Below are 60,948 nucleotides of genomic sequence, written 5' to 3'. Positions count from 1 at the left end.
AGCCCCCGGTCAGGGTTCTGAGCACTATTTAGTCGCCTTTTACGACAAGCTTAGCGCTACTGCGGCCTATTCTTTTAACACCCGGAACCACATGGGGTCTTTGATTTTTGGGGTACGGGAATTTCGGGTTACATATGTAACGGGGGTCGTCTGTATGTGCAAGTTTCACAGTGAAAATGGCCAGTTAACACTTTGAAATGTGCAAAATGTAGTGTACGGTGTTTATTTGTGCTAGCGTTCTGATCAACGAATCCTCTCGGTATTATACAGCTGTGTTGTTTGCTTTTCCAGATTTGTGTTAATATCAACTACCTATATTCTGACTTAGTAACCTCATACAGGACACCCTGTTATGTGGTACGTTCGTGATCTGGGCTCTATAACTATAACATTGTACAAATGAAAACTCTTTTTAGAAACACATAGTTTATTTGACCAAGTACAAAGCCTTTGATGTAAAACAATGGTGCATATCGCTTATAAATGCATAACGATTAATAACTTCAAAATTAACCAGTATGACAATGCAACTGGAAGTGACTGACTAACACCCTAAACGTTTGTTACCGTGCCATATTTGTAGCTCGACAGAAAACCAGAAATACTAATAATTTCATGATCATTTAGTGTATAAAGAAGCCGAAAGGTCCGAATAAATCTAAACCAAAGTATTCTCTCGGAGTGTTACATTCCTATGAGAAAACGGCATAACCGTAGATAAGTTAGAAGCAAAGAACGTACAGACTGTAAGTCTTACAGCGTAGAGACGGCATGCTACACACCTGAATGGCTATCTATAGAAGAAGCGATAAACCACTACTACTAAGGGGTTTTTTAACGTCCTTGACTACTCTTACGAGTCTCGCACGGACGGTCGATAGACCACGATGATGATTGGGGGTTTTTAACGACCTTGAATACCAATACAGGTCTCTCACGGTCGATGTTAGAGGGTTAGTAGAACCAACTGGTGTTGGTGGCGGAGCGCAGCCTTCGAGATACCTGACCGAAGAACTCGGTCAGGGTATGTCCTACTAGGGGCTGGGCTGCTGCGCTGACGCTCTGGCCTACTCCCAGACCTCACATGGGTCCAAGAGTGTTTCCCCACTCTGTTTGGGAGTAGGTCAACGTGAAGAGTGTCGATAAACCACGCCGATGAACTCGCTTAATACTAAATACCGACTGAATTGACCAATCATAGCGACAATTTTTACTCATATAAAATTAACTCAATCTCGTTTTCAAACACATTAGTATATGTAAAATACAGAGAGACTCAACAGTTAAATGGGAAACACCTAGCTCAGTTCACTCCTGTTTATATCCAGAACGAAATCATATGATAATCACGTGATAATAGCAAAACCACTTTTAGATGTAAGTGAGGGGTGCATATTGCAATCTTAATGATACTGACCCATTTGAACGCTTACATATCAAATTTATTAAAAAAAATTTAGGAATACATAATAAAACAACAAATGTTGCATGCTTAACTGAGCTTAATAGACACCCTTCACAAGAGAAAGTAAAACTACTAGCAATAAAATTTTGGGAACATATCTCAAAGTCAGCGAATACATTGGTAAACAAAATATATACAAGTATCCCTGATTCAAATAAATGGATAACAACAATTAAGTTATGGATAAAGAAACGTGGTTTTGGCTACTTAATTGATAATAATAGCAATATCAAAAACATCTTATCTAATGTCAAACAAAGACCCCATGATCATACTTACAAAACCGAAATAGTAGTGTAGGTGAAAGCAATAAATTATCTTTCTATAAAACTAACTATAGACAAAACCAAATAAAAAAAACAAAGGCCTTCCTATGTTGGTGTCTGTAGATACAAGTCTGATAGGTCAACAATTTGTAAATATAGAACAAGTGCCCACTCCCTAGCAATAGAGAAAGGTCGCTATAAAAAAATATCCCTCAAAATAACAGAATTTGCACAAAATGTACCACTGGGCAAATAGAAGATGAATTTTACTTCTTCATTCATTGCCCAGCCTACAATTCAAATAGAAAAGAACTAATTACTAAGCTTAAAAGTAATAATGAAAACTTTAACTCATTAACAGAAAACAAAATGCAATCTCCTCCAAAAAAAAAATGGCAAAATTAAGTGCAAGCAAAGGCCTTTTTTGCCTAACGGCAGCTACGCGCCTGATTATCTAAGAATACACTAAACTGGATAGGGCTGATATTGATGATATCCCTCCATAAATCGTCTCTATCGTTGATGACGTAATCACATGCCACCAGTAAATGTTCAATCAGGTCGTGAAAAAATGTTCCACACTTATCGCAGAGCAATTGATATGGTTCTAGCCACACCATACAACAAAGGTCTATTACATATTTCACATTTTCACAAAGTTCAGGAATCTGCTTGAGAACTGTCCATGCTCTTTGTGGTTTAATCGTAGGGTGTATTTTGATGAACATACCAAACTCCGGATCCGACGAAACCCTTGCATACCACATCGTTTGTTCAGTGTTGTTGATATGGATATTAACAATACTTGACCATTGTCTTTTGGACCAGAAAGTGCCAGAGTTTGCAAAGTCTACTATATAGTTTGCTAACCCGTATTTCAGGGCGATTCGGTAGATGTCAGGGATGAATCCAAGTTGTTCAGACACACAAATATATTTGTATTCCATAAGTCTAGTAATCATAATTCGCTTCGGTAAAGCACTTGGTTGAAGCCTACAAAATCAGCAAAAGAATAAAAGTTTGCATTTGTCCATGATACTTTCCAAGTTAGTCCATCCTAAAAGAATAGTGCATTTGTCAGAACGAGTACGTGGTATGAGACCTTGTAGAATTTTACATATGAAACGGCGAGCTCTTTCTAACATTAATAGTTCGGTTTGAGACAGTATGCCAAAGTTCACATCCGTAAAGGGATTTACTGCAACACATATGACGTATGATAGAAGAACATGTCAACGAATTTAACACAGATGGGTGGCATCCAGAATTCATAACAGATATAGCGGTTGAACATGCTTTTGTTGTTTGGTCCATTGATCTGAACCCAGAGTCGAGTATAACTTCGACATCCATTGCAGATTTCACATTAGGTATAGGATCGTTGTATAGTCAGAAACAATTGTGAAGTCCGTGTCTTGATGGAGTAAACGAGGACATTGCTTTTGGGTGGTGGAACAAATAAAATATTGAATATTGTAAACAGATTATCAGATTGAAGTCACTTCCATTACACGTATCTTTTTTTCGACGAACATTTTAAAAAATTATTAATTTTTGCCTAACCAGCATGTCATTTAGTAATTGTGTACCAATATCATGTAATAATGAAGAAATTGGCAAAATAATATTTGTGTACGGGGGAAATGTTGATACGGATACGGGTACGGGTTACACATTTTAGACCATACCTTTCCGCTACACTATAAAGTTGGTTTTTTTTATGTTGTGTAACGCGAAAGGTAAAAGAGTTTCGATTGCTGCTTTGGAGTTCGGTTATTTACGGAGGATACAAGTAGCTGCAATTTGATTTATGGCGGTGAATAGTTATGCTATTGCGCCTGCGTACAGTCACTACATACATTGAAAACTTCCGGATTAAATTCTGACAGGATTTGTCATACACAAAAAATCCAAAACTCCTATAGATGCCGATTTATTTGAGATGAAGTAGCATTTTCTAGTTAGGTATTAATTCTTAGAGTGTTAATTGATTCGTATGTAAACGCTGTGTACAAGATGTAAAATTTTATATGGAAATTCGCATTAACATCACCTCCATGGCATCGTTAAGTTGTATATGTACTTGGTCATAATGTGTCTAAATGTGTCGTTATATTACTTTTGGGTTTGATTTTGAGGAATTGACATCGTTCTGTTACCGTGGATTTTATCAATTTTGTTGTAGGGGATTTTAAATGCTTACTTCAAAGTGTGTTTGCACCAAAGATAGGGAGGTCGGTAGTGCGTTTATCGATATTCTTGCGAGAGCAAAATTCTCTATTTTGAGTCAACTTTAACACGTTAGAAAATGGTTAAAAATCCATTGCATGACAATAAAAATATATGTAATTGAAGATGAGACATTTCTCTTTCTAAATATACAACTTTCATTGTTATTGGAGTTGATGGTCATTTGGTACAAACGTTTGAAGTGACGATACTTTGAGAAAAATGGCCGCCTGAAAAACTATGTGTCAAAGATCATACCTATTTCAAAATTCATTCCGCAAGCTATTACTGGACCGATTTTCTTCATTTATGGCTTAAATTTTTGGAAATATCTTCAATTTTGATAATCCGGTTGTCAGGCTAATTTTTTGGTTACAAAACATATTTTTTACGTCATTTTAAGGAAAAACATGTTGAAAAAAAATAGTTTTTGCGTACCCGGAATGCACTGACAGTCGGATTCCGAAAATTTAATCCTTTCTGCGTCCATCCGTAACCCTGGTTTCAGAAGAAAAACAATAATAGCTTGCGGAATCGATTGGATATTAGGGTGGTCAGGGCGTGGTTTTCACAAAAATTAAAGCGGGACCGGTTATCGTTCTTGCTAACCGGATGTTACTGATCCGCCATAGCTTCTGTTAAGATTTTCGAACACTCGTGGATAAATGCCTTTTACCGACTGTTTTCTGGACGGATTTTTGACTGGTGGTGCAGACAACGATGGACCTAGGCCATGGAGGCCAATCACTTACGGTAAGTACCTAAATTATGTCTAATATAAGCCTAATCGCCCTGTTTCCGTAAGGTCAAATTCTAGAATGACCTTTTATCATCTGCAAGCTTAAAAACTATATTCACCTTCTTGGAAGGTCTGATTTTCGTTTGATTCTGCATGAGCTGATTTAAAAAGATTACTCTCATTTAGCATTAGTTGGAATATGTTTCCATAACATTTTTATTAAACGATGAATATGTAATGAGGTAAATTCTCCCAACGTTTGATTGCAATCCATTCAAAATCTTTCGGACTTTATCGACTTTCCTATATTATCGGAAGTCTCTGTATTTTACCTTGATTTTTTTCTATTGGTTGGGAGAATTTGCACATATTGCATTTAATTTCCTTGACAATTCAATTTTAATTTATATGTAGTGCCCAATTTATATGAAACTCACATGTTTAAGCATAAACCTTCTTTATATTTATTTTAACTGTTTTATTTATTCAAAATTATCATATGTAGAAAAAAAATCAACCTTAAATTGCTTCTTCAAATGATACACAACTTTTTTTTCTGGTTTTCATTTTATCAGTTAATATATATTAATTATGATTTTTATTAGAACAATTATCATGTAGCCCTGCTTGTACTTTACTTGATAAATAGAAGTTATTTGATGAGATTTATATATGTGGCAATTGCATATTTTACATATGACCTGCATCTTCTTAAGTTTACTTTATATATTCATGTACAATTTTTAACAGCTAACTTACATATTCATTTTTTAGAGGATTGTAGATGCTCTACTTATTTAATATTCATATACATGTACAATTGCTTGGAAAAGGTTTAAAATCCTAGTAATATACATTATTTATCATTTAATTTTAATTAATTTATGGTTTAATATTTTTTGGCCTTTTTAGGATCACATTGATTGACTCATAATACCAATCTTTTGTTGTATGTATATGAAACATACTTGTACTATGTTTTTTCTTCTAATTATTGATTTATTTCAGAAGAAAGTATTAGTAAACAGGCTGCCTAAATATTTATTTTATTTTGTCATATAAAAAGTAAACACTGATGTAAATTTTATTATGATTTAGTTTTATTTTCTGTTTGTTTTTCATCATTTTAGTTTCATTTTGTTGAGTTCTGGAGATGTTTTGAATTCATGGTAAGTTAGTTTTTATACTTTGATTTAGTTTAGTAGCTTTATTTATTTTAATAATAAAACTTTTGAGTCTTTTAATTATGGTAACAAATAAGCATTTACATTTGAATCATATATTACTTACAAGAACTGTCGATTAGTTTTGTGTTTAGACTCTGCTTTAAAACTGCCTCACAGTACATATTCATTGAATTCCACTACTTGTTTATTTCAGATGGCCTGAGCAGCATAGTGGGCTATGCTATGAGACGAATATGGGCCGAGTCTGAGGTAGGACCATGTGGGGTACAGTAAGTAGGGTAGTTCCAGACACAACTGAACCCGATAACCTGATTGGTAAGAGAGTTCAACACTTGATAGAAGAACCAGACGGATCACGCAGCGAAATTATTCATATTAAGTTTTTTAACATAACATTAATATAACCGTATAAAACAATCTTCTTGTTTTGAAATGAAGATAATTATTCTGGAAAAGGAAGTTTGGTGTTTTTAACTCCTTGCCACATCTTTTGTCAACCGCTTTGTGAGCAACCAATATCAAATAAAGTTTTACATTTTTTCAGATTGTTAGCAAACCAGATTATGATTTAATAGAAAGTAAACTAACTGTAAGTAAATTGATAAGGTAAATGATGTTAATAGGTGTAATGTCCTTATGTACATAATCTCTTTTGTAGATTTGGCAGACATAGTAGATCCTGGTGAAGAAACCCTTCTGGCCTGAAATGGAAACTTCGAAAAGTTCATTAAACTTAATCAAATGATGATATTTTGTTTATTATCATTTAATGTACATAATAGTACACATGAGGAAACAGCTAGGGCTTCAAAGTTCCATAGTGAAAGGATGCGCATTGGTTCAAGTCAATGTATTCATAAAAATTTTCTCAATTTCTTGGGAAAACAGCATTTGTTTTTGAAATTTTATTCAATTTTAACATAATAATGAGATTATTATTATGTTAAAAGACCCTATTTAAACAAGAAAACATTACAAGACTACATTAGGAATCTTAGAATTGACCAGACCTTGATATAATATTATTTTGCCACTTTTTGCGGCAAAAATGTATGTTTATTTTGATTATCGTCTGGCTTCATTTAAGGTATAGGCCTAACAAATTTTCATCCACATTAAACATTTTATAGCAAAATAAGATGAAAGTATCTTCATGTGATAGCTTAGATTCTAAGCTTTAAAATGGTACCACATAAGTATATGGTAGGTTGATATTTTGATCAATATAAGCATAAATATGCGGGTTTTTTTTTAAATCTGAAATTTTCAAAAATGTTCGATTTACCCCCATTTTTCAACATTTGCTTGTTGGTTTTTAAATATAATTCAATTATTTCTTGATAAAAATGTGTTTTTACATATTTAATCACAATAACAATAACTGTCATGTGCTAAAAACTGCTTTTAAATTCAAAATGTCTTTTTTTGTCTGACCTTTCGCCATTTTTTCCACTGAAAATAGCTCTAAAATTTACCCTAAAATGTAAATTTTCGACCTCAAAAAATTTTTTTGAGCTAAAAAACATGATTTTTCAAGTCAAGCAACTTTATTGCCACACAAAACAAGTGACAGAAAAAATTAATTATTTTTTTTGAATTCTTAGTAAGCAAAAATGTATTTTTTTGTTGAAAAAACACATTTAAAAAAAAGGGGGTCTGTCGCAGTGTTTCTGATTCCAATGAAAAACAAATCAGAGGTTTTGACATAATATTTGTTTATTTATTTCTGTTTAATGGATTACTCTTGAAAGAACAGCAAAGTATCAGATTTCTACTACCTTCCAATTTCCAAATATGAATATCCAAAAATGGCATTTTAATTCACGATGCTGTTGACACATAGCAAAAAAAAAACTAAGTCCAAAGTGTTTTTTTGCCAATTTTAAAAAAGTGTAATTTTCTTTGTATCTAAGATACAAGTTTCCTGAATGGCTTAAATCAAAGTATGAAATGGCTTTATTTAAATGATTAAGACACAATGTATGAATTTCTTTACCTGTTTGACTTATGTGGGCCACAGAAGTGCCCAAAATGTGACATTTTTGCCTTCGCAAGAAAAATGACCAAAATTTTGAACTTTAAATTGTAATAACTTTTGAACCCCTTGACCGATTTTAAAAATTTTTGCACCAGTAAGTTACATTTCTTGGGCTCTTTCAAACTAATATAAACTTGTACATTTTCTATATACTTCATATTTTGACTGACCTCCCTACCAAAGACTTTAAAAGTTTTCCAAATTACTAGGCTATTAAAAGACTATTTTGTATTTAGGTAATATACTGGTAAAATTTGTTACATTTCATCATATCTGTCCTTTTTTCTGCATATACTATTGCTACATCTGTGGGATGGAACTGACTGGCATCCTTTGCAAGGGTGGATCCTGACACTTTGAAAAGGAGGAGTGCCAGTCAGGGTTCATTAGAAAAGGGGGTACTAGGACATTATTTATCATATTTTGTCAATGGTACACATGAAAATGACAAAATATTCCAATATAAAAGAAGGATGCCAACCCTCAGCATCCTCCCTGGATCCACCACTGCTATGAACTTTTGTACTGATATTCTCCTCTGTTACATTCTGTATACTTATACATTTGTACCTTTCCTACTCAAGCATTTCCATTTGTGTAACTGTTACACTATGTGACTGTGGCTACATGCATATGTAAATAAGACGCAGTTTTCATACGTTTACACATACATCTCAGATCTGTATTACTTGGGTATTGGTCCTATTGAGGGTGATGAACCAAGTTAAACTGGAGAGCATGATTCACCCAGTAAAATTTGTTGTATGTTCATAGGTGACATGTCAGTATCCAGTCCAGTAACATAAGACTTTGTTGTTGTGAGATTTTATTTGGATGTTTATATATGCAACTTGAAGTTCCAGAGAAATATTATAAAAATATCTGTGTTGCTCATATACTTTTGTACGCATTAAACATATAAATAAAAAATGTTGCACAACAACAAAGTCTTAATATGTATATAATAGCAGTATTAAATACATGCTGCTTACATGTAAAGAATAACCAAGTGGTTGAAATTACAAAGTACATGTATGTAGAGGCTATCTAAATCTCATGGCCTACTACTAAACAGGTACAAATGTAGATTAGCCAGCCTGTTATGCAAAAGATTGTTTACTCCAAAGTAGAATATGCATGTACTGTTTGACCATAACATACCTGTTAACTCTCCCTCTTTTTGGGTCTGTCTTTGAGAAAGTCTCCCTCCCATGTAGGAGACACAGTGACAAATCTCCCTCTTTCGCAAATTTCTCTACCCCCCCCCCCCCAATCTCACTCTTAGCAGAACTATAGCATAAATTATGTTCTAAATGGCTTATTAAATTGATTTTAATACAATGTTTATGTAAGAGTTATCAAGGGAACATAATAATCATTGAGAAACAATCTACAAATAATTAATCCTTATGTTGTCACATATTTGATCATACAAAGAAATATTTACAATAAAACATCGCATTTGTTAAAGATCACTTATGTGACATTTATTTACAAACAAAACTAAAAACAGTTAAATTATAAAAATAATTTCGGACATCACAACATCGCTAAAACATTATCAGACTGGTTTAAAATGTTTCAGAAATATTAAGAAATATATCTACTTATCATAATCTCAAATTATACCCTTCAAAACATAAGAAGTGTGTAAAAGATCAATTTCCAATTACTAAAAATCAATTAAAACTGATCACTAATATCTTTACTGAAATATATAATAAGCTGCACTAAAAGTTAGTTAACAAAATTTAAAAACAAAAAAAAAGTAAATAAATAGATAAAAATATATATCTATTTACCATTGACATGAATAACTATATCAAAGGTTAATAATGTCTCAATCACGAAGTAACTCAATTACAAAATAATGATGAAGAAAGCTGGATTTCATCACATGACATTATTCTAATAAATTTATTATTATCATCAAGAGTGTCAAAGTCAGCAATAACATTTTTTGCCTTTTCAAAAAGTTCAAATCACATGACGTCATAAAGAGGATATGTCATCATAAAGTGTCTGTCTATCACCATCTAACACATTCAAGTCACAGAGTTGACACAGTCTGTTTTCTAGTGGTATATATGGCCGGGCATATCGACCTATCTCCATTGGCGACAGCAGCGATCCGCTACGGAACAGGGCAACAATTTGACGAACACGTCTAGAAAGATGTACTTTTAAATATTTTTATGTTTTCACTTTGGTTTTATACAAACGATATATTCACAGCTTGTTTCCATTAACATTGTTAGTGTCATTAAATAAGTCTTACAAATTAATCATTGTCCACAGCGTCATAGCGTTCTTGAATCTTTCACATAACCATTTTGACAGTTAATGGAGTGTCATTAACAGTATCGGTTGCATTGATTGTCGGTACGGATGCATTCACTTTGGCATACCAGGCCTTTTGTATATTAGTAGCCCATTCGATAATCCTACGAGTGAGGTGCGTATCATCGGAATGTAATATTCTGTACAGTAAACGTATACAAGCAGTTGTCTGTTTTGACGATGTCCAACCGATGTCACCTCTTATGGGGGTAAATGTATTTGACATATACCTTCCTACAGACATGTATCTTTGTCTTATCTTCGTAATTAAATTTCTAGCAAAATTACCCATTATCCTTTATTGCAGCATCACCCTAAATCTCCCTCATAGAAAAGCTAAAAAGAAGATGATCAGTGGATTCAAAAATGTCAACAAGTGTGCCGTATGTACACTTAGTACACTGTAGCATGAATAAGAAGATTGATTGATTGTTGGGGTTTAACGCCAGAGCAGCAATATTTCAGCTATATTCAGGTGATGAACATGAAATGGATGTTAAAATGAACATGAATGATTGAATAATAAGAGACCCAGCTTGCTTCCTGATACCCACAAACACATGAACCAGAGCATGTACATAAATTTGTCCTCCTCCTTCCCTGATGTCATCTGGATAGTAATAATAATACTTTATTTCAAGAGGGTAGCACAGTTAGCAAATTACACTAATATTCCCAGAGGCTTTCAGTGACACATTTGGAAAACTGTTCACTGGCTTATAGTATACAAAAAAGATCAACTTTATTACCTGAATAAATACATTTGTAGCACCTTAATCTGTTTTTGAAAATTGTGCAGTTTTGGGGATTTTTTTTGGTGCATTGTAGATTGTTCACTATAAACAAAGGTCAACACAACAGTTATAATCAGGAAGTAATATAATCCTGTTATCTATGGCCATTGATACATTGTTAGACTGATGACAAATCCAGGAAAAAATGAGTCAGCCAGTATAACACTTACATGTGCATTGTTTTGTTAGCTCTCCTGGACCAAGTCTTAATTTTTAATGCTGTACATGTAACTATGAGCCTATGTACACGTAAATCAGTTGTACCTCAGGAGTTCATTTTTGGCCTTCCTACATATATTGTACATGTACTTTTACCCCTTTCTATACAGATGAACATATGGTGCCCATTTTTGTCCTTTCTATGGTTCATTCCCATTTGTCCAACTTTTTGAAATTTCAGGTAATACAGGTAAAAAATAAAAGTTGGATAAATGAGATCAAAAGTTTGTTCTTAATAAGAGCTTGGGTTAGGTGACAATAGAAATATGACTGCTCTAAAATAAGGCCTGGATATTTTTCAAGATATTTCCGTACATGAAGTAATCATCGAGTGTGATTTTTGTTTCTTTTCTCAGATTTTTTTAGTACTTTTAATACACAAGAGAAGTAATTTTGTATGATAATATTAAGCTTTTGTGAAGTCATTTTATGGTAAAGTTGTATTTTTTTCATTTGTTCAGGAAATTTTTACTGAGTGCCTTTTGCCAGTGTTCCAGGAGTGATAGGGAGAAGTGAGTCCTGAATGGGGAGGAATCATACTTCACCGCTAAAATATTTTATCACATTGATATGAATTTGTTTATTAATATGAACTTGTATTCCAAAAAAATGAGTTTAGTACTGTAATTCCCATTTTCTAGTAGGTGATCAGATTGTCATCGAGAACTTGTTTTTTAGTACCATGTTGTTAAAGTCTCAGGATTGTCTGCACCTTCATGTGGTCTCTTTCTGGAAAAGATATTGTATGTTAATGCAGTAGTATTGTAGGTGATACGTAGATCAACCTGCAGACTGTATGTATGATACATACATACATAGTTTATTGGATTGATAATTTATATAAAAATAGACAAATACAAAGTTAATACAGAGGTATCTGCATTTATTATATAAGTATAAACGAGTTAAATTAACAAACAACAGGAGATTACATTTTTGAGTTAATAATACACATAAATTTGCTGAAATCGTTTAAATCGGAAATGTTTCTATTATTCATTAATTCATTGAACTTAATTATGTTTGGTTTGTCTCTTAATTTCTTCTCATTTTCAAAATATGAACATAAAAAGAGATAGTGGAATTCGTCACCAATATCACCATTGTTGCATTATAAGCATTTTTGGTCTTCCTGTGCAATATTTTGCCATCTTCCAGATTCTATTGGCAATTTATGGTTGTTAGTTGGAAATCTACAAAGAGTCATTATGTTTTTACAATATCAGTTCATCCTTGAATATTCTATAGTTAATATACTTAGGAAAATTTTGTAACTGTGAAATCCAAAAGTTATAAAAATAAAGATATATATAATATACAACTCACTAATTGATTAATAAATTTCTAGTGTCTCAGGTATATACTTGTAGTGTCTTGAGTTATATTGACCAAAAAAAAAAAATAAATAATACTATTTTTGTTCATTTGGATTATATGTAGGTGTGTTAGTAAAAATGAAATGTAGGGAAAATAGTTACAGTAAATGTTATTAACTTACAGTTTATACATACATGTACATGTATTTGGAGCATATGGAAATATTCCAGGGGGCACAATCTACCAGAAGATGACAATATCCAGGGCCTGATCTGTATAAGAAATTTATTTGCTTTACAACTGATAAATGCAATGAAAATAATAGATGATATATTGATTGTTTATCATAATGTCAAATAAACAAAACCATATTTACTTTCAATAACAATATCATTTCAAAGTGAAAGTTTGATTTTAAATGAAATCAAATTGTAATGAGCAACTTAAAGATTTGTCCAGGTGTTTGATCATAAATGGATTATTCACTGTAAAAAGTACCTTTAAAAATGTAATTGAAAACATTTTGGTAGCTTTTAAGAGGGTTGTTTGTCAGATTCCTGGAAGCATATGGTTATGGTTAAAATGAATGACTCTCTACACTGCTACATTGAAGCAAGTGAATTTCTATGAAAATGAATTTCAGAAAAATGTACTTTACTTGACATTGAACTAATATACACATGTATATGCAGTGTTAATGTACATGGCAATTTTTGTGGTAAACGGAAAATAAGTCACAATTTTGGTAGGAAAAAAAATCACAGGAAAAAAAGTCACAAAGAATAAAATCACAATAATATCAGTACTCTGACTTGGTATGATTTACTCCAAACTTTTGCTGTGAACATAGATTTACTTCTGGTATTAAATGTGGGTAAAACACTGATTTATTGTGACATATTTGACATATTTTCTTACATGTTTTTTAACGTTTACTTCAGCATAATTTGTATTTTTTTTTTATTTCCAAAATTTTTTTCATGGCATTTCAAGTTAAGGAACATAATTGTTCAGAATACTCGTTTTTCAGCTGTAATCGTTTTTTCACCAATTCATGCTAGAATTTCTGAGTACACAACTTGTATATTATGTGACGCAGGTCCTGACATGTAATTGGTCTTGTTTTGGGTTGTTGTCTCTCTATCTCTTTATAGATATTGTGGTTGTTCACTCAGATAGTTTTTTTAGGTTTTTTTTGTCTCTTTAGATGTTCTATCGGTGAGTTTTCTTTGATAAAATGGAACTGCAGTTTTGATTATTTCGCCATACTAATTTAAAAGTCGTGATTTAGATTGTTGCGTCTCTCTAGATGTTGTGGTTACTCACACAGTGTTATTTTGGTTGTTGTCTCTTTCTTGTCATGTTTTTATTGTCTTTAAATAATCAATTTATTGAGGGATTACAATAATCCAAAGCATATACAACTGTACAAACAAACATACAGATACAATACATGTGATATGATTATATGGGTTTGACAATTATTAAATAAGTTGACAGTTAACATATTTCTTTCCAATTAAATAAAATATCTTGAAAAGGTATACTCATGAAAAAAAGGTGAACAAAGATGTCATAGATTTAATAAAATTAGAAAATAGAAGTATTAATATGATAATTCAGATATGAATATAATACTTCTTTTCATGTATTGTGACTTTTCATCCGTGACTTTTGTCCTGAGACTTTTTATCTGTACTTTTTTCCGTGACTTTTTTCCTGTGACTTTTTTTCCTACATTCATTTTTATGTGTGTTATATATGAAAAATTTCCATTTTTGTTGTTAGTACTTTAATTTGTAAACAACTTTCCCGGTGTCAGTAATTAAACAAATACCCCTGTGACAGTAATGAAATGAATATCACTGTGTCAGTAATTAAATGAATATCCCTCTGTCAGTAATTAAATAAATCTGAATTTAACTACTTCTCAAATAAAGTCTGATTTTTAACTCATAAAGCAGAAAAAAAGACGATTTTAATGTTAAGTCCGACTGAAAAAAAGGCAAAATATAGCTTTCTCTAATTATGATTTTCAAAATAATTTATTAAACTGCAAACAAATCTTTCAAAAATATTTCAAAATGATAAATGATAAATATATGAATTGTCACACAAATCAGTTTTGTATCAAAATGCCCAAACTATCAAAGCTAAGAGTTCTACATACATGCCTGTTTGTTTCATTAAAACATTAGTAAATACACTAATTCATCTTCACATTCCCTAAAAACTAAATATTTTTGAAAAAATTTAATTATGCAGACTTAAAAAAAAAAATTTAAACCCTTGATTATAAAAAAAAATTATTTGTAATTTATTCTACTTGTATACTAATTCTAAAATACTGAGGTGACCCACCTGTGTGTGATAATTAATTGTACAGGTAAAACCACCAGTAGGTACATGTACCTGTTCAGTTAATTAGTCATTTCATGTTGTATATTGAATCCAGGTGATGCTGAGATGGGGGTCTTGTTAAGTAAGTGCCAATAAGCAATAAATACCTGGCATTAGATGCGAGACCTGACAGGGTAGTCAAGGACATTAAAAAACCCCTTAGTAATAGCCAGTTATGAGGTATGCCATGTATTTATCAGACTATGCTGCGAGCTCTACTGTACATGTACCTTAGGTATCCGTTTACCCTTTACCACATACATTCATAACATTGTATCTACCTTAGATGTCTACTTTAACCCCTTCTACATGTACATATATTACATTTAGCTTAGGTAACCATTTAGCCCTTTTCTACTGTTCCACATTTACATATTCTTTCTACATACATTTATTTGTACATGTAGCTCCTGTATCCTTTTTTACCTTTGATTCTACATACATGTATATGTAAATCAAGTGTCAGTTTCACCCTTTTCTACATGTGCATGAACATGTACCTTAAGGTGGCTGTTTTACCCCTTTCTACATACAAAATGTACAGGTACCATTTTACCCCTTTTTACATTAACATGTACATGTACCTTACATGTTTATTTTACCCCTTTCTACATACATGTACATGTAGTTCAAATTTTCATTTTATCATTCAGTGTATCTACATGTACATGTATATGCCATAATACCACAGGTGCTTGTTTCTCTCTTCTACTGGGGCATTGATAGTCGACCCTTGTTTGATAGTATTTCCCCCACATAGACAGAAAGAAGCGCCTGTGCATAATACATGTACTTGTTAAAAATTAGGATTTAAAAAAAAAATAATTCATGTGTTGAAAAGTTAAAAGTTTTAGTAGTAACCATAAATTACCATATGAAAATCTGCATATTGCCAGGAATTGATGTTTGAACAAAAATTGTAAAATTGATGGCAGTTGAAACTTCAGCATTTTTTTTCAGAACAACTTGGTCTGGTGTGGTGTCCACAACTACCCCTCTTGCGGGATTGTAATGAAACTACATGGAGCGATAGATTTCTATGTTGAGAAAAGTACATTATTAGCAATTTATGTTTGGGCAAAATATAGAAATAACAGCTTTTGGTTTTTTAAAACATTTTTCAGAAAAACTTGGTCTCATGTGTTGTCTGCAACTCAACCTCAGGGACTTGTAGGATTTTTATGATACTGAACAGGGTGTTAAACTATCATATTTAGAATGTGTATATTGTCAGGAATTTATGTTTGAACAAAAAATTATAGAAATGATGGCTGTTGGATTTTGGCATTTTTCAGTGCAACTTGTTCTGATGTGTTGTCCACAACTCCTCCATTATGACTTGTTGCATTTTAAAGTCAGCATCTCAAAATTTCAACAAAAATCATGTCATAGATTTCTGTTGGAGCAGTTATGAAATAAAAATAATACATGTACAATGCATTTCAGCAACATTGACCTAAAGTACTGCTTTTATTAAGGTTAATCAAGAACTCTTACCTCTTCATTAGTCCTCCTACCTGTAAAGCACTTCTCTAGACCAAACACTGTACTACCATTAAGTTATTCTACATAGTATATTTGTCTAATGGTTTGTAGAACACAGGAAATGGTACTGTAGTTTTCTATCAAGTAATTAGTTACTGGTTTTAAGTTGCATTGTACATGTACATCCTTTGTCAAATATCACCCCTTACTGGTTTTTAGTTGGATTATAATTTGTTCAATATGCTTAAATCTTCCAAGGGGAAAATGTATGTATGCACTTACTCTGATATATCAAACTGTCTAGTAACATGTACTATTTGATCATTTGAAGCCCAGTATATTAAGATTGTTTATAACATTGTATATCCTTGCATCACATTAATTTTGAAGACTTGACTTTTTTCCTTTGTGAACATCATTTACAAAATTAAAAATCAGTTTAAATGTCAGTGTGGTTCTGTGGCTTTGGTTTCAGTCTAAATGTCTGTGTTCTGGTAGCATTAGTTTCAGTCTAAATGTCACTGTTGTTCTGGTGGCATTGGTTCAGTCTAATTTCAGTGTAGTTCTGGTGGCATTGGTTTCACTGTAAGGTAAATTCATGAATATTTTAAAAATGATAAATCACTGTGAGTGCTTTGATCCATAAAAATCATGACTGACTGATAAAATGCACCATGAGAAGTTTAAAAACAACATATGTTATCATTAGATATGTTTAGTGTGTAGACATGATTACTATTAGTTATTGAGGGCCATACTACACTAAATTTTACATGTACTTCAATACTTGTACTTTTGATATACATGTATTAAGAGGTTAACCTAATTATTGATCAAATCAGGTCAGATGTAAACCAGGAACTAACATATAAACATGTTTCACTGTGAACAATAACTTCAACATCAATTACTATCAGGTAAGATGTTTCATGTTCAGTCTAAAAAAATTATTTTTATCTTTATATATTGAAGTCAGTAATAAGGCAGAGGGTGCCACAATAGATTGAAGGTAATTATTGTACAAATATATATTTAGTAACATTTACTTAGCAGTATTACATGTATAAACAAAATAAGTGACATCATCTGTTGATAATGGCTGTGGTACATATCCTGTCCTAATAATAGTGATAATATCTGCAATAATACATGGCATATTTCTAATGATGATACATGCTTTCATACATGGAATATTTCTGTTGAATAATGCCACAGTGTTAGATTTTATTTGAGCATAAAAATTGTGGTCATATATTGGTATGGTGCTGTTGTCATCACCCATAGACACTTGGTTGTTGTACGATAATTTATGTATTTGTTTGTTGATCTTAATAAAAACCAGGTTTCAAACCTCTAGAGGAAGGTTGTTAATAATTTTGATGGTTATAACTCGAACAGTTTTAGAATTAAGGGCCAAATAGGGGCCCAAAACAATCATTTAAAAGAATTTTCTATATAACCCCAGTAAAAGCATAAGAATGTCAATGATATTGTTCCACAATATTCTAGACCACAATGGTCAGACTTGGATTGATTTTGGGGATAAGAACTTGAACTTTTCAGAAATGATAGTAGCCAGAAATGAAAAACACACATTTTCCTGATGTCCAGACAGTATCATGATTCTTGACTTTTAGTGAATAAATATCTTTGAAATTGACTTTGTATTACTAGGTGTCACACCACCAAAGGAAGACTGGGATTGATTTACGGGATTCAGATAATTAGATTGAACCTTGTAGTTGTTAGGGGCTGGAAACAAGCATTTTCCTTATGTCTTTATAATAACTTTAGTAAAAAGACTGGATCTCTTTGAAAACTTTAGTAAAAAGAATGGATCTCTTTGAAAATGTATTGCAAGGTGCCATATATCACAAAGGGAAGACTAGGATTGATTTTGGGTTTGTGACTTGAGCCACCAAGTAAGAATAAGGGGCCATAAAAATGTATTTTTTACCGTAAATATGCTGTGTCAAACATTTATTCACAATCCTGTCAGAATAGTATTAAGCTTGATACTTGCCCTAGCTGTTCATGGTTTGACCTCTGTGACTGTTTTAAGCTGTGCCCCAGAAAACATTTTATTGGTTCATTGTTGTACAATGATTTCACTTCAAAGGACAACAGGTACAAAACTAATAAGTTTGACTTGTACATGTGATTAGATTTCCTGAGGAACATGTAAAAAGTTTGACTGTTACATGTGATTAGTTTTTCTCAGGTGATTATATTTTGTGTGGTACATTTGATTAGTTTTCCTCTGCTCTTGTGCATGTAATTGGTCTCAGTGTTGTATTAATTTTCCCATAGACTTCTATAGTGAAGTGCATATTTTTAGGATTTTTTAAAAAATATGTAAATTGATTCAATAAAACTTTCACTTATGTAGCATTTCTAAGGACATGTGAAAAAATAATTTCCCGCAAAGAAAATAGGGTGAGTCCACGAAGATCGGACAGAAAAGTAGTCTCGAAGTATAAATAGCCATTTTCCCTACTTTCACTTTCGTTTTGTACTCACCAAACCAACCTTTTCAGTGGAACATTTTTATGATATTATGTTAGATTTTCTTTTAAAAAAGTTCTTCATCTTACAGTGTGATGTTTGCTCTATTTTATAAGTCATTGTTCATATCTTTTGACAAAATATTAGTTTGTAGAGAGGCAAAAAGAAAATGCACTATATTTTTATAGCATCCATGTTTTGACGTACACCTGCTCAAGGATATGCAATACGATACTGGTACCTATTACTAATAAACATTTCAATATAATCATAAAAGTTGTTGTTTTTCTGCTAGAGTATTCATTTTCATACTGAAAATTCTGAACATCATTGGCCTGCTATAAACATGAGTTTTCTATTAAAATTTTGATATAGGTACCCTATTCCAGGCATGAGACTAATATCTCAGTGTTAGCCAGAAAATATTACTTTTGATAAAAAGCTGCTGCATTAGTCAAATTAAGCAAATTTGTGGTTTATTCTGACATGGTAGATACATGAGCTGTACTATGAGTTTCAAATCATTATTTAATCCCCACTTGTGACTTCCATATATGGAAATATTAATATTCGAACCTCCGTTTTTGTCTTTAACTCAAGGGAGCCTCTTGTTTAAAGTAAAGTATAATGACTGGTACAACCAACTGTTTTAAACTATAGATATGGTCATTTCAATTATAATAAATCCAAAAAAGTTATACCAATATCATAGTTTTAAAAAAATGTAGCTTTTCATATGCAGAAAATACAGATTTTAAGCCATTTTGGTACCCCAGGCAGATACAAAAGGACCTCAATATGACAGGAAAAGGACTTTTTCTTTAAAACAGATAGCTATGATGCAAGAAAAATAGTTTATTGGTATAAATATTATAATAACTGTCTGCTTTAGATACTTTTTGAAAAAATTCAGTTTTTATATGAAAAAACACCTTTATTTTTCTTGCCGCATTAGAATCTGTCCATTTGAACCACTAAAAAAAGTCCACTAAAAAATTGGCTGTTGACTTTTGTGACATTTCTGTGTTTAAATCAACCACACAGTTATATGGCAACTCATTTTAGCTATTTATTTGAAAGAAAAACAAAAAATAAAAAAAATATTCATTTTTTCATATATAAGAGGCAATGTATGGAAAATGACTATTTTCAAGTCCTAACCACATACTTAAAATGTGTTGTAACTTGAAAACTATCCTTTATGCAGGAGTATTACTTGCTTTAGGTTACATGAATATAGATATGCTCATCATAAACAGTCAAGATAATAATTTTATTGAACTGATATTATACAAATTCATGAAAACAAAATGCATTTCCAAATTTGGTAAAGATTGACCATAAATGCAAAAAACCAGAGCTACCATAAAAAATCAGGTTCAAAAGTTGGCTAATTCATCTTAAAAGTGTTACCTGCATTGGGGTACTACTTTTTCAGCTGGTAAAGACCACTTGCTGAATATCCAACTTTACTTGAAAAACTGGCTTACTAGGTCTCAGTATGGTATTAATTTTCCCATAGACTTCTATAGTGAAGTGCATATTTTTAGGATTTTTAAAAAAATATGTAAATTGATTCAATAAAACTTTCACTTATGTAGCATTTCTAAGGACATGTGAAAAAATAATTTCCCGCAAAGAAAATAGGGTGAGTCCACGAAGATCGGACAGAAAAGTAGTCTCGAAGTATAAATAGCCATTTTCCCTACTTTCACTTTCGTTTTGTACTCACCAAACCAACCTTTTCAGTGGAACATTTTTATGATATTATGTTAGATTTTCTTTTAAAAAAGTTCTTCATCTTACAGTGTGATGTTTGCTCTATTTTATAAGTCATTGTTCATATCTTTTGACAAAATATTAGTTTGTAGAGAGGCAAAAAGAAAATGTACTATATTTTTATAGCATCCATGTTTTGACGTACACCTGCTCAGGGATATGCAATATGATACTGGTACCAATTAGTTTTCTTTTGGTACTATGATCAGTTTTTTCTCTGGTACAAATGATTAGTTTTGTTCTTGTACAAGTGATTAGTTTCCTTTTGGCACTATGATTAGTTTTCCTCTGGTAAACTGGTACAAATGATTACGGTAGTTTTCTTTTAGTACAAGTGATTACATGTAGTTTTCCTCTGGTACAGATGATTAGTTTTCTTTTGGTACAAATGATGAGTTTTCCTCTGGTACAAGTGGTCAGTTTTTCTGTGGTACAAATGATTAATTTTTTCTGGTACAAATGATTATTTTTCTTTTGGTACAAATGATTAGTTTTCCTATGGTACAAGTGATTAGTTTTTTTGTACTATAATTAGTTTTCCTCTGGTAAAAGTGATTAGTTTTTTGTACTATAATTAGTTTCCTCTGGTACAAGTGATTAGTTTTTAGTACTATAATTAAGTTTCTTCTGGCACAGGTGACTAGTTTTCCTCTGGTACAAGTGATTAGTTTTCCTCTGGTATATATTTTGTTGCACTACTCACAGTCATATTACAGATCTATAATGTAGTTTATTTGTAATTTGTAATTTTTGAAGAAGTTTAAACATTCTGTTAAAATTTGAACCTTTTAACATTATTGATTATGGATATTATTGAATATAAAACACATTTTTTCATGTTTTTATGCAGTGCCCTAGGATTGTTCATTGCTTACATTTTCACATATGAAATATAAATACAAAGATACTTCCTTCGTGACTTCTATACTTTTCTCAAAAGTTGTTTTCAGCAATACATAAGGTGGCTATATAAAATTTTCATATAAAACTCAATTTTATTGATGGTATCATATACATGTATTCTTTGTTTTCATTATGCAACTAAAATTCATTCACTAGCATTTATGTAGCCTTTCTTATATATATTTATATATTGTGATTAAGTGACTTGATTATTGAAAGATATTTCATTTTTGCACTTCAAAATATGCCAGTTCCTTATATCTTTTTTTCACAGCACTTTAAACAGTGGTTGGGGCTAGAGTCAGAATTTGTCACATTTTCACATTGTATGTAAACTAGCCATGGAAATGGCAAGAAAATACCACATGACCCTATGGTTTGAAAATTGCAAAAGATAACTTGGCTTATGAACTGTAAAGAGCATTAAATACATGAAACTTCTTGATTTCTAAAGGTTTATTCTCAAAGGGCATAACTTAAAACATGTGTTTGCATTAAAAGCCATGAGAGTATTTTTTACTGAATTTATTCCTATAAGTCTTGGGATTCTGAAAAAGAGAATCATTTGTTGTGATAAAAATTCCACAATGAAAGTTTTCATTGGTCAGTTGCATTTTTCACCAGCAAAAAAAAACAAACTTCAGAGTAGTTTCTGCTAAATGCTATACATGACTGTGATGTCACCTGAATATCATGTTTCAACAGGTTGTAAGTCTTATAGTAGAATATATTCAAGGGCTGCTCTGGCTTCCAAAGTTCTGTCGCCAGAAAAATCACCAGCTGCCAATTTTAATAGTTCATTTATAATTTCAGAATGGACAAGAAACAGAAGGGTAAAAAGACTCCTTCAGAATGGTCAAAGACTGGAAGTTTTATGCACAAACCAGAAAGAGGCTGGATTCATCCTGATGGTCAAATCAAGCCAGATGCTGGAGTGTGCTATGGAGTTAGGGTAAGTTAATTGCAGTTATCTAGGGGGCTGCTGATGTATGTAATGGAGTTCGGGTAATTTACTAGTTGTAATCTAGCGAGCTGCTGATGTGTGCAATGGAGTTCTGGTAATTTACTTGTTGTAATCTAGCAAGCTGCTGATGTGTGCAACGGAGTTTGGGTAATTTACTTGTTGTAATCTAGCGAGCTGCTGGTCTGTGCCATAGAGTTAATGCAAGTTACTTGCTGAAATCTAGCCAGGTACCAGTGTATTATGGAGTTCTGGTAGCTAACTTGATGAAGTTGAATCAGCTGATAGTGAGTGCTATTGAGTACAGATAAGATACCCGCTCTGTACTGGGTTAAAGTTGGGCTTTTAAAAATGAGTCATTTATGCATGCCAGCTGTAACACTCATACAGGGCTGGAGGTTCTTGTATATCAGATGAGAAAAAGAGGATTTGTATCCTGCTCATTATACCCCTCCCCCGCAAAAAAGTATTTGGGAATATATAGGTTTCACCCTGCCTATTAGTCAGTCTGTCCGCACTATTTTCTAAGCAGCTTGCAGCATTGTTATGAAACTTTGTGGGATGTAATATAACCACATGGAGATTGTCATACTGTCAGGAATTTTTATATTTGGCTTATATGCCCTTATAAGGTCCAATAAAAGAATTTGACTTTGAAACATTTTAAGTTATCATTCAGAACAAGAAAACACAATGACTGATACCTTGAACAAAAAATATCTTTTAAAGTGTGAAAACAGCACTGATACATTTGAATTCAAAGGATATTTTGGTAATGTATTTAGAGGCACATAAATAAATGATGACTCATACCAAACAATTCATTGTTTCATTACAAAATAATGTCTCATTATGTGTTTCCCCAGTTCCATTTCCAGAAGGAAAGGAACATTTATTTTAGTAATGAGTAATTGTTGGTTTTATTTTGACAGTACATCGGTTGTTTGGAAGTGAAAGAATCAATGCGTCAGTTAGATTTTGACACAAGGACAGCCTTGGCAAGGTAGGAGTAGTATCTAAAAATACTTTTATCATGGTATTGTAAGAATTAATATACTGTGAAAGTATTTTTGGTTGCGGGGTACCAATATATCTGGTGTCATGGGTTTTGTAAATTTGGTTCTCAGTGAAAAAGAAATATTCCATTTGTTTGTATGATAGAGTTGTCAGATCCACAAATTCAAAAATCCACGAACTGATTATTTTACCCTATACCACAAAAATTGGTACCCGCAAATAAAAGTTCTTTCACAGTATTTTCATCTATTGTTGAAAAAAAACCTGTCATGTTTCACAGATACTTAGCATTAACACTAATTTTGAATATATCTGGCTGAAACTTGACAAAAATGATAAGGTAATTAGTAGAATCTCAATATGGTATTTATCATAGATATAATAGCTTACTTACAGTAGAATCTCAATTTTGTGTTACATATGGTGGTTGAATTTACTCTCTTCATAATGTACGTTAACCGGTAGTTTATTATTTTTTTTCAAAATGTTTTTCAGAGAAGCAATATGCAGGGTTTGTGAAGCTGCAGGGTTAAAAACAGCTAAGAAACGTAAAGTAGGTATACAGCAGTGGTATAACACTTTGTCCCTGTACTTGAAATTTCTAGGATTTTGATTGGCTTGGAGTACGTCTTTACAAATCTTATATCGCTGTGGAATGTCACTTGATATTTAGCACACAAAATCAATTTCAAATAAATCGTGAGATTTACATCTTTTTGTTGTATAAGAAATTTCTAAAGAGAAACATCATTTCAAAGGACCTCCAGTATATACAAAATAACTTGATCAATGTTGTGTACTAAAGGTATATCCCTACGCTTGTATGAAAACAACTCAATTTTCTCAAAATGGTAACATTATCAAAATAATGCCAAAGAAAACACTTATTCTTCTTTGCCTCAATCTGAGTGTAAAATAGACATTATTTGACTTATAACTTGAATACATTTGATATACATGTTCAAGTCTGTTGATATGGAATATTTTGAACACCTTCAGTACCTTGTACATCCTTTGACTAGGCCTCTAGGTGTACTTTGGAACTTTAGGTGTATAAAATCTCTATATCTCAGAATATCAGAGTAACTTATAATATGGCAGTGCAATTCAGTTTATGGCCTTGTATCAAAATTTATTGGGTGAATTAGGCTATTTCCTATAATGATAATTATCAACTCTTTACTGTGACATATTGTTGGATAGATTTTCAGACTGTAAATTGCCCTCTACCACTTTTCCAATAAGATGTTTGACAAAGTTTGATGTTACTTTTTTTGTGGAATATTTTCCATTGGTTCTTTCTACTAATTTGCTGTTTTTGGTATTTTTACATGTAAATCCATACTTTACCATTTATTTACTTCTGATTTTGCAAATATCCACACCCTGGTTGTTATCCCTGATACATGTATGTGACACACATTAGATTTTTGACCAGTTTGATACATATATGTAGATGTGCTTGGTGAAAGGTATTTGATGTCATATAACTGCAAGGCAAAATTATTTAACAGGGATTTGACATAATTATATGTCATAAGATCCTCCTCAATGGATTTTTAATGAAATTTGATAGGAAAATAAGTTTGCATGAAGTAAGATACATGTGGAGTTTCTTTGTTGCCTGTAAAGGGAGATAATCCAAAGTATTAACTGCTCAATGGGTTAAGATTAAATTTATTTAGAAGGTTTAAGAATCATGTGTAGCCTTTCTTAAAGAACACGATAATGTTGGATTCCTTGTAGATGAGATAATTAGAATTTAGAATAAGAATAAATTCCTCTATCTTTGATGTTTTCTCCTATAGATAAAACTTAAATGTGGACATTGTATGATTATGCTGTATAAATTATAAAATATGTTTAATTTAGGTAGACAAAAAACTAGTTAGAATGCTGGGAGATGCACCAAAGATGCAGTATGCAGGGTCAAATGTCAACCTAACCATAACAACAGATTGTTTGACGTTAATTATTATGGAATCTGGGGAGGTAAGCTATACTGAGTAATAATATTGAAGTCATCAAGTATTTATTATTTAATTTGATTTGTAGCAAGCTTTCAGATTGGTTGGTTCTCTCTGATCAAACCAGATTATATTGTATAACCAGTTTTGGTACTATGACATTAACATCAATTGCTCCGCACTCCTCAATTGAAGTACTAAGAAGGAAATCTTAATTGGTCCCAAAAACAATAATACCTACACAGTAACCTCTTCAAAAATTAGAATCATGTGTGAAAATATAAAAGAAACTACCAGTAATCTTTTTGAAAATGTACTCAGAATGAAACCACACCATTGAACAGGATACAGTATTTTGGTATGTATAATGCTCATACTTTTACATAGGGTTCAGTTTCTGAGCAGGGGGATGCATATTATCCAGCAGTGCATAATTGGCCACAAAATGACAGATTTTTATGTCCATTTTATGTCAAACCTGCCATGGTGAATGCTTTTGCAGCTGGAAATTAGTATTTTGAAACTTGTTCTGGTTATTTCCAACCAATTTCTTTCTTATGTGTTCTGATAGTGGAGCACTTCCCAATATATACAGCACATGTTCTGATACTGCCACACTTCCCAGTACACACAGCATGTGTTCTGATACTGCAGCACTTCCCAATATACATGTACACAGCACATGTTCTGATAGTGCTGCACTTCCCAATATACACAGCACATGTTCTGATACTGCAGCACTTCCCAATATACACAGCATGTGTTCTGATACTGCAGCACTTCTCAATATATACAGCACATGTTCTGAAACTGCAGTACTTACTAATATATACAGTACATGTTCTGATACTGCAGTACTTCCCAATATACATTTGTACACAGCATATGTTCTGAAACTGCAGTACTTACTAATATATACAGCACATGTTCTGATACTGCAGCACTTCCCAATATACATTTGTACACAGCATATGTTCTGAAACTGCAGTACTTACTAATATATACAGCACATGTTCTGATACTGCAGTACTTCCCAATACACTCAGCACATGCAGGATTTTCACCTTAAGTTTAGGCTTGGTAGCCCACAGCTTGAATTTTAGTAGCCTATATGTATAGTTCTATTCAATTACAGTAGAAATTTTAGTATTCCACAGGAACAATATGGATCATTGGGCCCCTGCTAATTTTAAACCTTGACATGTCTTTCAAATAGTTTAGTCATAATCCAGGGACAAAATCAAGAAAAAACATGAATCACTATAAATTACAAAGTAACTTGAAACAGGTTAGTCACAATCCAGGGACAAAGACTAGATAGACCAAGAAAACAGAAAAACACAAATTAATTGGCCAATATACACAGAAACTATAGATAAATTGAGCAATACAAACTCCACTAAAAACTGGGCATACACGTATGAACTGGTAGTGAAAGCGTCCTCTGCTTACACACTGATGTCAAATCCTGGTTAAACTTGTGATGGCCACACAATAACAGTCAATGAGTTCATAATATTGGTGTTAAAAGTTTTGATGCGATGATAAAATACAATTGAAAACTTGAAAATTTTAATTAGTAAAACACTTTCATTGTTCAAAAGTTTTTATGTATTTTTTAAAGGAGTCTTCCTCTTTGCCAATCTCTAATAGTAGGCCAACTCTCAGTTTTAAAGGACATGTTAACACGAGGTTAAAGGACCTGGCCAAGTGTCATTCTTTCTTACGAACCAGATCTGCTTTGAAGTCTGCCTCTTAAGAGTGAAGGAACAGATGTGGGCCATAAATAGTTCCCATTTTTTGTACTGACTGTCTGTAAGAATTGATGGCCTAAACAATTGAATTGTAATAAGTAGTCTTCATGTTTTATATTTTGATCTTTCAGATGATAGCCAATCATCAGATGCCTGGGATATCATTTGCATCAGGGGGAGATTCTGTAAGTTTTATGCTAAATATAAGTTTATGTATTATTTGTGGTTATTACATTGAACTTAAGGTACATGTAGTTTGTGTGACTATTTTTTATGACTTTGATGGGTCATATATTACTTTAAATTTGAACCATTTTAATCCGCAAAGAAAATTAACTGCTGATATTTGAAGTAGCAGCCTCCTGAAATATTGAAGAAAAAAACCTAATTTAAATGACAGACGTCTGAGAGATTTATATAAAGTTTATCAAATGTAAAAACTTTTAATATTGTTACCAATGAACTTCTATCATTCTTCAGTTTGTTGTTTGTTGTACAAAATGTAGAATACCCTCTTCAGACCAGTACCACATTATATCATAGGAAATAATCCCTCCCCAGAATACCCTCTTCAGACTGGTACCACATTATATCATAGGAAATAATCCCCCCCAGAATACCCTCTTCAGACAGATACCACATTATATCATAGGAAATAATCCCCCCCAGGATACCCTCTTCAGACAGATACCACATTATATCATAGGAAATAATCCCCCAGGATACCCTCTTCAGACTGGTACCACATTTTATCATAGGAAATAATCCCCCCAGGATACCCTCTTTAGACTGGTACCACATTATATCATAGGAAATAACCCCCCCCCAGAATACCCTCTTTAGACTGATACCACATTATATCATAGGAAATAATCCCCCAGAATACCCTCTTCAGGCAGGTACCACATTATATCATAGGAAATAATCCCCCCAGAATACCCTCTTCAGGCAGATACCACATTATATCATAGGAAATAATCCCCCCAGGATACCCTTTTCAGACAGATACCACATTATATCATAGAAAATAATCCCCCCAAGATACCCTCTTCAGACTGGTACCACATTATATCTTAGGAAATAATCCCCCCAGGATATCCTCTTTAGACAGATACCACATTATATCATAGGAAATAATCCCCCCCAGGATACCCTCTTCAGACAGATACCACATTATATCATAGGAAATAATCCCCCCAGAATACCCTCTTCAGACTGGTACCACATTATATCTTAGGAAATAATCCCCCCAGGATATCCTCTTTAGACAGATACCACATTATATCATAGGAAATAATCCCCCAGGACACCCTCTTCAGACAGATACCACATTATATCATAGGAAATAATCCCCCAGGATACCCTCTTCAAACAGATACCTCATTATATCATAGGAAATAATCCCCCCAGGATACCCTCTTCAGACTGGTACCACATTATATCTTAGGAAATAATCCCCCCAGGATACCCTCTTCAGACAGATACCACATTATATCATAGGAAATAATCCCCCAGGACACCCTCTTCAGACTGGTACCACATTATATCTTAGGAAATAATCCCCCCAGGATACCCTCTTTAGACTGGTACCACATTATGTCATAGGAAATAATCCCCCCAGGATACCCTCTTTAGACTGATACCACATTATGTCATAGGAAATAATCCCCCCAGGATACCCTCTTTAGACTGATACCACATTATATCATAGGAAATAATCCCCCCAGGATACCCTCTTCAGACAGATACCACATTATATCTTAGGAAATAATCCCCCCAGAATACCCTCTTTAGACAGATACCACATTATATCATAGGAAATAATCCCCCGAGGATACCCTCTTTAGACTGATACCACATTATATCATAGGAAATAATCCCCCCAGGATACCCTCTTCAGACAGATACCACATTATATCTTAGGAAATAATCCCCCCAGAATACCCTCTTCACACTGGTACCACATTATATCATAGGAAATAATCCCCCCCCCCAGAATAACCTCTTCAGACAGATACCACATTATATCATAGGAAATAATCCCCCCCAGGATACCCTCTTCAGACAGATACCACATTATATCATAGGAAATAATCCCCCCAGGATACCCTCTTCAGACTGGTACCACATTATATCATAGGAAATAATCCCCCCCAGGATACCCTCTTCAGACAGATACCACATTATATCATAGGAAATAATCCCCCTAGAATACCCTCTTTAGACTGGTACCACATTATATCTTAGGAAATAATCCCCCCAGGATATCCTCTTTAGACAGATACCACATTATATCATAGGAAATAATCCCCCAGGACACCCTCTTCAGACTGGTACCACATTATATCATAGGAAATAATCCCCCAGGATACCCTCTTCAAACAGATACCACATTATATCATAGGAAATAATCCCCCCAGGATACCCTCTTCAGACTGGTACCACATTATATCTTAGGAAATAATCCCCCAGGATACCCTCTTCAGACAGATACTACATTATATCATAGGAAATAATCCCTGGAGAATACTCTCTTCAGACAGATACCACATTATATCATAGGAAATAATCCCCCCAGGATATCCTCTTCAGACTGGTACCACATTATATCAAGGTTCTTGTTATAGGTAATAACTATTATATCAGGGTTTATGTTAGATATTTTGTAACATATTGTTTCTTATTTATATATAGGATACTTTGGATTTTGTTGCGTATGTTGCTAAGGATACAGCCAATGGACGTGCTTGTCACGTGTTAGAATGTGGCGGAGGATTGGCAGAAGATGTAATTACAACGATAGGCCAAGCCTTTGAATTAAGATTTAAAGAGTATTTAAAAAATCAACCAAAGCCTGTAACTGTGACTGACCCGTAGGTATCACAACAATGAAGATATAGAGGAGCTTTACTATATTAACCTTTTCTATTCACATGTTCTATAAAAAAACTAATCTCAATTATCCAAGATTTGTCTTCACATCTTCGAAGTCCATTACTTTATACAATGTATCTGATACAAGAACTTTATAAACATTATGTGTATTGAGGTAGATCATACCTATTACATACTGTTTTTTTTTTCGTTCCTATTTTCAGGGAGTAAATAGTGTCTGTTATGGTGTAGAATATTTATCTGTAAATTATTATCTAACTATACATGGTAAAGTTACAAACATCTCTTTAAAGGGGAGATAATTTAATGGGAAATATAATTGGGATTTTAGTTTTTACAAAAATTCCAGGAATAAATGTTTTCTTTATTTCTTTTTTTATTTGATAGAATGTTAGACATAAAATATTCTTTTTTAATAATTGTTTATTTTTTTAAAACAATTTACAACATGGTGAAAATTGTCTGTGATCTGTAGTATCAAATCACGTAAAAAATGCCGGCATAAGTTAAAAGCTCAATTATTATAAAATAAAGTTAATAGGTGTCCTATGTTTTAATATTGAAATTTTCAAGTTTTTGCATGCAAGGTTATTTCTGAGAAAAATTTTAAAAATGTTTTAGGCAAAAACAAAAGGTATGATCTACCATAGACTTGGTAATAGATTACTGATTTACATCATTTGTATCTATTTGATTATCAAAACTTATTTAACATAAAATTTTTAGGGACAGTGGTGATGAGACTTACGTTAAAAGTCCTGAATATGCTGATGTATTCAAGGATGACATTGTTAGTGTGAGTTTCACATTCTTTCCATGACTCTGAACACATACATTTCCACCTCATCCCTTGTAGTTGCTAGCAAGATAAGTTTTGGATGTCTTAGAATCATTTCACATATATCTCTGAATTTCAGTAAGGAGAAGGGGATAGTTGATGGAGATGCGTGGGGTGATGATGAAGGGGATTATTACAATGACCGTCCTGATGCCCGGCCCCCATTAGCTGAAACTGCTGCTGCCAATTACTCCGCACCTAAATCTAACCTTCCCGTAAGTCACTGCACTGCCTTTTGGTTTCATGATTATTAAGTAATGTATAATCTTAATTTTGTATTTAAGGTTATTTTCAACAATGCATCCATATTGAACACAAAAACATTTTCAAGTTCAGTGAAGTAATTTTTAAAAGAAATCAGATTTTTTTCATTATTTAGAGATATATTATGTTCTTGAATTTAATGTTTGCCTTTTTAAAAAAAAAACATTCAAAATTTTATATTTATAAAAATTAAAATATGGGCATGAAGTTGCAGACATTTCATGACATGCATTTGTCATTTTTCTCTTATATAACACAACAATTACATATTTTTAATTGACTTCAGGTAAGTGATGGTATGTATGCTTCAGTAAAGGAGCCCCCCCAGTTATATGATGTACCCAAAGAACAACCCATGGTAGAACTTGGGGCAACAGGTGGACAGACATATGATAATAAAGAGGGACAGGTCTATGATAACAAAGGTTTGAATAACTCTTAACTTTGGTAATATGGTAATGTAATCCCTTTAGCACTGAAATGTTACAAGAGAAATTTAATGAAAGTTTGAACCGTCTAGTTAATTGTACATTGTTTCACACCTTATAATCAAAACAAAACTAATTAGACATGTCATATGTTCCATTATATAAGTCCAAATGAATCAAATATATGTTCTTAGAACTTGAGATAAAGGATACTACAGACACTGTGAAGTCAACCTCATATCTTGATCTACACTTATAAATCGATTGTAAAGGAAAACTATTGACCAAACTTTACGACAAACGTGATGACTTTTCATTCAGAATTGTCAACTTTCCTTTCGTCTGTGGCTACATCCCTTCAGCACCTGCGTATGGAGTGTTCATATCACAACTCATACATTATGCCAGAGCTTGCTGAAACTACGCAGACTTTTTGTATCGCACTAGAACTCTTAACAAATAGGCTTCTGGAACAGGGTTATGTTGCTACAAGATTGAAGTCATCACTACAGTTTTATGGTCGTCATCATGAACTCGTGGATTGTTATGGTGTATCCATTTGCACCATGAAAACTGATTTATTCAATGGGTCATAGTTTTCCTTTCCTCGTTTGTCTACCCCGGACTTGACTTTTTATGAGCAATTTGGCGGGTGTTTCTAGAAAAGCAGAGGACGCTTACCCTACCGGTGCACCTGGTCCATGCTCCCAGTTTTTAGTGGAGTCCGAGTTGCTCAATTGCTTTTGTTACTTTGTATGTATGATTTTATTTACTTTATGTTCTTTGTTGTGTATTTCTGTTTTCCATGTCTGGTCTTTGTCCCTGGATTACATTGTTTTGATTACCACTATAACATTGGTTCCCTTGATTACTCATAGACACACGAAATATGTTTATATATATGACTTATATTGTGTGACTTGTGTTTTTAATTGTCCCTTTAGTGTTTCCCACATCTGTTGTGCCTTTGGTGCTCCTATCATCTGTTGTGCCTTGGGTGTTCCTATCATCTGTTGTGCCTTGGGTGTTCCTGACATCTGTTGTGCCTTGGGTGTTCCTACATCTGTTGTGCCTTGGGTGTTCCTGACATCTGTTGTGCCTTGGGTGTTCCTGACATCTGTTGTGCCTTGGGTGTTCTGACATCTGTTGTCCCTTTGGTGTTCCCATCATCTGTTGTCCCTTGTGTGTTCTTGGCATCTGTTATCCCTTTGGTGTTCCCCACATTTTTTGTCTCTTGGGTGTTCCTGACATCTGTTGTCTCTGGTGTTCCCCACATCTGTTGTCCCTTTGATGCTCCCATCATCTGTTGTCCCTTGGGCATTCCCCACATCTGTTGTCCCTTCGGTGTTCCCATCATCTGTTGTCCCTTTGGTGTTTCTGACATCTGTTGTTCCTTAATTTTTTCTGACATCTGTTGTCCCTTCGGTGTTCCTGACACCTGTTATCCCTTTTGCATTGTTTTTTTTTCACTGAAATCCCATATTTAATTAATACCTTTGATTTTGCTAATCTTGTTTTTTTTTTACTAGTGTCAAACTTCCAGATATATTTTGTAGTAGTTAGCATGATTTTTTGGCAGACACAAGTGTTTTTCAGTTTAACTGCTTTACAATCATCTGTTTATATTTGTCAGTAAAATCGTCTTGAATGATAAAACAAAATATCTTTTTTTTTTCTTATGATAGAATCAGTGTTCAATGGTACCAGTGAGTTTGAAGGGAATATGTATGATAACAAAGAAAATGTTATGGATGAACCAACAACTAATGGTGATCCTTTTGATATGGGTTTGTATATTTGTATATGACCAGCATCTGATCCACAATTTTGACCAAAGGATGAAAATTAATTCATTTTTTAAATTTACTTGATACATGATATTTTTATATGATATGGAAAAATCTGGCCTCAAAAAGCATGCAAAAAAAAAGCAAATTGTCTGTCCTTTTTTCTTTCATATTATAATAACACAGCCCACCACAGTCATGCATTTCTCAAAACATTCAAAAATTTGACCTAGCACAATACTGAGACTATTTTTTCTACGTATTCCTGTAATAAGGCTAAGAAATAGAATTAAGAAGGGTCAGTTTATAGGTTCATGTAAAAAACAATATGATAGGGGCAGGGAATCACTAATGCTAGTATACTTTTGAAAGACTTCTAGATATAAACATACTAGGGACTATCATTATAAAGATACTGCAAAATTATAATTTCTTTTTGTTTAATTAGCAACTATGTAGGGAGATGTTAATAGATAAATTAAGGAATAATTGATGGGGGATATGATCCACATGGGGTGGGTCTATATATTAGGGTATACTAAGCGTTAGCAAGCAAAACAATAAGATTTATAACTTTAAACTTTTCTATGCAGAAAGAATTAATAATCCCTTCTGTTTGATGTTCAGATCCTTTCCAGTCGGAATTAAGGAAAACTGAGAGAGAACCTGAACTTCCACCACGTCATTTAGAAGGAGACAGTATTATTGCACATGATCCTCGACCAGATATTCCTCAGAGATCACAAGCCAAACTTCCCGATGAATCCAGTATTCATAAACCTACTATAGCTCCAATGTTTGAAACATGGTATCATGGTGGACTACCTAGAAAACAGGTACATTATGTTTTTATTTATGGAGCCAATTCATGTTAGATATTGATGGTGTTTACATGCAAGAGCTGTAATGGATGTATGTCAATGATTACATAATGGACCATGATGTAAATGAGAAAAGAGGAATAAAAAATATGCTTTAATGTCAGAATAAATACTAATATCACTGTCATCACAATACACTGTTATTAGTGCACTCCAGGCAAAAGTTGACTTAGTTTTAGTTTCTGTTTATTTGTCATATTGATTGTTCAAACTTTTTTCAGATGCCCTTTGAGATGTTAACTTGATGTTTAGTATGTAGCTATATCTCAATAAATGGATTAAGTTTAAGTTGTGTCCCAGTCCTAGGGTTTTTGGCACAGTTATGGCCCTTGAACTTGTTTTAGATTTTAGGCTTTCCCCCGACTTATTTTATAGCCCTTTAACACATTAAATTGATATTTGGTATGTAGCCTTATCTTCATTGTTACAGTTTGTATTACATTCCCCTGATGTGTTTGCTGAGTTATGGCACTTGGACTTAGCAAATTATTATAAAATACAAGTTTCTACACTTTATGACTTTGGCTAGTAGGGGACATTTTTATTGATGTTTGCAATTCTTTGAGAATCTTGTTTTATAGGCAGAGAAACTTCTTCAAAAAGATGGTGATTTCTTAGTGAGGAAGAGTTCTACTGATCAAAACCAGTTTGTATTGAGTGGCAGACAAAATGGGGTTATTAAACATCTATTGTTAGTTGATCCTGATGGTATTGTAAGTATACAAGTTGTTCAAAGCTTCATAATATGTCACTTGTACTTTTATGAACTCATAATTGTTTGTAACTTCATAAAATTCAAGTGTTGATATAGAGCTATTATGTAAATTTATGAATACTCTCCTATTATTCAAGGTTTTCTAGTATTGATGAAGAAACTTTTACTTAGTGAAATCATGAACTTTAATGCTTTAGAATTAAAAATCAGTTTTGTGAAAGACCAGCTATTCAGATGAAGTTATTTTAATCACACTATTGATTTCTCTGATAAATACAAATATTCTGTGTCAACTTGGTCCATGGCATTTTTGACATACAGTCAGGGTAGAAACCGGCAGTTTTCTGTTGATATATATATTTTTTCATTTACATGTGTATTTTTAATTGATCTTTCAGGTGCGAACCAAAGACCATACATTTGAAAGTGTTCCTCATTTGATAAAGTACCATATGAAACATAAACTGCCTATTATATCACAGGAAAGTGAACTACATTTAGTTCGACCAATCAGTAACAACTACAGTAACTGTTGACCAATCAGAATCAATTACAGAATCATTTGACCAGTCAGATTGTACAGATAATGTATTAACTGACCAATCAGATTGTTACACAGATTACAGTAACATTACATGTACTTACTACTCAATTAAATCATGTATAACATAACAGTACATTGTAATTGACAATACAACTTTTGAGTAAAAATACATTATTTAATTGAGCTATACAGTTTATACTTTAGAATCAAGTACATTTTATGCATGAAAAATAAATTGTCATAACTTTCCATTCTTACATGTACTCAGTAATATCACATGCTGGAAAGAAGCTGGTCTTTTAAAGGTTTTAATAAAACAAAAACTGGCATAAAAGTCAAGGGTATGAGACAATTCTATCTGCCTTAATTTTTTTCTAAAAAATTATATAATTCCATGAAGGAATTGTAAATATGGTTTTTCACTTTGAAGGGAGTATGTGTTAATGATACAAAAGCTGGTTCAGATTTTATCAGTTAACCATTTAAATGATCTTTTTATTATCTTAAATACAGATTTTAATCTTGATTTTTTTACACAAACTTACGATAACTGCTGGTATTTTTGTGACCAAAGTGAATTATTTTCATGTAAGAAACACTTAGTATGAATCATCATACCTAGTGGTAAACAATCATCTGAAAAATGAATTGAATCAATATGTACCTTAAACACACAATTTTAATGTTAAGTGATTAAATCAGAAATACATGCAGCACTATTTGTCTTAGTGAATATATTTACTTACATCACAGATTTTTGTTTTTTCTAATGTTATTTGTAATTAGTGAATTCTAACAAAAAGATAAACATTTAATGCTTGCATTAAAAAAATCAAAGAAACTGTTTGATAGAAAGTTGTTATAGTTAAACTGAATGCTGTATGAAGTTTTATATACTACAAAAAATACAGAACAAATCTTTGTGGCATCTTAATTTGCATTAAAGAAGGCTGGGCCTTTGTGTGTACATACGTATAAAAAGATTTAGATATTTTAGCTTTAAGCAATGTTAGTGTAGTTGTTTCGCTATTATTCCATATTTCGTTATTTTGCTTTTTAATTTTATTTCTTGTTATTTTTTATTTGATGTTTACTTTTATAAGTGCTTACTGTAATGCAGACATGTTCCATACAATCAAAAAATGTTGAAGTAATTGTTTTTTTTTCTAGTTTAATGAAAATTCTATTTTCCTCGACATGAGGATCGTTTTCTACAAAACTTGATATTGCTTTTTGGATGATGACATTATTTGATCATGTTTTGTGTATGAAAAATGCCTATTTATTCCTAGGTTACCATGGTTACTTAAAATGTTAAAAAGAGGCAGTACATGTTTTAACACTATAGCTTTAAAAGGTTATACTAAATTCTTTTTTTTTTTAAATAGTTTTTATTTTATCACTGGTATATAAAAAACTGTTAGATTTCAGTTTTTAGGATATCATGAAACAAAAACTTTAACTGATCTAATTTTTGGCTAAGTGTCAGAACATTGATAATATTCATTTACATTCCGTCATATACATGTAAAGAATTTTTGTGTTAAGTTAGAATATAAAATGGAAGTTAAAAAACAAGTATATCCCTTACATGTCTTGTGTAACATGGAATATCCCTTGAATACTTTACCCATGGTTTCCCTTCAGAATTATTTAAGACTGTTTGTAATATTTTTATGGTCTATTTGAAATAACCTCAATAATGTGGTGAGCACTAAACATCTTGTGTAGCCAACACTCCACAGTTTAGTTTAGTTTTGCACTTTTGGCTAGGGATGAAAAATGACGTTAATGGAAATTGGTAGTTTCTATAGTGATTAAAAATGAAGAATCTATTGTTGATAAAACATTTTCTGAAAAAAGGAGACTTTTCAAAGTATTTTGCAATGTTTTATATATTTTCAATGTTGAAGGGGCTTTTTTTCAATGACAATTTGACTTCATTGTGAAAGTGGAAGTAAGTCAATTTTTTACCATGCTAAATTTATTAATAGCTCAAAATCTAACCAGCGATGCCCATACGAGGAAGAGGTTTTCGAAGGAAAAAGTTTGGACAGTGTCAGAGCATGAAATAAAAATTTAAGATATTTTGTGGGAAATTTGATATTTTTAAACCTGATTTTAGGAACTTTTTTTCAAATTTTCGCATATTTTTGCATGATTTCTATGGTAACCCTATTTGATGTGGGTATTTTTTTTCCAGAAAATTTTTACTGCACCCTGAAGGCCTTGGCTTGAGCTATTTCTAGATATATAGATTTACAGATGCTTGACAATTTTTTTTAAAGTGGTAAATGTTACAAAGCATCAGAATACAAGACCAAAATTAGGCAGTTCTACAATACTGTGGAGTGCTGGCTGTAGCTAGTAGTTTTCAAATGTGCACCACATGCATTGTGGTTATTTCAGTTAGCAAACAAGTAAATAAATAAACCCAACTTTATATGTCACAATCACATGATATAACTATTATGAGATGATAAATGAAAAAATGTCAACCAATCGGAAGAGTTGTTACATTGAAGAATTCACAGTTAGAAATTGTTTGTTTGTGTTCAAGATCAAAGAATTGGTATCATTTAAAGAGGGAATTATTTTATTTTTGCCAAGCCCTGCATAATAAGTATTAATAGTGAAAATTGAAACATTATTTTCATATTTTCCATTGGAAAAAGTGCATTGATGTTGATTTTAATTTTACACATAAGGTACTTCGATGTTCAACCACATCTTATTTTTACACAAGATTTTAAAAATCACTGAAAGAGTAATGCTGGTCTTAGTAGATTATGTAATGTAAGATATTTAGTGGTAAAATGTACCATTACTAATTGAGAAATCAGCGTGTTACAGGACTTCTATATCTGTAATTAATAATGCATGTTTTTCTGGAGATACACTCATCAATAAAAAGTTCCTAGTTCCCTTATAACCGTTTCCAAACAAATCTTCTACAACCATGTTAGTAAAACCATATGTGATCATCTGATTGCTAGTCAGAAATTTATTGTCAAACTGTTTCCATTGTACTGTCCTTGTAATGTCAACTTCATGTTGCCTAATTGTTTGTGTGTTGGAGAAAGGATTTAACCACATGTTATAGAAATACACAATCATGAGAATAAAAATAAAAACCTTTTTTAAATTATTCGTCTTTTCATTCTTCTGTAAAGGGCATTGAACTGTACTTACATGATATGACCACCAAAGTGTTTGCTTGACAGAAACAAATGAGAGATGGATGTCAATATGTTAGACATTAATGAGAAAAAAAAAACAACTGGCAACAGTGTTTTTGGATCAATGACAGATTATCCAGATTTACATCTGACTCATTTTCTCACTAAAGAGACAAGCATATTCCTATTTTTATCCATGAGATATCCTTATCTCACCCATGGGTGAGAAATTTGTGACATTACAATAGTGCATTTTATGATGTTCTGTAAATTAAAAGGAATTTCAGCAAGCAGAGCAATCTAAATTGGCTTAATAATCACAAAATTTATTTTTAAAGTGAGAAAAAAGAACTGAAAACACTGCTAAAAAATGCATGGACTAGGAAATCTCGGACACCCTTGGGCATGCACAGGAAAATGGGTCTGTTGCCTGAAAATGGTCACTTTTGGCGATTTTTTGTCATTTATCACAGAATGTGGAGCTCACCAGGGGTAAGACAGTGTTCAAAGTGCACTTTTTCAAAGCTTCTTTCCTCTGATGGTTAGTTAAGCCTAAAAATGTTAATTACAGTTGTAAGAAGGTCGGGGTCCCAAGAGGGGTCACTAATGAGAAAAAATGAGGATTTTTTTGAAATTTTTAACTCCAAATTGGCTTAAAGCTGGAAGTGGTTAGTATATGGGGTTGTCATTGTGGGAATGGTGAGATACATCATTATTTTATAGAAACCAGGTGCAATGAAGCACTATGGATCCATTCTGCTGTTCTGCGGCCAAGAATTAAGCCCTACCCTTGAAAAATCACAACTTTTTGTTGCCTTCTTAACTCATGACCTCTTGTTCAGCTGTCAAGTCTCTACTTTAGATAAAACTCTGTATAAGAGAGCCTCATTTAAAAGCACATTCACTTTGCATGCATGTGAAATCAAATTGTAGTTCCCAAAGCTAAAAACAAAATTGCCAGAACCCAAAAATTGGGAAACAGCCCATGACTGTATATATATATGGTTCCAGCATGGTAAGGGTTAATGATGAAAAATTTTTTTTTGCTATGTTTTAAATCCACCTAAACCATCTAAAATTGCTTATATCATTATAATTGACTACTAGATGGATAAAAACAACAAATTCTTTGTCGGGAACCCTGTTATTGCATTTTTGTTACCACTGCTATTACGGTAATTACAGCTTGAAGTTACGTTGCTCTGCTTCAAATGCTACCTTGTGTGTAAGAATTGATCAAAAATGGAAAGTCTGTGTGATATTACACTCTTAAACACTTGGAAATCACTCCTAAAATAATGAAATATCTGATCCTTTCCTCAAAAATCAAGGGTAAAAATTTTTGTACAAACTTGAATAAAGTGTGATCTTAAATAACATCATAACATAAGTGTACTTAATAGTAAGTTTTAATTATAATGACCTACTATTATATCTCTATAAACTTATTTTTACTAACAGCCTGACGTGATAATAACAAAGTAAAAATGGACTTTGAAAACAGGAACACAATAGCATTAATACAATTCAGAAGGCAATATACTGAACTTATAAGCAGATTATCAAAACAGTACATGTTACTGTGAAATCCTAGATATTTTTACTGACATTACAATACAGCAGAATTTAGACAATCCAACTAGAGTATATTTGTCATTCATCAAACCAATAAAGCTTAGAATAATATCATCCGGCAAGAACTTGTATTTGTCTTCATAAAAAAGTACAATTATACAGATAATGAAACTCATCACCTAATTCCTTTAAACTACATAGATCACAATTTCAGATCTGTCTAAGAAATCTGCCTGATTCAATTGATACTAACCTTAATAAAAATAGTTGCATAGTTGAATTATCTCCGTTAGCAGACACTAGGCAATAGTTATCTTCTTTCATGCACATTAAAATATTATGCCTTACCTTCCCATTAAAAGCAGTGCAGAGCTATGTCTACTGATATAGCAATACATATATAAATAAAAAAAACACAGAAAGATATTTGCCAATTTTATTCAGAATTTTACGAGTTTAGGAACCCTTTTCTTGGTTTGAGAACTTTGATATTTTGTGATGTCTTCTTCAGCATCAGCACTAGTGAAGTTGTCTAACATTGGTAAGGTCACATTGTCTATACCTGATAATAACATCATTATACTAAACATTAATTAATGTGGTAAACTTCACATTATATGAGTAAAGATGAGAGGATAAAACACATTCATGTACAAACTATTTAATGAAATGGAAGACTTGATTGTTTATGCACACTATGGGTAGTCCATTTTTACATCATATTCATGGATTTGTTGATTTTGTTTCGAATTTGACTGGGTGGAAACTTGGTTTGGTTAAATGAGTACAAACTTTAAGGTGTAGGTTTTGATGGATTGTACGGGTCACCTCCACCAGATCTCAAATTTCTGCTATATATGGCCTTATTTTAAAGTTATTTACAGTGTGAAAAATGAATTCTCAGTTTCATCACTACACAGTTTTTTATATACGCTAGTATATACAGATAATGTAGAATTTTTTCACAGCATACTTTTGCATTAAAAAAAATAATGATAAAAATTTAATCTCCAAAATCAATATTTCACTCATTTGAAAATTGAAAATATTTTAAAAAATACAAAAATTAATACACTCATATAATCATTTGACTGAATCTGTATAAATGAGCAACTAGAAAAATCAGGGTTCTCACTAGGATTTTATGTGGTGAGTCCTGGGACTCATCACTTTTTGGAAAGGTGAGTCCCAGATGAATTGGGCGGGTCCTACCCTTTTCCTGGTTTTAAACCAATTCAATTGCTACATTCATTATTTTAGTGTGTACATAGTACTACATACATGTATGTACAATCATACAAAACAATATCTCACTGCAATTATGCATGTCATCCATATTAAAATGTGTAGAGTAAAGCCAGCATCTTTTTTTTTTTATTCGAAAACAAACTTATTCTGTATGCTGGCATCATGACATAACTCAATATATAATGTGTATTTAGTTACATGTACCTGCATGTACCATAACTCCTTTTATAATACTTACATACCTGCCAACTTTTGAAAATCCCCATAGGGGTTTTTATGCAGGACAATGTGTGAACCGACATTTTTGGGACATATTTTGCAAATTACATGGATTTTACTGTAGTAATGTATTAATGAGACAATCACTATAGCATTAAAGGGCCTTTTTCAGTTTGCATTCACTATAATAGATTGAAGTTTGTAAGCCCCCTTTTTTTAAGTTGGTTTCCTTATTATTTTAAATAATACATTCATGGTAAGTTATATGTCTCAGATCTTTAGTTCTTTGACATAACTACAATACTTCCTGTTTCACAAACTCAATAATACTTATATCCTTATCATGACAGTATTTCAAATCTAAGTTTAAACAATAATATAAAAAGACTTGTCATTTTTTTAAGAAAGAATTTTTTATAATCACTATCCACTAGAAAGAGAACCCACCTTGTTTACTGTGTATTTCTGGACAGTCCTTCTTGTAATGTTCTACCGATCCACATTCTTTACAACAACCACCTGAATATAGAGTGATAGTGGTGAAAACACTCAGAATATATAACTATCTAAATGTTCAAATGAATGACCATAAGCATTTTGTGAACACTTCAATAAAGACCTACAAGAAAGATCAATAAACACCAAAAATATCATTATTGACTACAGTTACATATAGAATAATAGTTACTTTGGACTTTGATACTTACAATGTCATGTGGAATGTCAGTGTGAGTCCGTGGAATGTCAGTGTGAGTCAGTGGAATGCCAGTTTGATTGCATGGAATGTCAGTGTGAGTCCTTATAATGTTAGTGTGAGTCTGTGGAATGTCAGTGTGAGTTCAGATATTCCACACATCAAAATCAAAAGTAACTAATATGTTGCGGTCATGAGCATTGCCTAATGAAGTGAGCATCGTAAGGTTCAACTAGGGGTTCCCAAAATCTCATTTTTAATCTTTACCAGCAGCAGCTCAACCTATATCCTTTTAATTTCAAGCATAGACCTGTACTTAAATATAGGTTTATGGTTTTAGTGGGACTGATTCGTAATGTGTACTAAGTCCAGAAATATAACAGTTCTCCACAGGTAGTGGGAATATTTTACACATAACCTATGACGTAAACAAGTACACATCAAACTGATGCAACTGAAACTTTGCATAAATTCCAAAAATGATTGTCTTTCCCATCTTAGAAAAGTTATGCTTTGATTTGAATAATACAATAGGATTTATAAGCTGTTTTTCTCCAAGGCTCTTAAACAGTGTAGAAATGTGTGCCACTCTACTTTATCAAATATCATCTCACAATTATAACTATGTACAAAAATATCAAATCACTGCAATAAAATCACTGTGGCACTTAACCTATCAATGTGACCTGGTCCCAGGAACCAGGTAACTATAGAACAGTAAACAAGTCTACTTACCCATAGGATATAAACCTTTCGGATTATCAGGGCATTGTTTTGATAAATGACCAGTCTCTCCACAAATAAAACATTTGGCATAAGGAAATTCCCCTAAAATACAATAATAGATCATAATATGTGGTTTTTTTTTTTTTTAAAGATTTTTTTTTTTAAATTAAACAATGTAATAATGTACAAAAAATGTACATTATTACATTGTTTAATTTTTATACACTTGATAGAAATCACTAAAGAATATGTCATTCTTAATAGGATAATTAATTGGAAAGAGTGAATAACCAAAATATTATCATAAGTGCCGACGAATGCCTAGATCTAACACATGTGCGGAACTTTTTAAATTCTCAAGCGTTTTTGGCACGGGTGATCATAATTTGGTTATTCACGATAACCAACTGATTATCCTATTTATTATATACATGTGTAGATTGTCTTCATAATTTATCGATATGTTCAACATGAATTTTAAATTCAGTGATTGGCGGATTGATATCAAAATTATGATGTTTTGGTGGGAGAAAGTCCGAGAGTGAAATTACCTAATTTATTTCACAGTGTGAATTATCAAAATTTATTACACTGGGAACATTCAGTATACCATTGCTATCTACATAATAATTACATATCTCTTGTGTAAATATTTCTATAATTTTAAAACACAAAACACTTAACACAAAGAAAAACTTCCTATGAAAACTAACTTTAAAAATATATCCAATGGACATTTTTAAACACACTGAAAATTTATAGTTTTGAAAGCCATGTTAACTTATGAAACCTAGAAATACACCAAGACACAACAAACAGGATGATAAACTGGACCAAATCTGGACACATGGTACTCCACCTGAATAATAAATTTCATAACTTCCCTAACCTTGGGTGATGTAAAATTATAAAAACAACAGAGGTCATATCATACAGGAAGTTGATACACAACCAAGATTTAACACTATTCATCCAATCATAACCAAGCTTAAACACTATTCATCCAATTACAACCAAGTTTAAACACTATTCATCCAATTTAGCTAAATCTGGCTTACTGCATACTAAATCTCAAATTGTTATTTTGGGATGTGTTATTGTGCAAAAAAACTTACAAATACCCTAACAAAGCTAAAGACGATGCTACAGTAAATAGGAAGATAATACTTGATCATTAAGCTGAAGCTTTTACATCCTTTACAACAGCTGAACTTAAATGGCTCTTGATGCCTAAAGCCAGAGGCAAAAGTAATAAAAATCAGTTATTAAGCAATAGTACAATGCATGGACAGACAGACAGATGTATGGATGAACAGAAATATATCATATATAGAACATGTATGTTAAATAGTTAAAGAAATACATGTATTTAAAAAAGACACACACACACAAAACCATTTTTTTTATATTTCTATACATTTTTACTATCCAAATAAAGGCCATCATATTTCTGTATATTTTTCCTGTCCAAATAACGGCCATCATATTTCTGTACATTTTTACTATCCAAATAAAGGCCATCATATTTCTGTATATTTTTCCTGTCCAAATAACGGCCATCATATTTCTGTACATTTTTACTGCCCAAATAACGGCCATCATATTTCTGTATATTTCTACTGTCCAAGTAACGACCATCATATTTCTGTATATTTTTCTGTCCAAATAACGGCCATCATATTTCTGTATATTTTTACTGTCCAAATAACGGCCATCATATTTCTGTGATATCAAAACTTTGCCTTTGCGATTGGTTGTTGTGTGATTGTGTTTCATTGCTACATTGTGATGTTTCTAACATTGGTCTCCTGACACTGTTGATGCTGTTAAGAAGCTAATGATCAATATAATTTCCGTCAAGACAGATGATGCACGTCAAACGGTCAAATAATTTCAATGGAATGAAAGAGAAAAAAAGTTTTATAACTTGTGAAATTTGAATATCACAAAATATCTACTTGCATTGTTAATTTCAACATCATAACAAACTCATCAATATGATTTTGAAATTGAACAACTTGAATTGATATTTTACAATATTCATTTTTCATTCATTAAGAAATCTATAAATATCACACTGTCCACATAGACTAATGATATTTGAAAGTATCTGTTAAAATGCGGGAACAAGTTTCTAGTAGTGTTAACTAAATCTTCCATAAAGTTATTTTAAATATGTATTCATAATAAAGCACTGTCAATTCAAATTGTTGGCAGTTCCTTTCTAATCAAACATAATGTGCTTTTATTTTTATGTAGAAGGTGGACAAATCAATAAAGTGAATTTTATTGAACTTCAGACAAATCAGAGACTTGGATGAAAATGATAATAACATTTCAGGTCATTAAAAACTTCCTTTTTTTAATCAATCTCAAAACTGACAACAAGTTTATTATCATCTGATTAAAATAAACTTATTACAAAATCTGTCCTGACAGATAGACACCCTGACAGATATGCACCATGACAGATAGTGCATGCATTACTTTTTAGGAGTTTTTCTGTCAGCAGTATTTTTTATATTAATTAATAAAACTCACCTGATTTAACTTTGACTTTACATGATACTGAGCTGTGCTCTGTAGACCCACATTTAAAACAGATACCAGTCCCTTGTTCTATATCTCTCAAGGCTTTAGGACATTCTGACATATTGTGTCCACTCTCTCTACAATTATAACAAACCTAAAAATAGAATCATTTTATAATGAGGAGATTTTAAATACAAAATAAAAAAAGGTATTTCACAACTAAGTTATAACTTATATTTCAATTTACACCTAGGTATAAAACATGTACATATGTTTTCATTTTCAAAATTAAAAATAATAGGAGCAATATATATATTATCTAAACAATAAGTAAAACAAACCAATATAGAAAATATGGGTATACAATAGCTTCTTAAAGAAAATTCATAATTACAACAAAGTAATAAGCCAAATCCACACTGAAGCATGCATTTTACAGTAGGACTGCCTCTGGAACTGGGAGATACTGACCAGAGTACTACATGTTCAATATATTAAGTCCTTTACCATCAATAAGTGATTAGTGTACTCCATACTCCATAGAAAATTGAAATTGCTAAGACCAATTGTAATTTTGGGAAGCCTTGTGCAGGTCCAGGTGTTAAAAGAATAGGCCTGCAGCAGTGCTAAGCTTGTTGTACAAGGCGACTAAATAGTGCTCAGAGCCCACAGAGCAACTGGGATGTGTGCCCCAGATGGTGGAATGGGGTACCCCTGGCGTGTTACATGCTGGGGTTGTCAGGCTATAATACGGAAAACATGACCGCAAACCATAGTGGTGCATCGTGTTGGGAAAGATGCCATGTTCCTCGCACGTTAAAGAACCCTACTGTGGTATTCTCCCGGAGTAGGAACCATAGGGCTCCGCCACAGGAGGCTAAATTGCCCAACCCTACCCACCTCTCCCTATTTCCAGTCGCAATCAAAATTTGTCAACCCCATTGTCCTTGTGTCCCATCCCTTCTTCATTTCATCATCATTTCATAATCATTTTATATCAATTTCATGTTCATCGTCTGAATATAGCTGAAATATTGCTGCTCAGACGTTAAACCCCAACAAACAAACGAACAAATAATTTTGGGAATACATTTATATAACGAAAAAAAATCAATTGGTCCTACTATCTTCATTATATGTATAACATTTGAAACATTTGATAGCTGTAATTTGAAAGATCTGTATGAGAATATAGTCAGACAAACAATTTTGGTTTGTCAACTAAAAAATTCATTTCCCACAAGCAAAGACTGCTTTTCAAACATATCCAGTCAGGAACAAAACAAAACTATAAGCAAATCAAAGCTCACTTGTCCACCTCCTCTAGAAACATTACCATGATTATGGGAAATCCCAAAATCATTCAGACGAAAAAAAAAAACAAAACAAAACAAACAGGGATGCATTAGGGCATCATGGGATAAAGAAGTTGTGAAAGTTTCATTAAATTCTATTCAGCGGTTTTAGAAGAGTTGTGGTTTAAAAGATGGTACTTCCTTGTTTGACTAATGACAAAGTCTGCATCAGGAAACCATATATATCATTTAGAAGGAATCAAACAAAATATGAGGTGCACAATGGCATCATGTTATAAAAAATATGTTAATGTTTCATCAAATTCCAGTCACCAGCTTTAGAGGAGTTTTCCACTTTAATACCAAAGGCAAAAGGAAAGTGGATCACAAAAAAAAATTTCTCTGACTAAATTTCATTTAGAGGTAGAAATCTTAGAACATTGATTACAGGTAAAAACATCCTACATAATGCCAATAGTTGGGAAGCCATGATATCTGTATCAAGAGAGACAAAAGGACAGACAAGCGTAAAATGATATACTGCCTCCTATCATCTGTAATTTTTGGGGCATAAATCTCTTTTAACTGGTAACAAAACTGAAGGCTCCCAGGAGCCTGAATCACTCACCTGGTTCATTTTGTCTTTCAACGGCAATAACTCAAGTAAGGAGTCATCCTACCGCCAGGATCGGATGAATACTTTTGTAGGCCTTATCATTAGATAATTTCATCAATTGAAGTTATTTATAGTTTTCAAAGTATTGGTTAATAAAATGCTTTGCAGGGTGCAGCTTGATACAACTGCAGAGGTCTAACCCTGAACAGTTGGGGGCAAGCATATTTGTATAGACACACCATTCAAATTTGAACCAGCTTTGAATTTTGATTAAGATCAGACATTTGACACAGGATAAGAATTTGATCAGAATCAAAGAGGTCACTTTTTGGCCTCTTATTCCTAAATTGTTTCAGTTAAAACTTCTAAAATCAATTCAAACCTTCCTAAGACACAATGTCAAAGAAATCCATTCCCTTTTATTCAAGTTATCACCCAGAAATCAGAAAAAAAATACTTGTTTCTGCCCCGTTTGAGACTCTTATTCTTCTTTTGTCAAGTCATAACCACCCCCCTCCCCCCAAAAAATGAGATCCATTCACTTTTACTCAAGTTATTGGCAGGACATAAGTAAATGCTTTTCAGGCCCCTTTTTGACCCCTAATTCCAAAAAGTTCAAGTCTTTACTCCAAATTCCTTTGGTGGTATGACACTTTGCAATACAATTCCATTTCGAGATCCATTCACTGAAGAGTCAAAGTTATTGTCTGGACATCAGGAACATGCATGTTTCTGGCCCAACTTTTCAGCCACCTATTTCTAAAATGTTCAAGCCTTAACCCCCAAAATCAATTCCAGTCTGACCATAATGGTATAGAATTTTGGGAACAATAACATAGTCATCCTTAAGCATTTACAGGGCTTTTTTTAGTTAAATTCTATGAAATGCTGGTTTTTGACCAATTTCTGGCCTCTAATCCTAAAGTGGTTGGAGCTTTAACCCTTAAAATCAATACCATCCTTTCTTTTGCGGTTTAAATTGTTTAAATTTTTTATGAAGATCAACCAACTACCATTCAAGTTATTGCACAAGAACTAAGCATCTACAGAAGAAGACACAGATAATGATGAGAGTGCCATACCACTTCATGACTGCAAATATTTTTGGACATATAAAAAAAGGCAAAAAAATCATTTTCGCAATTAAACGGCAATAACTTTAACAATGAGTCATCCTACAACTTTGACCCGATGAAGACTATTGTAGGCCCAATTAGAAGCATGATAAGGATCATTTCATCATTTGAAAGTTTTCTTCTATCTACCAGATACTTGCTAAAAACTTTCAACTCTAACAAAGAGTTATGCTACAACTTTGACCCAATGGGGACTTTTGTGGAGCTCTCTAAGCTGAAGTCAGAAAAAGGAAGATCACATTTATTTTCCAGTATCTTTTATAAGTTTATGGGATATATGTAGAAATTGATAACTTGACCCCTGAAGTCAAAAATAGCAACAGCAGCCATATCTTACACCTGATCTAAACTGACACATTTTTCAAAGTAGACACCCTAAGAATGCTGGAGACCAAGTTTGGTACTAATCCACAAAGTGGTTTCAGAGAACAAGATTTTTACAGAAAGCTAACGATGACACAATAAGATGGGCACCAAGTGATGACAATAGCTCACATGTCCTAGGGCCACGCGAGTTTATCAAAATTAAATTAGAGTAAGCAATAAAAAGGTAAAGTTACAATATTGATAAATCATATAGGGTAAACTCATGCAACACATGAGTTATCTACCTTTTCCTCCTGTTTTTTCTTCTGTCTGTTAACTCTTCTGTTTTCTCTTCTCGTGTCTTTCTTTAACATAGTGTACAATTCCTCTTCCTGAGCATCATTGAACCCAAACTTCTTTAACTTTGACTTTTTGTCTCTATGACTTGGAATTCCATGAGAAGAGGAGGAAATATTTTGAGATCTTTGTTCTGAGACTTCCTTTGAAGATTTTTGTTCTGTTTGGAAATCTTCCCATTTTGTTGCTTCCTCTGGCCTTTTTCTTTGACCATTGGCAAACTTTGAGTATCTAGTCATTGCTTCACACTTAATGAAATAAAAAAAACAAAAAAAGGATTTGGGAAAATTTAAAACCTGGTAGTACATGAAAATTTACAACAACAGATCACATTTTATTTCATAATAAGTAAAGTAGTCATTATATTGTACATGTATGTCCTCATTTGGAAGAAAACAAAACCATTAAAAAAGTGAAATGACCATTGTCTAGGTAAAACTATAGGTTTTGTTTGATATTTGTAAGTGTGGTCAAATATTTATTTTAACAACTAAATTTAATTGTACATTTTGTACATGTCTCCTTCATCATACAGTCTTTCAACTGCTCCCACCACATCAATGAAAACTTATGTTGACTTATTAACTTAGCTACCTAGTAAAGATACAGTTACATTAAAAGATGTCTTACATGATAATCAGACTTAACTTCTTCATATGTTGACATTTACTTGACATGTTTTTGTGAATGTAATCAAAACTATGTATATTGCATACATTTTAATTGTAGTCATTACCATGGTTACCAGGGAGAAAAAGAAATCTGAAAGCAACATTTGTCCTTTTGTCAATTTTGATATTATTTGTATTTCTACAGGATTTAAGGACATCAAAACATTATCATTTGTTCAATGAACATGGCTTTAGGTCAAGGATTTTTTAAAGCAGACAAAAAAATCCTTGTTTAGGTGACAAGAGTTCCACTGCTATGAATGTACATGTAGTTTAGCCATTTCTTCTTTCTATCATGACATCACACAATGATATCCAAAGACCTGGATCAAGTCTGACAATTGGAAATACATGTAAATACACCTTATACCTCTTTAATGTAATCAATGTTTTTATGAATGAATACATACAATGCAGCTGTAGCTAATAATATACAAATTGTGAATTTCTTTGTTGTAAGATGATATGACATTTTAACAAAGATCATCATTTTATGTATAGTGACTAAACAGATTGTCACAAGTTCACCAAATTTTGGGTCAATCAAATGAAAATTTAGAAATAGAAAAGGACAACCTATGGTAAATCTGTGGACAAAATACATACTAGTACTGTTAGCAACATTGACAAGGACACTGACAATTACAGGCAAGAAAAAACACAAAGAAAGTAAAAAAAACCTAAAAAGTACATGTGTACATTCAGAACCCAGCTTTAAAAACCCAGAATTCAGTTCCCCTAAAAGACAAGTATAAAATGTACCTGTCATACTGGTTCATAGTAGACAATCGACTGAAATGTCAATCTGATCAAATCAACCCAATCTGGTTCATAGTTAGTAGACAATCAGCTGAAGTGTCAAACTGATAAAATCAACCCAACCTGGTTCATAGTTAGTAGACAATCAGCTGAAGTGTCAAACTAATAAAATCAACCCAACCTGGTTCATAATTAGTAGACAATCAGCTGAAGTGTCAAACTGATAAAATCAACCCAACTTGGCTCATAGTAGACAATCAGCTGAAGTGTCAAACTGATTAAAATCAAACCAACCTGGTTCATAATAGACAATTAGCTGAAGTGTCAAACTGATAAAATCAACCCAACTTGGTTCATAGTAGACAATCAGCTGAAGTGTCAAACTGATAAAATCAACCCAACCTGGTTCATAGTTAGTAGACAATCAGCTGAAGTGTCAAACTGATAAAATCAACCCAACCTGGTTCATAGTTAGTAGACAATCAGCTGAAGTGTCAAACTGATAAAATCAACCCAACCTGGTTCATAGTTAGTAGACAATCAGCTGAAGTGTCAAACTGATAAAATCAACCCAACTTGGTTCATAGTAGACAATCCGCTGAAGTGTCAAACTAATAAAATCAACCCAACCTGGTTCATAATTAGTAGACAATCAGCTGAAGTGTAAAACTAATTAAATCAACCCAACCTGGTTCATAATTAGTAGACAATCAGCTGAAGTGTCAAACTGATAAAATCAACCCAACCTGGTTCATAATTAGTAGACAATCAGCTGAAGTGTCAAACTAATTAAATCAACCCAACCTGGTTCATAATTAGTAGACAATCAGCTGAAGTGTCAAACTGATAAAATCAACCCAACTTGGTTCATAGTAGACAATCAGTTGAAGTGTCAAACTAATAAAATCAACCCAACCTGGTTCATAATTAGTAGACAATCAGCTGAAGTGTCAAACTGATAAAATCAACCCAACTTGGCTCATAGTAGACAATCAGCTGAAGTGTCAAACTGATAAAAATCAACCCAACCTGGTTCATAGTAGACAATTAGCTGAAGTGTCAAACTGATAAAATCAACCCAACTTGGTTCATAGTAGACCACTGACTTAAGTGTCAAACTGATCAAATCAACCCAACCTGGTTCATAGTTAGTAGACAATCAGCTGAAGTGTCAAATTGATAAAATGTAGCGTGTAGTGTCACCTTGCTACACATACAATATCTAAGTGCCTGTATGTTAGAAAAAGAGTACATAACTAGGATTTTTTTTCCTCAAGATTTCAAGATTTTAATAAGATAACTCAGACATAATGAATATGTAACCTGAGAGTATTGTCATATATACACATAAAATAATACATTCAAAGTAATAAAATAATAATATAGTATTCACAATAACAATAGACAATATAATTATGCATGGTTTCAAAATAATGCAGCTATTATTTTTTTTTATAAAAATACAAAGCCGTTTGTAAACCTCAACGTTACAAATTGATAGCAAACCTTCCATTTTAACTAAACTTGGATATTTGATATAGTAATCTGGTAAAAATCTATTTCTCAAATAGACAACTACTTCACATTGACATATAAATAACAGATGAAATTCATCACCAATACCATTTTCACATAGAGTACAAAACCTTTCATGTTTAGGAATATTTTTCCACCTTCCTGTTTCTACAGGAATTCTCAAATTAGAAAACTCTAAATTTTGCTAACCATACTCCATTTTTTTTTCATTCAACAAATTACATATTTCTCTGAATCAAATTCATTTTTAAAAGATCTATAAAACTGTCCCCTAGAGGATGTTGAAATTTCATTATTCCATCTTGGTTAAAATAATTTTGTTATATCTCAATGGATAAAAAAAATATTGACACGCTCCTGTTCAGTTAATTCAGACCTACTTTTCTCATGTTTAAAGATAAAAATATGTTTTAAAATAAATTTATAGGAATTGGCTATGATAAAAATTTTGTCTACTGAAAAATAACAAATTTTCCATGTGCATATTTTGTTTATTGCACTTTGCGCAGTAAACAATATGCACATGGAAAATTGATGTTATTTTTCAATAGACAAATTTTTTATTATTGCCAATTCTTAAATAAAATGATCTGATAAAATCAGCTTAAAAAACATCTTCTTTTGATAAAAATCTGATTGATTCACAAAAATATACCCAAGACCAGTATTGTTAAATAAAGATTTTATACAATTAACCCTTTTGGAAGAATACTGATCATTAAGATTTAACATAAGTTTTTAGGAAAACTACTACTATACTGTACACTCTTCACGTTGGTGTACTCCCAAACAGTTAGAGTGGGGAAATGCTCATGGACCCACATGAGATGTGGGAGTAGGCCACTGTGTCAATAGAGCAGCCCAGTCGCTAGTAGGACATACTCTGACAGAGTTCTTCAGTCAGGTATCCTGAAGCCAGTGAAGGCTGGGCTCCGCTACCTCCAACTACTAAAATACATCTACTAACACTATCCCCTCATGGGACCGTCTTGCAAAATACGCAGGATGGTGAAGACCGTAAACAACTACCAATCAAAAACTATACTGTACCGTCCGTACCAGACCTGACAAGGAAGTTACAAACCCCCTCACTCACTATACTGTATTTGTAACAGAGTAACATACCTCAGTACAATGAACTTGATTTCGCAAAAATTAACTCGTAATAGACAACTTTTACAAGGCTAACAATCAAAGTACCCTCTTTAGATTAATCTATGAACTTCGTACGAATTTCTCCCTCAATTACAATAGTTCCAATTCCGTTAGAATTCAAGAAGGGAGCGTGACGAACAATAATTTCACCCAAGTTTATGCCGACTCGATCCATCACATTTTCGTCCCAAATAATAATGTTACAAAAACATTCACATTACCATGGCCTAAATGAGAGAAAAGGAATTTCATATTTAATTGTTTGGCCAACTGTGTAATGTTTTAAGGGAGTTAAAAAAATATAAAACATTGCTAGGATGGAGCGTAAAATATCACCGAAGCTTTATGTAGCTGTCTTTGTAAGAATCATGCAAAATCTGAAAAATTTGACAAAACTTGATATTCTTTATTGGCACAAACACAATTACTATAATTGGCAAAGGCCCATATAATTGATATACCCCCAAAAAAGGCTACATATTTTTATTTTTGTAATTAAGTTGTTTTATGGGTCTATACTATGAAATGAGTAATTATTCATTCAAATCTGCCTGCTCTTAGGAGATAATCAAGATTAAAAATCCAGTAGATTCTATTGTATTTGAGCGTCATTTACAGAGTTATCTCCCTTAATTTTGAAATTTACAGTGCATTCTATATAATTTTTATCTCCTAAGAGCACGGGTAATATGAAAAACCACATTTCATTTTCTGTTTAATATGACATTTCAAACAAAATATCAAAAATTAAGATATGTAGGCTTTTTACCCATGAATCACATTTTGCATGATCCTTAGCTGGAGTGCTACTTAAAAATTCAACATAACGTCGTTTTCTCTCTAATTAAATTTCAGAATGTCGACATACGATCCAATTTATTTGGTCAAGGCAGTACAACTGTCAAGACGGAACTGTGTCAGCATTGATTTTTTTTAGTAACTACAACCATCCTTGTTGTCGGATAAAAGCTCTAAAGAGCTTATGTTGTATTGTTATATGTAAAACCGACTTCAAATAAATCATTTATGCTATGTATCTTCAGCAGGGAGTTTAAGTTCCTGGTGTGAGTAATAACGAATTTTATTTGCAGCGCTTTTCAATTACATACTGAGATATGTCTGTGACTGTCGCGTATATATGTATTGAGTCTGTTTATTCAATAATGTATCAAGTCATTTGGATTATCATCAAAGTTCAATTTTCGAGTGATCGTTTCATTTCGAACTATTTCGAGAAAGGCAATTAAAGAAAATACCCATTGACACCGCATACTAGTGGTAGAACGTTACTGAACTGAAACAGTAATTTTTCACAAATTGACAGTTTTGTTAGTACTGGCCAAGGACAGCGATTTAAGTGTTATTCTTTGTTCGAATCAGGCAGTGGATGAACCATGGTGAAACAAAAAAAAAACCCAAAAAACAAAAACAAAAACAAAATCAAAAAACAAAAACAAAAACAAAAACAAAAATAAAAAAACACAACACAACACAACACACGAGCCTTTCCATGAAATCTTATTTAAAAAGTTATATTAATTGCAGAAATGGCATCCATTCCTTTTTTAATGTCAGCAATTCAATTAACACAAGAACATCAAAGGGAGATAACTCATCCCCCATCCTATAACCGAATAATATCACTCGTCATATTCCGCAGATCTCCGATTGCTCCATTGAGATGACTTTGACCAATAGATGTCGCTGAATTACCTCTCATTATTTTCTGCATCCACTGACACTTCTAAGACGATCGAACGTCAGTTAGTTTTCATAGACCATAAACTATGTGCCCTCATAGTCAAATCGTGTGTTTTTTCTGGGCATTATTCTGTATATATTTTTTTCAATTTTTCCAACACTTAAGTAGTTGACTGTTTCAGTTGAAAGCATGTGTTAAAACCAGATTTTATGCTTTCATCTTGTTACTTATACGCATCTGGGATAGGTAAATCTTTTCTTAAAACAATCTCTTAGATATACAGGGATAAACAGGGAGTGACACAATGTGTTTCGGAAGGGTAAGCCTGTCCTGATCCGCCATCGGCACTCGTCATATTGTAAGTGATTAAAATCCGGTAAGTGTTAGGGTCGGGAGGGGGAGGGATGGAGTTCGGTACTGAAGAGAGGAAGTGTGTCAATCCGGAAAGACGGGAAAGCTAACTTAAACATAGTTATCTTGTCTCATATGTGAAATACATATAAAGACTTCACATCGATCTCTGAACACACACCTGTCCTAGAAGCTTAATTATGTAGTAGGATCCTTCATACGTCAGAAAGACCAGCGTACAAGTCGCAGCAGTAATAGATCAACTTTGAAATTTTGAAATTTATACTACGTACAGACTGGAAATGTTTGGTATATCGCAACCCCGGAATTGCAACTGAGGGGAAGCTTATGGAACAAACATGTGATTCCTATTTGGGGGGGGGGGGTGGCTGTAATCATATTTTGCGTTTTGATTTTTTTCATCGTATAAGTTTTTACTTGACTTTTAATTTTTACTCTAGTCTGTCATGGATTTTTTTTTCAAACCAGATGCTGATTTTTTTTCTACCACTTGCTTAACTTCCTGCCTTTTTATTTTACCCAAATTGTTCACCCTGGACCATTTTGAACCATACATCATCGTCCTGCCTTTTTTTAAAATCAAATTTGATCATAGCTCACTCATAAGAATCGAATGGTTGCTCCTTAAATGCTCATTACAATCATCAGATTTGCCATAAACATTCCGATTTCAAACGTCCTGTGTCATATATGTACAAGTTTAGGTCAGGCATGAAGCAGAAAAAGGTTTGTCAGTTGTCTCTTTAATATCAAGTTCTAATGGGTAGGACTGATATCAATTATCCTTAAAATCATTTGGAATAAAAACTGAAAATTTAAGATGTTAAGGATTCATTTTCGTATTACGAAACCCAACAAAACCATAAAAAAGATAATAGCCTGTCCTGCTTGCGAAATTGGTCTCCTTGGAAAACCCTATTACTAAACACTGTTGAAAAGTATGATGGGGGCATAATACTATATCTTAATAAATAAGGCCCAGGTAGCCGATAAATTAAATACTTTTTTCGAGAGATATTTTGCGGAACTGTGTTATTCGAAATCAGAACAAGGTTTTGTCTCGGCAACTGATGGCTTATAACAATCCATATGGCTGATTACAGATTTGGGTTAATGGAAAATTTGTACTAAAAGGAAATTTATATAAATATATAAGAAAAACATATTCTTTTTTTTTGTAAATTACTTAGCATTGAATAAACACTCATTGAGCAATGAAGATGTATTGTTCTAGGTAGAAAAAATCAAGTGCATTTTAATACTATTACAAAAGGAAAATTATTCATTTAGGAACAGAACTATGTGAATTTCAGACACCGAATCTTGTTTTTGACAGCTGTAGATTTATTCTAAAATATGTTGTTTACATTTTTGTTGTTAATGTTATATAGAAGTTTTAGAACATGTGTTTCTAAGTTTGACTTGTGGTTGTGTGACATGTACATATAAAGATGCATTTAGCAATGTTTCAGTGCTAAATTTATTGTATTATTGAAACTATGAATGAAAACATTTCATTGAGGAATATCCTAGATATTGACTTTAGCTGAACCATAACATAACGGTTTTGGAGATGTATGACCCCTATGTTCTATTTTTAGTAACAGCAGCTATGTTTTATCAACGAATAACAAATCCCCACATCAGTTCCATGCACAATACCTTAAGGAACATTCATAGCAAGTTTGGTTCTAATTGTCAAGTAGTGTCAGAGGAGAAGATCGAGTTTTGAAAAAATTGTTAACGACGACGACGGACGCCAACTGATGGCAATAGATCACATGGCCTTCGGTAAGGTGAACTAAAAAGGGATTTATATTCACGCCTGACAGACCCACCAATGTACCTCTGTAAGGACTCTTCATGAACTCTGTTATCCAATAAACGGAAGGAAGAAGCACAATTTTCATCATCTAAAACGTAAGGACAGGCACGTAATGGATAGCTACGTCTACTGTAAACTACCTTCATCTCATTCTAGACCCGTTTCCCGAATTTGACACCAATGGAAAGAACTACTTTTTATGATAAGAGAGACGACTTCAATTTTTAACTTTCCTCATATGTGCATCAAAATACCAGCTCTTCCTGCTTACGATGATTACATCTCAGTCAATTCATGCTAAAGTCTCCACTGATTATGTAAATTTTCCAACACGCCATCGTGATCTTGTCAACCGACTTATTAATCAAGCATACGAGAAAATGCGCCTTCGCCGCTATCTTAAGAAAATCTCCTGTATGTAACAAGGCATAATTGTATAAGTTTTTGTTAAAATCAGAAATATGCATGTCAAAACGCCACCGTTCTGATAGTGTAATTTCACTCAAGGATGCTTCATCTATTTGAAAAGACTATTATTTGATCTATGTATCACTGGCTTTGCCCAGAAACTTTTCAATAGAATGTTAGAAAAAAAAAAGGTTTTTGACTGAGTTATCCGCACTTGAAATGTTCATTTTCAGTGCATCTCAATGAAGTTATAACTCAATTTACCAACAGGATATGGACAATCTTGTCTGTTTTCCTTGATTCTGATAGTACAAATAGTCAAATTAAACGTTCAATACCTGATTCGTACAGACACTTAACTTTTTTACTCCAGTCGTTGTCTAAAATATCCAACTAGTAATCATAAATCGGAAAGGGATATATTAAATAGAACATGGACTGGCGAAATCAAGGATAGAGTGAAAAAAAAAGTTATGCCGAGTTCACTATACAGATTTATCTATGCAAAACAAAAACAAACATTGGTCACTAAAAGCAGGAGGTTTAGCTGGTCATAAAACCTGGTTTAATCAACCTGGTCCCAAGCTTTTGAATCCGACATTCTTCTCTCGTACAAGCATGAAAAAAGAACCTTATAACTTTGAAACCAACTAGTCGATACAAAAAGTACAAGAACACTTATCGAAAGAACAAACTTTTTAAAATATAATATTGGAAACAATTTATAAATGGACGATCTCAGTGTATGCGCTTACTAATTGTAAAATGAATAGTTCTAAGACTTTAAGACAGGCAAATAATAAAAGTAAACTAATAAAAGCCTTAGAAACAAAATAGAAACAAAATGAAAGATGGAAAAACAAAAACGAATCAAACAAACAAAAACAAGAAACTCAGAAAGAATAAAATACAAATTAAAGTAAATATTAGGTGTCTTGTTAACATAAACATACATTTTAATTTAGCACATTCATACTCCTACAGACTAACAAGGATACACGTGGAACAGCCTGAAGTAATTTGAGCCCCGTGCAGGTCCGGGTGTTAAAAGAATAGGCCTGCAGCAGCGCTAGGCTTGTCGTACAAGGCGACTAAATAGTGCTCAGAACACTAGCTGGGGGCTAGGGCGTTCTGCTCACAGAGCAATTGGGATGTGTGCCCCAGGTGGTGGAATGGGGTACCCCTGGCTTTTTACATGCTGAGGTTGTCAGGCTATAATACGGAAAACCTGACCGCAAACCATAGTGGTGGACTGTGTTGGGAAAGATGCCACGTTCCTCGCACGTTAAAGAACCCTACTGTGATATTCTCCCGGAGTAGGAACCATAGGGCTCCGCCACAGGAGGCTAAATTGCCCGACCCTACCCACCTCTTCCAGTGGCAATCAAAATGTGTCGACCCCATTGTCCTTGTGTCCCATCCCTTTTTCATTTCATCATTTCATGTTCATTTTATCATCAGTTTCATGTTCATCGTCTGAATATAGCTGAAATATTGCTGCTCGGACGTTAAACCCCAACAAACAACAAACAAAATGAAGTAAATTGAATACATCTGAAATTAATACTTAATCTTTTATGTATACACTATAGATACGATTATTTATGTATACAATATAGATAAGATTATTTAACCACCGAATCTGAGGCATTTATATATTCCGTGTTATGGATTAGAGAATTTCAATTTGTATCGAATTACGCAAAAAAAAAGAAGCGACAAGTGCATTCACACTACATGAATAAAACAACAATAGAAAGGCACAATTTGACAGGATCGACAAGTAACAGGAAGGATATAGTAATAGTGGATTAATAATTGGGATCTCATACTGTGAAATCTCTTCCAATTGTTTCACAACGGAAATAACTCAGTAAGGTTTTATCAGCGCTGAGATAATGAAACAAAATAACGTTAAAAATTTCAAGCATATTTTTGTTCATTTACATTTGCTCACATTGTACAAAGACGAAATACACCTTTTTATCCTAACAATAAACTAATAATTGTTAACAATAAAATCTTCATCAAGCATAATGACTTCCTATTACATGTATTTATTTTTGTTTAACCCTGGTAACCTCCACGTGCTACCATATATTCTACTCTCATCTTAAAAAGTTGTTCCACTCTTATCAAAAAATAAGTTGTTCCACTCTCTTATCTTAAATAAGTTGTTCTTAAATATGTTATTCCACTCTTATCTTAAATAGTACTGTTAACTCTGTAGTATGAGACAAGGACTTTTTGTGCCCAATAATAACAGAATGTCCGAACTGGTAAACTGTAGCCAATAGTCAAAACGAAAAGTCAAAAAGGAAAGTCCATATAACGAATGGCAATATCAATTTAAGTTGGTACCCACAGCTTTGGTCCTGACTTGATACATGTGCAGGCATTCCACCGCTATGGCCCTGACTTGGTACAGGCGTTCCATCGCAATGGTCCTAACTTGATACATGCGTTCCACCGCTATGGTCCTGTGAGGCTTGTAGTTTTGTACTCAAAATTCAATTTTGTACAGACAAAATTGAGTTTTGTCCAACAAAAATGAGTTCAGATTAGCAAAATCTATAACATACTACAATTTTTCAATTATGTGGCACAAAAATCAATTTTGTGAGACAAAAGTCTATTAAGTCTATAAGATTAAGTGACAGTGGGTTATATACGATTACGATATCCGATATTTCTTTCACTTATGTGCTTTATTATAACCGTGCACATTCGTACCTTATCTACTGTATTCCAGTAAATGCTTTAAGTTTGTAATACACGTGTACATGATGCAGCACATTTTGAATTCATTTGCATATTCAAAGGATTCTGTAAACTAATTTGCACAAAATTGAAATTTGTGACACAGAATTTTTGTGATTACAAAAAGATCAAGTCCCGTTCGGCGCACCATACTCACTTG

General features: G+C 32.8%; 2 protein-coding genes and 2 long non-coding RNA genes across 15 annotated transcripts; 2 read left to right on the top strand and 2 right to left on the bottom strand.

Moving 5' to 3' along the window:
• The first annotated feature begins 3,577 nt into the window (after positions 1 to 3,577).
• Positions 3,578 to 38,865, top strand: LOC148623148 (SHC-transforming protein 1-like). Of its 5 annotated transcripts, none has more exons than XM_088573708.1 (13): positions 3,578 to 3,696; positions 22,480 to 22,618; positions 23,560 to 23,630; positions 24,140 to 24,201; positions 25,521 to 25,636; positions 27,497 to 27,550; positions 30,060 to 30,238; positions 31,178 to 31,313; positions 31,649 to 31,787; positions 33,476 to 33,577; positions 34,205 to 34,413; positions 35,040 to 35,171; positions 35,572 to 38,865. In XM_088573708.1, exons 2-13 carry the CDS (start codon positions 22,481 to 22,483, stop codon positions 35,707 to 35,709), a joined length of 1,476 nt encoding a protein of 491 aa, XP_088429834.1. In that variant the 5' UTR covers positions 3,578 to 3,696; position 22,480; the 3' UTR covers positions 35,710 to 38,865. The 5 variants fall into 5 exon arrangements, with proteins under 5 accessions (XP_088429834.1, XP_088429838.1, XP_088429837.1 ...); XM_088573712.1 differs by lacking the exon at positions 31,178 to 31,313 and adding an exon at positions 30,987 to 31,050; XM_088573711.1 differs by lacking the exon at positions 31,178 to 31,313 and adding an exon at positions 30,987 to 31,056.
• Positions 3,691 to 7,505, top strand: LOC148623150 (uncharacterized). Its single transcript, XR_015920783.1, has 2 exons — positions 3,691 to 4,713; positions 6,080 to 7,505. It is a non-coding gene; the product is annotated as an uncharacterized LOC148623150 (long non-coding RNA).
• LOC148623149 (uncharacterized) lies at positions 11,886 to 17,080 on the bottom strand. Of its 7 annotated transcripts, none has more exons than XR_015920785.1 (4): positions 16,492 to 17,080; positions 12,789 to 12,866; positions 12,370 to 12,470; positions 11,886 to 12,006 (listed from the first exon to the last, which is right to left on the bottom strand). It is a non-coding gene; the product is annotated as an uncharacterized LOC148623149 (long non-coding RNA). The 7 variants fall into 7 exon arrangements; XR_015920786.1 differs by having other exon boundaries at positions 12,379 to 12,470; XR_015920788.1 differs by having other exon boundaries at positions 12,776 to 12,866; positions 16,492 to 17,076.
• Positions 38,866 to 40,893: 2,028 nt separating the features above from the next.
• LOC148623147 (zinc finger CCHC domain-containing protein 9-like) lies at positions 40,894 to 53,865 on the bottom strand. 2 transcript variants are annotated; one of them, XM_088573714.1, is made up of 6 exons: positions 53,767 to 53,865; positions 49,549 to 49,848; positions 45,900 to 46,044; positions 43,368 to 43,460; positions 42,386 to 42,457; positions 40,894 to 41,033 (listed from the first exon to the last, which is right to left on the bottom strand). In XM_088573714.1, the coding sequence occupies exons 2-6, from the start codon at positions 49,837 to 49,839 to the stop codon at positions 40,912 to 40,914; spliced, it is 723 nt and encodes a 240-aa protein (XP_088429840.1). In that variant the 5' UTR covers positions 49,840 to 49,848; positions 53,767 to 53,865; the 3' UTR covers positions 40,894 to 40,911. The 2 variants fall into 2 exon arrangements, with proteins under 2 accessions (XP_088429840.1, XP_088429839.1); XM_088573713.1 differs by having other exon boundaries at positions 53,692 to 53,861.
• Between the last annotated feature and the right edge of the window lie 7,083 nt (positions 53,866 to 60,948).

Source organism: Perna viridis, chromosome 3, assembly GCF_037379345.1.
Source record: "Perna viridis isolate PV_CMFRI_1.1 ecotype Kerala chromosome 3, ASM3737934v1, whole genome shotgun sequence".
Lineage (NCBI taxonomy): Eukaryota > Metazoa > Mollusca > Bivalvia > Mytilida > Mytilidae > Perna > Perna viridis.
This window is presented reverse-complemented; position numbering and strand designations above follow the sequence as displayed.

Bases quoted from the DNA above. Each gene is read 5' to 3' on its own strand.
- LOC148623147 (XM_088573714.1), bottom strand. From the start codon at position 49,839: ATGACTAGATACTCAAAGTTTGCCAATGGTCAAAGAAAAAGGCCAGAG. The intron at 46,045-49,548 runs GTAGATAACTCA...TTCTATTTTTAG, and splicing joins AGAAAAAACAGGAGGAAAAG to GTTTGTTATAATTGTAGAGA. The intron at 42,458-43,367 runs GTAAGTAGACTT...CTCTATATTCAG, and splicing joins GAAAGGTTTATATCCTATGG to GTGGTTGTTGTAAAGAATGT.
- LOC148623148 (XM_088573708.1), top strand. From the start codon at position 22,481: ATGGACAAGAAACAGAAGGGTAAAAAGACTCCTTCAGAATGGTCAAAG. The intron at 30,239-31,177 runs GTAGGTATCACA...TCTGAATTTCAG, and splicing joins CCTGTAACTGTGACTGACCC to TAAGGAGAAGGGGATAGTTG. The intron at 35,172-35,571 runs GTAAGTATACAA...TTGATCTTTCAG, and splicing joins TAGTTGATCCTGATGGTATT to GTGCGAACCAAAGACCATAC.